The 62089-nt window shown below is 36.9% G+C and overlaps 1 protein-coding gene across 2 annotated transcripts; it reads left to right on the top strand.

The window, feature by feature from the left end:
• Positions 1 to 1759: 1759 nt before the first annotated feature.
• tsc22d3 (TSC22 domain family, member 3) lies at positions 1760 to 35805 on the top strand. Of its 2 annotated transcripts, none has more exons than XM_067385614.1 (3): positions 1760 to 2441; positions 32984 to 33035; positions 34458 to 35805. In XM_067385614.1, exons 1-3 carry the CDS (start codon positions 2128 to 2130, stop codon positions 34713 to 34715), a joined length of 624 nt encoding a protein of 207 aa, XP_067241715.1. In that variant the 5' UTR covers positions 1760 to 2127; the 3' UTR covers positions 34716 to 35805. The 2 variants fall into 2 exon arrangements, with proteins under 2 accessions (XP_067241715.1, XP_067241724.1); XM_067385623.1 differs by lacking the exon at positions 1760 to 2441 and adding an exon at positions 32487 to 32786.
• Positions 35806 to 62089: the final 26284 nt, after the last annotated feature.

The following is a 62089-nucleotide window of genomic DNA, read 5'->3' as shown; positions in this document are numbered from 1 at the left end:
CAGCGAAAACTCTGACCAATAAGAGGACAGTTTTACTCCCATGTGACTTACCTTAACGCATTTTGGTACGCTTTGAAATTTTGCCATGTGAAAGCGAACCGAACCAAGAAAAAAAAGCAACATTGTAACAAATTTAGTCCCTGTTTCGGAACAAAACAAGCGATCCATAGGTGTGAAAACACCCTTAGGGTGCGTTCACACTTGTCATGTTTGGTTCGATTAAAACGAACCCTGGTGCGATTGCTCGGATAGTGCGGTTCATTTGAACGTGTGAACGCTGCCATCCGAACCCTGGTGCGCACCAAACAAGCGGACCGAGACCGCTGAAAAGATGGGTCTCGGTCCGCTTCCAAACGAACTCTGGTGCGGTTCGAATGATATATGAACGCAACACGGACCAAAGACATGTAACCGAACCAAAAACAGGAAGACGAGACCCTAAAAAGGACGGAATCCTCACGCATGTCGGTTATTCTTGTCATAATCGCGAGTTTGCCCATCACAGGCATCAGATGCGCGTCTCCACGCAGCAGATCATTTGTGTGTGTGACGGATTGATTCCCGCCGGTGTTTTGATTCCTTTACACATTTTATAAGCTCTTCGCAAGTTCCCAGCTGGCCAAAATACCATCACATGCAGGCTACACACACACAACGAGCACATTTACCTCAGAAAACAACATTGTTTTGGATGTTCGGTAAGTTCCGTCTCAAAATAGGCAGTACGTCATAAAATCCGACCAATCACGTTGTGAATGTATCACTATGCCATAGGTTCGGTATCTTTTGGTTCTGTGATAAAATTGCCAATGTGAACGCTAACCGGACCAGGACTAAATGTTTTTTTTTCTTCTTTGGTCCGGACCAAATGAACCAAACGAACCAAACTACAAATGTGAACGCACCCTTAGAATAAATAAGCTTTCCATTGATGTATGGTTTGTTAGGATAGGACAATATTTGGCTGAAAATCTGGAATCTGAGGGTGCAAAAAAATCTAAATATTGAGAAAATCCAAATGAAGTCCTTAGCAATGCATACCCACTCACAAAAATAATTTTTTGATATATTTACGGTAGAAAATGTACAAAATATCTTCATGGAACTTGATCTTTACTTAATATCCTAATGATTTTTGGCATAAAAGAAAAATCGATCATTCTGACCCATACCATGTATTGTTGGCTATTGCTACAAATATAGCGACTCATGACTGGTTTTGTGGTCCAGGGTCACAATTAAGGTCTGTTTAAGTGACATTTTGTAGATTTTTGAACTTGAGACAAAGTTCTCTATCTTTAAAAGAAAAGAAAAAAAAAAAAAAAAACTGGTAAAAGACTGATAGAAACATTTTCGTGATGAATCATTGGATACGGAACATTGCACACAAGCAGTTTTTGTACCGCCAGCACGCAAAGAGTACGAGTCGAGAGCCTGAATTTAATAGCCTCAGGAAAGCGAGACCAAACCAGCAAGGAAAAAACAGCATTTGTATTTGATTCAGTGATATAAACAGGGGAAGTACTATGTGTTTGCTCTCTCTCAGGGTTCCGCCCCTGGCAGCACTGAAGTGCACATGTTAAAGAGCATGCTTTTACTCCCTTCCTTCGCTCCTCCCCGAGTGTGATGTTGAGGGGAAAGGGGGCGGGATCTTTTTGTGAACTGATCAGCCTGCTTTACCAATCAGAAAGGTTGCTCCTCCCTCCCTTTCAGCCCTCTCCTCCATCCCTCCACCTCCTCTCTCGCTGTCTGCACTGTATGCACGCACAGGGGCAGGGAAAAGTGCAGGGCAAGAGACAGCGAGAAGAAAAAAACAAAACAAAACAAAAAAAAAACCAGAAGCAGCTTCTGTTTTTTTTTCTTTCAAACGCATTCCCGCTGCATCATTACGAGTGAACAGGAACCCCAGCTCATAAAAACCTGCGTTGTGTGTGCATACACACACTCTGGCACACGCAGTCGAGAAGGATCAACTCACAGCAGCTTCTCCCGTGGCACCTGGAACACTTGCGCACAGAAGGTGGACGTGAGAAGGCGGGAGGTCTACTCTTAGATCACCTGGAGCAGGTGGAGGAGAACCGGTCACAGCTACCGTCTGACTCCCTCGTGGGGAACCTGACCTGCCTGATGTCAAACGAGGAGTGCCGTTCGCCCATCGGTCTGGACTGCTGCAGCTGCTGTCTGGATCTGGCCAATGGCTGCGAACCTGAGCCGGGGCAAGCGGGCCACACGAGCCTGGGCAGTCCTACGTCAGTCAACCACTTCAGACAGCTCCGAGACCAGCTTCACTTTCAGAACCTAAACACAGATAAGCTCAACAACATCATGAGACAGGACTCACTGGAGTCTGTGGTCCGGGACCCCTGTTACCTTCTCAACGAGGGCATCTGCAACAGCAACATCGACCAAACCATGCTGTCCATACTGTTGTTCTTCCACAGGTATGCGAATAAAGCACATGCATCACACACCTGCTCTGGCACACACACATCTAGTTCAGGTCATAAAAACTGTAAAAGTCTTTGCCAGAGCTGTGGTTGCTGTAAAATGACCAATGTCAGGATGTTTGAGTTTGACAACAACAACATTCTGTGGTTTTCACTTATGTAATTCTGGCCTCCTGCTGGCTAACTGGTTATTCATGACTTTAAGGATAATGTTTAAAAGGGATTTGTTGTTGGTAACACTATCGTTTCGTCTGAACCAAATCAAGCTCATTTGAATTGGTTTGGGTGTACTGATTCATCACTTATTAATTGCCAACCACCAGCCAACATCAATAAATGTTACACAATCTCAATTCAAACACTGAACACTACTAGGTATTTACACTTCCTGATAAAGTCATGATTAAAGGCTATGCTCAACTGTGTTATTTAAGAACAGGGTGGCTCACGGTCTCTGCAGGGTTTCAGGAATGTGTACTTTGGTATGAAGAACATGCCTTCGCGCAAACCTAAGAGGATCTTGAGTCAGTCCTCCTAATAGTAGTTCTCACTTCTTAAACACTCCCCATTCATTGCAACTCATCAGGTTCATGCAATGATTTTCTGCAAATTTTCTACACATGCTGCATTTTTTTGTGCAGAAAATGCATGTGGATTTTTTCCCCCAAACCAGTCCGATATGCAAAAGACTCATTCATTTACAAACTATGGGCAATTTACATACCATTCTGGCATAGTCTTCCACACCATAGCAGAAGAATGCCGCAAAACAAATTCCTCTCTAGGTAATACGCATGTTTATAAAATGTAATGGTAAAGGGAGTTTCCAAAACAACCTTGGATGCATCGAACTCTCATAAACCTTTACCGTTTGCTTTAATCTAATGTCTGACGGCGTGTATACATAATATTGAATTTTGGAACATGCCGACGTGATGTACTACAGCATATTAAAGTGTCAAAAATGGATTGCGTGCCTTCCAGAGCAGGTATTTGGCAAAAGTGTCTAATCAGGATCAAGCTCACAGCATATTTTTTCCATAAAACCATACTCTCCAAACTGAAAATAAACATATATGGACATCAGGAGAGTTTGTTAAAATCCGATAGTGTTTGAAATGTTTAGTCTGTGGGAGAATTAGAGATGAGGCCTAGTGGAAAAAATGCTGAAGCCAGGTAAAGGGGCTATTACAAAAAAAGACTGAACTGGATTTAATTGACATTTGTAGCCAGATGATAAGAATGTATTCCATATGTTGTTATTATGACACGCATTACAGTGTAGCAGAGATGTGGATTAAATGTTTACAGCTTGCCTGTCTTATTTGACAGTAACAGCTCTCTCTAATAGTAAGACACAACTGCTCAAATTGCAATGTTTTAACAGTAGTAGCAGTAAAACTGGCTAATAACCATCAAGATAGCAACAAGTCAGCAAATAATTTTTACTCAGGGATATAAATTTAAAGATTTAGTTCACTCAGAAAGGAAAATTCTGTCATTAATTACTCACCTTCATATCGTTCCACACCCGTAAGACCTTCATTCATCTTCAGAATACAAATTAAGATATTTTTGATGGCTCAGTGAGGCCTACATTGCCAGCAAGATCATTTAATTTTTCAATGCCCAGAAAGCTACTAAAGACAGTTCATGTGACTACAGTGGTTCAACTTTAATGTTATGAAGCAACGAGAATACTTTTTGTATGCCAAAAAAACAACTTTATTCAACAATATCTAGTGATGGGCGATTTCAAAACACTGCTTCATGAAGCTTCAAAGCTTTACGAATCTTTTGTTTCGAATCAGTGTTTCAGAGCACATATCAAACTGCCAAAGTCACGTGATTTCAGTAAACGAGGCTTTGTTACACCATAAGTGTTTCAAAATTTCAATAGTTCACGTGAATTTGGCAGTTTGCTACATGCTCCGAACCACTGATTCGAAACAAAAGATTCGTAAAGCTTCGAAGCTTCATGAAAAAGTGTTTTGTAATAGCCCATCACTAGAATTTTTTTTTAATAAAGTCATTATTTTGTTTTTTTTTGGCGCACAAAAAGTTTTCTCATCACTTTATAATATTAAGGTTGAACCACTGTAGTCACATGAACTGTTCTAAATATATCTTTAGTACCTTTCTCTGTGTTTGAAAGTGTAAATTATCTTGCTGTCAATGCAGGCCTCACAGAGCCATCGGATTTCATCAAAAAATATCTTAATTTTTTTCCCAAAGATGAACGAAGGTCTTGCGGGTGTAGAACGACATGAGGGTGAGTAATTAATGACTTAATTTTCATTTTTGGGTGAACTAACCCTTTAATATTGTAAATGAAAATATTATATTCTGAATGACTAATGAATAGAGTAAGGCAACCAATTGCATTTCAGAGAACAAATACGCATATGAAAAGTAAGACTAGACTTGACTAGAGTTTTTATTAATTCAATTGATGATTAATTAATCTCAATAATAATAATATTAATATTATTTAATATTATTTAATTTTTTTTTTTAAATAAATAATCTAAATGAATGATATCTAATTAATATTTATAACAAAAACAAACCAAACATTTAAATGTCCTTGGAGAGCTCTAAATTTAATGCAATAAATATTAATATAATATGCAATATGATTGCATTCTTTAGTGGAATCTTATTTATGGCTGTTCTTCTCAAAATGCAATAAACTTGCTGCTCAGAATCTAATCTGTTTTACGACAGGTCAATATACTTCTTAACCTTACTGGGACATCTCTGAAACGAGTCTTGTGTGCCAGTTAATGTTTAATCTTCTTTATCGGGGTGTCCTCAGTTTTATACGTGACAGTGAAAGGTTACAGTCTACATAATTAGCTTTTCTTTATGAGCCTGGTGTCGGGATGTAAACAGGAGCAGACTGCTTGGGACCTCTGGCCCAATGACACTTCACAGTTTCAGTTACTAAATACACAGAGTTCAGCAGTTCTCTGCTTTAAATGATCAAATAGCCATTGTTAGTCTGTACACGGCCCATTTTTGGTTCCATGACAGGTAAGGCAATTCTCTTTCGTGTTGGACCGCTCTCTGCCATTGGATACTTTCCTTGTGATCCCAGCACTTTTCCAAAATATTCCTGTATGATATTTCATATTTCACACTTCTTTGCGACTATATACTGACTTATTTGTGTTTCAGTCAAAGGTCCTTGATGTCTTGAGAAAGGAACATTGTGTTATTGATAGAACAATGATAAGAAGGTGTGTCTGTTTAATTGTAGCAGAGGTCTTGCCAACTATAAGTTCTGTCCACTAAATCCTTAGACATATTTCTAAATGCCAGTCAATTTACTTAATATGCAAAAATGTAATCCACATCTCCAGGCATGCAGAGACATGGACCCAGACATGCCCAGTTGAACAGCTCATGAGCTGCACTATAGTGTCTGGGAGCCAATGTTTTTGTGAATTATCCATAGGGATTTAAATAAAAGGTGTGTTTCTGGTGCCTGGTGAATGGGTGTGATTGCACAACATATTAAAAGTGTGCTATTTTTTGCCTTTAAAAAAAGTTAATATTAACAATATTAATAATACTTTTAATAAATGTATTTATGTATTTTAAATTAAATGTAATAATTTCAATTAATAATTTTGTTTAATATTTAATCGGTTAATTTTAATTGATTTTAATTTTAATTAAATAATTACATGCTATGCCAGTTAATTACTAACACCACTCAGAAAAACAAAACAAAAACAAAAACATTTTCTTGCATTTTTATATATAAAAAAATAATAATCTGACAGCCCTAATTCAATATTTAAATATTCAATATTTAAAACACCAGCACATTAATATTTAAATATCCTTGGTGAGCCTTCAATATAGTGCAATAAATATTAATATTTATTATAGCATATATATTTGATCTTCAGTGGAGTCTTATTTTTGACACTTTTGATTCTTAAAATGTGATAAAGGTGTTTGTTTAGAATCTGGTATTCCTATCTGAGCTTTATGATAAGACATTATACCTCAGGCGACTGAGAACTGACATATGGTAATGTCCACTGTGACTACAACACAAAATACCCCAAAAATTTGGAAATTAGTTAATACTGCATCCAAAAATGTCCATTTTATGCGCATATTGATGTGAGAAATATGTGTTGGAGAAAAACATGAAAAAGAAGAAAACAAAAGAGATTTGTCACTATGGATGAAGAAGAGCCAGTGGAACGTAAACAAAAACGTACATGTTTAAAGAGAATTGAGAATAAAGCCCTTCACCTGAGCAAAAAAAAAAAAATTGTGACTCATAAACATGCATAACTCTTGGGAGCAACCATCTACTTAAATCACACCCTAAATCCATGTTCAAATGCAGAGTATGCAAAAGCTTTCTAAATGCCGTCTACGCCTTCCAAAACATGATAAAAAGACAACCCTGTGCCACCCTTCATGGTCAATGCCCATGTGAGATAACATCTGAACCCTCAGCCTTGCCCAGACCGACCCCAATATCTCTGACCAAACAGTTTGTTTTAACAAACAAGTCAGAACTGCTTGTTCTCAGGCCTCCATCCCAAGTGAGAATTTTTGGCTGCTGCTTTAAAATTCTACAGTAAAAGTTTAACCCTATACTGTAAATTAAATGGTGCAATTGTTAGGCTACCTTAAAGATCTAGAGGGTATATCTGTAAGGGATAATCCACGGATAGCTGTGCATTAAACCATTTTAATGCACTCATAGGAACACGTCATGCATTAAAATAGTTTAATGCACAGCTATCCGTGGATTATCCCGCTTATACCATGACCATTTGCCAGCATTGACAACATAACAGCTGTTATTGATGTTTATAGCGCAATATTCAACTGGAAGTTACGTTATTTTTGTAAGTTATGGCTCATCAGATCTAGCATTCTGCCTGCTTTTAATCAGACAGAGATAAAGTACGTAAGATTACATTTATTTAAATGCATTAATTATACAGTAACATTTATTTGAATTCATTAGAAAGAGAGATGCGTGTGTGAATTACCTGCGTCTGTTCAGCATCTGTTTTTTATTGTGAGTTTAATTACTTCAAAACCAACAATATTACCCTCTCGTTGCTGAGAAATATAATGTAGCGATTCAGTAGCAAAGGTATTTTATTAAAAGTCGCAGGGCAGCGCTGAAAAGTTTCTGTGCTCCCGAATGTTTCTGTGAGCGCGCAGTATGCTCTATAATCGCGTCACCACTAGAATCGTAACAAACCGGACGTATGCTTGTGTGTGTTGTAATGAAAACAGCACATTACTATAGAATGGTGATTAAACTGACTTGGAACTACCTGTGCATTAAACGATTTTATTGCACACCTTCCAGTCAGATGTACACGTGCACACTCGCGCATACAAAGTCACGCGTATGTCTGCACACTTCGTCTCCAGCCAGCATGAAAAGGAGCCACTACTAATAAAAGGCATCCAGCACATCACATGAGGAAAGAGAGCTAATGTTCACCACATGAGAGCTCGAGCTTTTTGTTCTTTCTCAAGATGTTGAGGACTTGTTGAAGCAGAGACTTGATAAATCCCTATCAATATACGTAAGTAGTACTGATATGCCAAAAAATACACCTTAATAACAATGAACCTCTGTACACTGCCAAGTCTACAGCAGAGGACAAAAACCTATCAAAAGATGAAAGTATATTGCCAGAGATCCTCCTAAAGCCTGCAGGATATTTTCCGGAAGGGAACACACAGCAGACGGTTACATAAAAAGTCCTGGGGTCATGAGGGTTTCTGTGGTTTTGGCCGAGTGGTCTTTCTTTTAAAGTTGTTTTGAGAACGTCAGGCTGATTCTGCACTATGAGCGTGAAGAAATCAAGGCTTTGAGAAACCCCAGGCCTGGAACCTCTGGGCATTATTTCCAACCATCCCTGGCTCTCTGTGGCCTCACAGGCCTGTTTATTTCACATGGTCATCGTTATAAAGAAGATCAGCTTATACATATATTACACCGCATTCTGAAGACATGCTAACCACTCCCAGCTGTGTCAACAGAAGCAGGAACACTTTCATAAGACTTCTGTTTCAAAAGAACAGCAGTCATTTAAGTGCTGATTTGATCAGATATCCAAACCATGAAAAGTGAACAATCAGAGACAAGTCATGTGGAAAATTATCCATGGACTGCAAAGCTGTGATATAACTATTAGTTAGTATTTATAGACCGAACAGCACTGGTATGTGCATTCTAGACAAGTTGGCTGAACTCGAAATACCATAGCCTACTCTTACTGCCATAACTTTTTGCACATTTTGCATGGTTTGTGGTATGCTTTTCTGAATTATTTGGCAGAAATAGAAAGAGTAGTATGCTAGTATACTATGTCGAATTCAGCCACTTTATGAAACACAGATTCGTGTGAATAAAATTGGTAATGGGACTTAATTTTTTTGTGTGTAATGTGACCTTACCAACTTAAAAATTGGTAAGGCAACTTAATTATGTGTGGACTGGGGAGTGGAAACCTGTGATTAGACCATCTGATTTTAGGGGTGACGATAGGCTTACATTTGAGATGAACGGAAATGTATTGGGATTCGATAGAATCAAGTCAGACCAAGGGAATCAGATTCAGAACACAGCAAACATGATGAAGATTCAGTCAATCTTTTAGCAAGAGACATCAATACGACAGTAGGTGACGACAAGTGATTGTCTTGAGTGAATCACTGACCCATTCGATAAACAGATTCATTTTCTGAATTCCTGCCATTGAAAGATTAGGTAATAATAAGTATATTTGAAGAGTTTGGTTCCAAAACGCAATAACTCCATTTTGATTCATTTGAGTAAAAAGGTGTTTTCTTTACCCAGAAAGTGGCAAGATGAAAACCCACTCAATCACATAGCATCTTATGGTAATAAAAACATTAAAAATTCAAATCTACATTTTGATTTTAAAAAGTTTATTATAAAAATGTATTATTTTTTCCCCAAAATGCAATAAATCCATGACACTTTTTTTTTTTCAAAATGCAATTAATCCATCAATATAAAAGTTATTTTTCAAATTGAAAATACACAACAAAGTAAGTTGATTCACATATATGACATAGTCTAAACTTTGCCAATATTTTTCTTATATACAGGCATTTTACTAAAAATACATTCAGCTGTCGCTCCCAAAATGAATTCAACTATTTGTCATTACCGATTAAAGAGTATCTGGCGCCACCGCACGGTTAAATGAACACATTTGCCGAGTACACTGGTATTAAAAACGGCTTTTTAAAAATGTTTACAGTGGGTGGAATGGTGTGCTGTGATTGGTTGAGTGGATATATCGCGTTCTGCAGAAAAAGGAGACTGGCGTTTGTCGCGTTTTGGAAAAAAAGGGAGAAAACATGACACGATAACATGACGGATATCGCATTTTGCGCAAAATTAATAAATTACTTTTCAATACTGACCAGATACAATACTGATTTTGGAGGAAACTCAATTTTTTTGAAAATGCCGTTTATCACGTTTTGGAACCAAATTCTTCATTTGTATGCTGTTCCGAATTGATTCAATTGATTTTTTGAAACAAGGAATGATTCTTTGAAATGAAAGTGATTTGTTTAAAAACACTGATTTATTTAGGAACATTGTGTCCGAGACTTGTTTGGAACCTACCGAGACCCTAAAGGGACATGGTGGTGGAAAAAAACATGAGATGGGAGGAAAAATAATTGCGTTCTCTCGCAAATGTTTTGCGTTCCCCAAAAAACATTGCATTCATTCCAAAATGTTTGCGTTCCCCTGAGAAACTTTGCATTCGCTCGCAAACCTTTGCAAGTGAATGCAAAGTTTCTCGGGGGAATGCAAAAGTTTTGCGAGAGAACGCAAAAGCATTGAAATATTTTTCTTACCATCGGTTTTAAATTTAGACCCACATACTAAAAAGATGCGTGAATGGTGAAAAGTAGTCCAATTTCACATGCCATCAATTTTCCCTGTCATAAATATAACCTAATGAAAACCTAATGAATTGATAATGTCTGAGCTAGTTATTTGAACAAGAGGCAGTCTTTTGATGTAACACATGCGATGCATTCAGTCGTGCAGCTGGTCTGAAAATTAAACCTCCATTGAGCTTGTGTTGTGAGTCATTTGCATTGATGATTCTGATTATGAGTTCACACGCAGTTCTGGATGTATCGAGCCCATATCCTCAACACAAGCTGTTTGTGATAAATGGCTTGCAGACAGTAGATGGGGTGTTATAATAAAAAGCAACAGGTGAATCAAGTTTCATAGTGGCTTAACAGGTCAATTGTCTTCATGGCAGAGACTTGTTCAAGTAATTTACTTGTCATAGTCAGACAAACACGCACAGAGGTGTATAATATCCATTTAATTGGCTGACTGAATAGCAGCATTGTTGTGACTGGGCCGGTGGAGAGTTGACAGTGAGCCAGAGGCTGAGGGCCAGGCCAGGCTTTGTTGTCTGGTATAAGGTGCTCCTGTTCCCAGAAGGAGGGTTCAGGGTACTGACAGGCACTGTCTACAAGCCCACCCAGCACTGGCATCCACTCATCCAGAGCGGCCATGCTATAGCCAAAACACAAACATACTTATTGAGGGCACTGGAGTGCCTCAGAGTCCATGACCTGGGACAACGGACTAAATGTTTAGACAGGCTAATAAAGAGACATTGTGCTGTTATATAATCTAACAAGGACCGCATAATGCCACTGACAATCATGTGATAGTGGTGGCATTTGTAAATGAAATGTTAAATGAAGGCTTACAAGTTCCAAAAAGGATGGGAAAGTACTTAAAAGTATCATAAAGTCATCCATTTGGCTATATTGCAAGTCTGTATAGGGAAAATTTGTTATTCAATTGTAATCTTCATCTCCAGTGAGTTAACTGGAAATGATTCATTCTTCAATCTGAACACTTTATTGCTCTCATGAACAAACCAAGGAAAAGTAATATTTTCTTAGTGAATAATGACTTTAATTTGGCTCTGTTCCTCACACCAAACTATTGTATATCTTCTGAGGAATAACAAAAGTACTGGGTCAATATTTTTTTATAGGCCTACTGTACTTTCCATTTTTCAAATAATTTAAAAAAAATTATCATGGTTTCCATAAAAATATTAATCAGCAACTTTTTTCAATAATAATAATAAGAAATGTTTCTCGAACAGCAAGTCAGCATGAAGGATCTGTAGTAATGATGTTGAAAATAATGCTTTGTCATCACAGGAATAAATTACATTTTAAAATATATTCAAATAGATAAATTGCAATAATATTTCACAATATTTTTTTTTTTTTCATCAAATAAATTAGCATAAAAGACTACATCAAAACATCTTTAAAATATCGCACTGACCCCCAACTTTATTTGAACACTAGCGTATAGAGCACAAGTCAAATGCATGGAAAACTCATCTTTCATGTATCAGGTTTGGGATGACACAAGGGTGAGTAAATGATGACATAATTGTCATGTTGAACTGTCCCTTTAAAGTCAGTGTACAAGGTGTCTGCTGGGAGGTAACCTCATGTTGTTGATTGTTTCAGGCCTTCAACAAAAATTGTATTATCGAAGAGGTCAGATCAGTTGCTTGTGAAATGAATTTCCCCTGGTGGCATGTGAAATAGCCACATGGGTTCATGGTTTGTTGACTTGTTAAAACACTCTTCTGGATGGCTTCAGTTGTGTTTACCTTAGGGTAAAACAGAAGTCTGTTCATGTTGAGATATAATAGCACTTTGATCACAGACTCTATATACAGTACTGTATCCTTAATTTTCCCCAAGGCCAGTTTCATTGAACATACTGTACACAGCACATTCACAGCAGTCAAAAGTGAAAGGACAGTTTCGTTTCATGTGATATTATTCTATTGTGCCACATTTAGTAATGAATGTGAAAAAAAAAAAAAAAAAAAATTGGCTAAAAATCAATGATTGCACAAACTCTGTTGCCAGAGTCGATTTCATCCATGACCTCAAAAGGCTTTGCTGCATGTTAACTGTCTTGGAGTGAAATAACTTTCACCACTTCCAACACATTCAATCCTTGCATAATGTCCTGGAAAAAAAACAAACAAGCTCCAGTCCTTTTGCCTTTATTTAGAAGATGCAATAGTATTAGTTCTCTTTTACAAATAAATAAATAGTATGTTTAAAGTAACTTTTAAAAAGTATTTTTAAAGTCATGCACATGCATTAACATTGCACAAACATATTAGTAGATCACATGACCATTATATTATATTATATTATATTATATTATATTATATTATATTATATTATATTATATTATATTATATTATATTATATTATATTATATTATATTATATTATATTATATTATATTATATTATATTATATTATTATGAACTATATATTTATGATTAAAAAAAATTAAAGGGTTAGTTCGTCCAATTAAATGTCTTTGTTCTGCTGTACACAAAGGAAGATATTTGGAAGAATTTTTGTAACCAAGCAGATCTCGCCTCCCATTGAAGAAAAAAAAGGATACCAGTTTGGAACAACTTGAGAGGGAGTAAATGATGACAGAATTTTCATTTTGGGTGAACTATCCCTTTAAGATATTTATTGATGTGATTTTTGTTTTTTGCTATTTGTTTATGAGAATGCAATGATGTGGAAAGCATCAGCATAAGTTGTTTATATGATGATAAAGAGGTGAGTCCTGCAAAAAAGTGCTTGCCCTTTATTGTCTTATCTGCTCACACCCTGGCAATGACGTCCATTGAGATAATGACAGAATCTGTCAACAGTAGTCTGCCCTCTGCAACATTTGCCCTTGTTATATCAGCGTCTGGGAGCCCACATGGGGCTGAGCAGAATCTGCGCTTAACTTAGGCCTTTCTCACATCACACGCAAAGCAGCATGCAATTATTTTAGCTCCCATATTAACAGATTAGAGTACTCACACTGCCCGTCCTAGAAGAGCAGTGCTGCATATCAGGAACGTAGGATAAGGTTCAAGTACAGTTTCAGTGCTGAGTCTATTTTTTCCACACATACTGAACTTAACTCAGCAGAAAACATGTTGAAATGCACTATAAACCTATTCATCAACATTATCTTTTGTAATATAGGTTTTTATGAAGGAACGTAAAGCAATAGGGTGAATTACATCAATCACCCATTGTTGGGTCAAAAAACGTATGTCTGGCTTGAAGTTTCTGTATAGAGCTGCAGTTAAGTTACACAGCTTTAAGTGTGTGGTGTTGAGGCTTTACCCATTGGTATTATATCTTGAATGAATGAGACATTCATATAGTGCTTTACTATGTACTACTGTACACCTAAAGTGCTTTACAATCATATCAGGGGGTCTCTTTTGAAACACCACCAGTGTGCAACATCCACTTGGCAGCCACAGAACAATGGCGCCAGTGCACTCATCACACACCAGCTGTAGGTGGAGAGGAGAGAGAGAGAGCGGTAGAGCCAATTCAAAGGTTGGCGATTATTAGAAGGCCATAATTGATAAAGGTCAATGGAGGGAATTTGGCCAGGACACCGGGGTTACACCCCTAAGTTTTTAATGAACACAGGGAGTCAGGACCTCGATTTAATGTCTCATCTGAAGGACACTTTGTCAGATGATGTGACAAAGCATTGATATATTTTGTCAGCTGACAAAAAAAGTTAAAGGGTTAGTTCACCCAAAAATGGAAATTTCTGTCATTAATTACTCACCCTCATGTCGTTCCACACCTGTAAGACCTTCATTCATCTTCAGAACACAAATTAAGATATTTTTCCAATGGCTTAGTGAGGAAATGAACACTTTCAATGCCCAGAAAGCTACTAAAGACATATTGGTAACACTTTAAAATAATGGTCCGTCATTAATAAGTAACTATGCAGGAAGTAATGCAGGACAAATAAGCAGTACTGCTTTAACACTTCAACTACTACTATTAAATAATATAGAATCAAGCTTAACTAATCAGTAAGTAATATCAAATTTAGGACTAAGATACTTCCTTATTAGCTAATCAGTAATTACAGAATGAGATTGGCATCATTAAAGGGTTAGTTCACCCAAAAATGAAAATTCTGTAATTTATTACTCACACTCATGCCGTTTCACACCTGTAAGACCTTCGTTCATCTTCGGAACACAAATTAAGATATTTCAGTTGAAATCCGATGGCTCCGTGAGGCCTCCATAGCCAACAATGACATTTCCTCTCTCAAGATCCATAAAGGTACTAAAAACATATTTATATCAGTTCATGTGAGTACAGTGGTTCAATATTAATATTATAAAGCGATGAGAATATTTTTGGTGCACCAAAAAAAAACAAAATAGTGACTTATTTATAGATGGTCGTTTTTAAAACACTGCTTCAGGAAGCATCAGATCATAAATGAATCAGTGTGTCGAATCATGATTCGGATCGCGTGTCAAACTGCCAACGGCTGAAATCACATGACTTTGATGCTCCGAACAGCAGATTTGACACACTGATTCATTTATGATCTGATGCTTCCTGAAGCAGTGTTTTGAAATCGGCCATCACTAAATAAGTCGTTATTTCGTTTTTTTGGGCGCTCCAAAAATATTCTCGTTGCTTTATAATATTAATATTGAACCACTGTACGCACATGAACTGATTTAAATATGTTTTTAGTACCTTTATGGATCTTGAGAGAGGAAATGTCATTGCTGGCTATGAAGGCCTCAAGGAGCCATCGGATTTCAACTAAAATATCTTAATTTGTGTTCCGAAGATTAACGAAGGTCTTATGGGTGTGAAACGGCATGAGGGTGAGTAATAAATGACAGAATTTTCATTTTTGTCTAAACTAACCCTTTAATTTTTTGTCATGGATGTACATAGATTATAAAAAGTTAGTAAATTGCAATGTTAAAGATTTATACTTTATCTGACACTTAGTTTTGTTGGTGCAATCTAATGTATTCTGGTCGATTCAATCATTTTAAATAATATTTTTTGTCATAAACAAATTTATGTAGCACATTTTAGGTTATAGTACCAGAAAAAAAGTTTTTAAAGTATAAGGTACATCACAGCTATTTTCACTTGATGTTGTATGGTCAAGAACATCACTGTTCTGCTGTGGGTAGAACAGACCTCTAATGAAAGTGTTTTTCTACTGTGCTAGTCTGAAAGTTTAACCACGACAAGCCATGGGTCATCATGGGTTTGTCTTGAATGGGTTGGAACATTGTGTCCTCCACAACACCTAAAGAGTGAATGAATCAGCTTGCTATTAGAGCTCATCCCTGTTCGGCTACAGCCCGGTGTAAAGCTTCTCCACAAGGTTGCTGTGTAGCATCCAAGCAGGATGTCATAGCTGTACCTATGGACTTTGCCCAGTATTTACCAGTCACATGTTACAAACCAGCGACAAATCGTCTCTGCATTGGCGTGTTGGGCATGTGTACAGCAGGTTGCAGAAAAATCTGTGTGCGTGTGGCTATGCAGTGAACAATTTTCAGTCTGAAACAGACCTTTTCACAGTAAACAACTCTCTGTTTTTTTGTTTTTTTGATTTGGGCGGCTAATTAAAGGAACTTGGTTTCTCAAAACACTAGTCTCATGCAACAGAACTAAAACTGTATTTTAAGCAATAAAAGCTGATTTATTTATTTATTTTTTCTGGTGTAAAGTTCTGCTGTCCACTTTGGTTAAGAATAAGATATCGTGGTGTAATGCTGGGAACTATGAGTCATCTAACACAGCATACAAAGCTTGTCTAAAGCGTATTATGTGTAGTGTTCTTATATGAAAAGAACTGAGTTTATCTTTATGTAATCAATCAAGTTTGTGGATATGGTATGGATGCCACCCGCATTAACTTCAACTGATAACATACATGGAGCGGTTTTCTTGTAACTCAAAAGCATTTCTTCCCATAAACATGTAATTCATTATAAATGTCAGGCTTGATGAGGGAAAGGCACTTCCCATAAACGCAGGACTCTTATTTGAAGAGATGCTAACTAACTTAGACACTGCTAAATCTAAACAGATATTACTTACAAGCTTTATTTACGTAAGTTTAAAGTTTGTTGCGTCAATTCTCGAAGACAAAGATGAGCAGAATATAGAGTCAACAACTCTGATTTATCAGGCTTGCTTTTTCAGTGGAATCGACTTGTTTGTAAGTTAGTTCTTAATTAAAATTCCTCTCCTTTTATCGGAAACGTCTGAGGCATCCTGGAAACCCTTTGTAAAGCTCTTTTGCCAAGTATCTTAACATAACATGTCCATGCCGGTAGATTAATTCTTAGTGACACCAACACTCACTGTGATAAATGATCACCAAGTTCAGTCTTGGGTTTCTTGTAAACCGGATGAGGTTGCACAATCATACAAAAGCAAAAATAGGTATTTTAATTATTCTTTATCTTTTTTGTGCAGTCTGACCTGTAGAAATATTGCTTAAAGGGTTAGTTCACCCAAAAATTAAAATGATCCAAATTATATATCTCATGGAAAGACGTACCTGTGAGTCACAAAAATACGTACCAGTTTCCAACAGAAATGAACACTAGAGGCAGTAAAACAGCAATCACTTTTAATCATTTTCATACACAGTTGCGATTACAGGGTCAGATTGGATTGCTTTTGTTCACACTATCGGGTAGGTTTAGGTGTAGTGTTGGTGGTACATTATTTTAAAACATAATGTAGCATTACACTTTTAGCTCTCATTCACCGGACAAACTTCAAATCAGAACTGCTGTGATTCGTATAAAAACCATATTCACGTTTATCTTTTCTGGCAAAAAAAATTAACATGCTTTTAACGCCACTCAGTGGACATTTCACATTGAAACTGCAGTGGTATGTCCGTATTGGTATGTATTTTGGGACTCGTGAAAACGTTCCCACAGGTAAGTTTTTCTAATGAGACCAGGCTCAAATTATCCCATAATTTACACACTCTCAAGATATATATGACTTCTTTTGGTCATACACAATCAGAATTATATTTAAAAATATTCTGGCTCTTCCAAGCTTTATAATGGGAGTGAATAGTAACTGATATTTTGAAGCCCAAAAACCACATCCATCATAAAAGTAATCCATACTTTGAGTGGAAGCTCAGAGGTGCTGCCTAACACACGAGAATGAATCTCATTGGTTCTTGTGGAAGCACAAACGTGCTGCATAACACACGAGAATGAACCTCATTGGTTCTCGCACGTCAAGCAAACATGCTTGAGTTTCTGTTTACCACAACTGATGTGAGTTAATGAATGTTTATATGTGAATAAAAGCCAAAATTTTATCTGTTCATCATATAAAGTGATCTAGTCTCTTCAGAAAATTTGGACTAAACCACTCATTACATATGGATTATTTTTACAATCCCTTTATGAACTTTTTGAAGCGTCGAAGTGGTAGTCACGTTGCTGTCTAAGGAGGGACAGAAATCCCAGATTTCATCAAAACCCTTTAAAGGTCACTCAAAAACGAAAGTTATGCACATAAAAGTATGGTTTATATGAGTCATGAGCTATATGAGCTAAGTCTTCTGAAGTCATATGATAGCTTGTGTGAAACAACCTGAAATTTAAAGCATTATTTGTTGAAAACTTCCATCCCAGCTCGCCACAATTTAATGAGAGAAGTAATGATATGATTTGTGAACAAATCATTCTTTTGCGTAAGATTTCCTCTAATATAAATGGCTGAGTTCATTCACAAAAGTGATCTGAATGACTTGAATGATCATTTTTATTGTACGTTTATGGTGCTTTTGTCATCTGTTTACTTTTAACAGTGTCTAACAGTTAGTCAGCTTGAATCTTGATAGCCCAATTTCTCATTTACTTTCATGAAATGTACAAGAGTTTACAAGATTCTTTTAAGAAAACCTTTTTTATGTTCCATAATGTTATGGGTCAACTTCCCTTAAAGTCAGAGAAGTCAGAAGAGCAAAACCTGTGAACAAGATGAACTTCATAAGCCATGACTTCTTTCAGATGTTTAGTTTGTTTTCGCGTTGCCGTCGTCTTGCGTTGTGCTAATTACTAGTGCCACTAACCACGTTTGCAGCAGCATTCTTTCCACTGATATGTCATGGAATGGATCATCATGATGGGTTGGTCATGCAAATAGACAAATGAGTAAACAGATCAGTGAACTCCGGAACAGGCGAATAAAACTTATGAACGAAGCTCTGCCAAGAAATCTAAGACACTGGATACTGGAATGTGAAACATGCTGTTCTCAGGCTTGTCCAAAGGGCCATTTGGGTTCTTTTGGACTTAAACTGCAGAGCTGTGGCCCAAATTTGCAATATCCCAGGGCCTGCAATTCATGATGTGTCATTTGTTAGAGAACAGGACAGCTCTGATGTTCAATAACATGAACTTAAGAGCCCTTTGACTTATCTGACATAACCCTAAGCTCTTGAGTTTTCTATGATAAAAATATAACCAGTTCCTCACTGAGGAAATGTGCGTTCCTCCATATAGCTGTACGTTATATAAATATATGTACAGTACAGTTTGAGAGGTTCCTGTTTTCGAATTTCAGCGAGTAGAGTTTGGCGTTCTCAACACCAAGGTTATAGGTTCAGTGGAAACACACATGATAAAATGTATACTTTAAATCCACTGTGGATCTACACCTATCTACACCTGTATAATTTTTTTGAGTGGATAATTTAGCAGTAGGGGGACAAAGTACTGCAGTTAGCATCCCTTCTGATTTTAAAAAGGAAAATATAGCGCAAAATACAGTAATATTGTGAAATATTTTTTACAATTTAACAACTGATTTCTATTTCAATATATTTGATCAGCATTATTATTCCAGTCTTCAGTGTCACGCAATCCTTCACAAATTATTCTAATATGCTGATTTGCATACAAAGGAAAACATACAAAGTTTAGTTGTTTGAGACAGATGTTTTACATTGGATTTCCAGAGGTGAATGTACCTAACATCAGTCCAAAGTTCTGGATGATGTTTGAATCAACAGGACATTTATCTTTTCCTTCAAAACAAATATTTATTCTAAAATGATACGATGCCAGTCCAGTACAGCCCAGATACATGGAAATTATTGTAAAGTTTGCACAAAGAAATGATGGACTTTCAAGGCATACTCATCACAGCTGTTATTTTTTCCCCTTTGTTGCATTAAAGAAAATATAAGACTAAAAGAACATATGCTTCCATGAAACACTTGAGCTGTAGATGAGACACACCTTTATTTTAAGTGTTAACTAGTCACTGTTGTTACATTACTAGAGCTGTCTCAGACTATACCTGAGGGTAAAAAACTTGTGTGAACAAAATGTCTTGGCATGTCAAATTGTTAATGCAATAGTGATTTGCATATCTAAGTTGAATCTATGATGAAAAAAAATGAAAAAAAGTATATATTTATACATAATAATAATAATAAAAATAGTGATAATAAATATTATTATCAACTTTTGTTACTTCCTTTTTCTCCAAAGCGGTATCAATTACAATATGCAGTCAAAGTTGATAGATTTCATTTCAGCTTCAACATTACACACTTATTTAGAGTCACTGAGCAAATGTATAGAAAAGACATTCAATGCACATTGAAATTCAAGAAGACGTTATCTTTCAGGTTTTCAGTGTTGCCATGGTCACCTGGAGAATCATGGGTGAGAGCCCATCAGGAGCTTTTGTTCTCCTCAATTAGTATTCTAGAATAAGTTCCGTCCCTTCAACATACCGACCAAGTGCAACTCGCAAAGGGTCACTTGTGTAGAACAGATTAAAGAATTAAAGTGTGCACCATAAGCTGATCTAGATATAAGAAGCTAATGTCAGCATTGTCAGCATTTTCACTCTTGTGATGTGTTTTATAAGAGGATGAAGGTGTAATTAATTCTGATATATCTAAAGTATTTACACATTCTTAAATTATTCAAAATATTCAAGCAAAAAACTCAACTAAGACTAAAATAAAATAAGAAATATTGGTGGAAAAGTGTTGCTTTGCATTCTTCCACCTTCCCTTTTCATAAAAAGGCGTTGGAGGTAATTGTGTTTTGAATTGTTTACCTAAAGAACTGGGAGTACAGCCAAGTCCACTATCAGAGGAAACACAGCAGAACAACAGCTGTGAAAGCCCTCCCACCCCAGATCTTTCTCTTCCTCATTTTTTTTTTTTATTTCCCTGTTTCAGTATGCACTCTATGTCTTTGTCTCTCACACTCACACTCATCCAGATCTGAAAGAGACACAGGACATCCCCCAGATAAACCTCACATGACATTACATCACATGTCTGTTTAGATCTTGACAAATGATATAATGGCACGAATCAGAAGAGAACTAAATCAGCACCACCCAAACCATTGCAAGCTTCGTAGGATTAATTATGATATTGCCTAAGAATAGTATTAACAACAACAATGGCAAAATAAAGAACATTTTATGCCAATTTTAACCCATTTTACTTCCGTTATGTGACATTTCCAAGTTAAACAGGATATTTAATGAGGAAAAACTCTAGAATAAGACTTTTAGGAGACCTTAGGAGAGAAAAATGAGTGTAAATTTTGTAAAAACGGCCTGTAATTGAAATCTACAGACACAAAGTGTAATAAAAGAAATACTTAAATGTGTATTTTGGATGTTTTCTGTGCACTAGTCTGAAAGAAAACATGCTATTGAAGCAAAACCTCAAAATTTACCGGCGCATGAAAAACAATTGTTTTGCCTTAAGTGACGTCAGTAAAAAAGAGAAAATGTTTAAGAGACCGACCAAGTTATTATAATTTGACAAACTTTTTTTTTTTTTTTTTTGGGGAATGACCAATGAATCATTCAAACTAGGACCAAGAATGTGTATTATAAAACTAAATAGGTTCAATTCACTTTGGCTCTGAATGTGGGAACCTGCAAGACACGTAACAAGTTTAGTCCATCCACTTCATTATGAGCAAAGGGTAGTCAGGGTCTTACACAGCAAAAACCACAACTTCCATGCCAATGTCTTTCACAGAGTGTCTAATAATAGGGCCCGGGTCAACCAACTTCCTTGTTGTCCTCATGTGAGGGTCATGCAGAGTCTCTTCCTGTGGTCTGTTTACTTGGGCAGGGTTTCTGAGAACATGCTGCTTACCATGTTTATGTCACAGGACCGTTTGAAGTGATTCTGTCCTTAAAGGCTCCCCCACGGCCAGAAGAAGGGAGATGAATGTTTTCTAGGGTGTCGTGAGGACAGTGAAGATAGTTCGCACGAGAACAGAGTTAGCAATGGCACATCGGTCAAAGCAGTTCATAACAAACAAAAGGGTGAAAGTATCAACGTAGAAGTGACTCACCTTGTTATAATCCCTGCAGGTAATGTCAATGTCACACCAAACATAACACCTTTGCTCATGCCAGAAATAGTGCCTGAGCCAGACAACAGGCAAACACTTGCAGACATGCAAAGCTTGGAGCAGGGAGGGGCATAAGCAAAAGTGCAGACGGGATGAGCTTAGTATGTAGACAATTGCTGAAGAGTTTGACCTTCACAATCTGTCGCAGACTGTGCAACTCTGAATGAAAGGAATGCTTTTGGGGCACCTTAAGGTGTTGGAGCATATTTCTGAAATGGCAGTCTGCTATTTGAGCTGAGATTCTGCCTTTGTCATTTTACAGCTATAATTCCAGTCCTTGAGCACTCCAGATGTGTTTTCATCCTGTGGTGGAACTGTCATTGTGTGCATTGCGAGACGAATACCAAATTACTCTTTGAAAATGGTAATAGGATTGAACTTTAAAAGTCACACTAAATTCTGGTTCATAACTCATTTTACAACCATAATATGATATAATTCCAAGTGACACGAGATATTCAAAGGGGGAAAAAAGGGTGGGACTTTTCTCCCCTTTGGGAAAGCCAAAAATATCCAACAGCCACATTGTCTAAGTATGGAGCGCCTAAAGAGACATTGGGGATGATGGGGGAAAATGAGATGAGAGGTATAATTATATTTCCATGCGTTTGCTTACAAAACATTTGCACTCCTTTGAAAGAATTTGCATTCGCTCGCAAAAGTTTTGCGTTTCCCTTGTGATGGAATTAATTTGAGATGGAGGTGTTTTTGTGAGCAAACGCAAAGTTTACCAGGGGAATGCAGTGCTTTTGCAAGAGATCACAATAGGTTTTCATGAGAATGCAAAGTTTTTTAGGGGGACTCAAGTTTTGCGAAAAAGTGTTTCAATATAATTGTTCTACCCATCTCATATATTTTCCATTTATGTTGAAACTATGCACTGAGGGAAAAAATGTTGACAGTTGAGTCAATGTTAAAACAGGCTCTGTGCTAATACCTATAAAAAACTTAAAAACAGAACAAATCTGGTGTTTTAAACACAGCTGGTGTTTCAAAACATCCTTCTGCACTTCTGCATTACTCTGGGTGTGGCAGGTGACTTGGTTCACTGTTATGTAAAACCATGTCTATGTGCCTGCGTATCTGAAAGTACAAAAGTAAGTGGTATTTAAAATATGAATAAGGGCCATATAGAGATATCTGTTTCTATAAACATGGGAAGCTTTAATGCTACTTTCACTCCTTCTGATCTTTAGTTTTTTGCCATATATTTAAGCTAAGCACTATTATCAAGTCCTTTTTCATGGAAAATACTAATAATATCTTTTATAAAAAAAAAATAAAAATGGAATAATCATGGACAGTGACTGAAAGAGAGAAAGTGAAGATAAAGTCTGTGTGCAAACCCACTGAACTTGCTTGCACCCTTTGTATTTGCATTAGATTGAGACAGGCTTTCTACTAACTGACTTGTTTTTACAGTGACTAAGAACTGCAAACAATATGTTGAAAGACATTCTTAATGGAAATGATGTGTTTAAGTCTCAGTATTATAAGTGTGCAGAGTAGAGAGAAGCTGTTGCGTACAGATACGGTCTTTCAACACGCATTGTTGGCACACAAAGTTCCTCGCATTATGGAGCGAATAAACAGTTGCGCCACATTTGCACACAGTATTTCAGTGGAAAAATCTGTGTGTTATTCACTGCAATCCAGTTTAGCCAAGCACACTGTCTGCATTAAAAAGTCCATTAAGGTGTCTGCATCTCAGTGCTGTACAGTCACAGTAAAGTACGGCAGATTGCTTTAGTGTGCTGCGTGCAAGATTGGAAATTGCGGAATGGAATCAGTATTTAGCACTAATTTGTGGGTGTATGTATGACATTATCTGATTTGCATAATTCACTCCCAACCAATTCCCCATAATGTACAGACAGAGATCATCTGAGGCCAATAGGCGACCTCATTGTAGTTCAGAAAAGCCTTGTCTCATGCTATTGTGGGCCAGCATATGTTCTCCACGCTCTCCCCTGATTGCTCTGAACATTGCGTGTTTCTGGAAAAGTGGCTGCATGCCAGCCTATCAACATTTTTTGGAGAACTTTCTCAAGTCTAGGCTTCTAGATTGTTTTTGAAGATACGCTGACAGTTAATTGGCTCAAACGCTGCCTACGTGTAAAAACCCTGTACATCAGGTAACAGCATCTCTGCACTGTTCAGTTGACCTACGCGTTTCTGTTTGGTTGGTTGACTTTGATCACAGCTTTTACGTCACCGCCTCTGTATGCCTGCACATGTATCATCTTTCAGTTCATACTTTTAAACGATTTGATCCTTTTGTGTGGAGGAGATTAAGAATGTACAAAGCCTCAAGATAACACATTTTCATTCTGCAGAGGTAATTGCTTGAATGCACAAACAAACTGTAAATATGTGCACAAACACCTGTACTCAGGCAGAGGTGGTTATATTTCAGTTATGGCTCAGGGTGAACGGGGTTACCGCGTTTCTGGGAAATTCCTCTTTTAGCTAGGATCCATTCATGACAAAGAGAGAGGAATGAATTTGGGGCAGAGAGTTTGAGGCGGCCCAGGTGCTGTAAATCATCCCTGCCTGGCTGCCAGCTCCATCCAGCCAACACATGGATCTCATCCGAGAGAAAACTGAGAGGGAAAGGATCTGTGTGGATTGGTTTTATCATCAAATGTGATTGTGCACTGTGATGTCAACATGCATACAAGATAACACTGTATCTTTTAACCTTTGCTTCTGTTCTTTAGTTATTTAGACATCAGTGTTTGCCTTAAGGTTTATGGTTCAATTGTGTCAAAGGCATTTTGTCTGTGTTGTCTTTGGAAACTATCCGATGACAACATCATATGATTTAGAGGACAAATTCTTTCAGTGCAGATTATACAATGCAAGAAAGTAAATCATTTTTTTTTTTCTCCCTCTAAGTAAATAAAGAGTGATTGTTCTTGGAATTCACCTAATGAAAACTGTCACTTTGGAAGATTTATGGTTTTTTTATTTTATTGCACTTATTAGCATAATTATGTTTTAAATTGATTTGCTTTCATTTTCAAACCTCAGTGGTCGTGCTGAATACAAACAGGAAGATCGCTAGCCAACAGATACTGAAGCGTACCTGAAAAAATAAATTAGTACCGCTCCACACACACGTTTTGTTTTCAGTTGAGATGAGACGCACTAATGAATGGATTTAGCTGGAGGCACACTGCCAGGCTTTGCACATTGTGTTGATGCCAGCTGATCAACGTTAAAGCGGATGTAATGACTGCGCTCTGACATCAGAAGCCTTATGCTTCCTTCTCCTGGCATGTCCACTTATCTTCTGAGGCCAGAACACTGTGGGCTTCTCTTGCACTGCTGCCATTTTGCAGGCAGGGAAGTCACTGGCTATAACCGCAAAACATCTCTGCGGCTCACGTCAGACTCCCTTCAGGCTAAAAGTGTCTGTTAATGAAACTTTTAACCGCTATCCCCTCCTCAGGCTCAAGCTTTACAATAAATATTAAATTAAATATGATATATTATTTCATATAATAATTATATACCGTTCAAATGTTTGGGGGCGGTACGATTTTGAAAAAGTTTTTGAAATGTTTTCTCTTTTGCTCACCAAGGCTGCATTTCTTTGATGAAAAAAAACAAACAAAAAAACATAAAAAATAGTAATATTGTGAAATGTTATTACAATTTAAACTATTAATTTTCTATTTGAATATATTTGAATTTTTCCCTGTGATGCAAAGCTGAATTTTCAGCATCATTACTCCAGTCTTCAGTGTCACATGATCCTTCAGAAATCATTCTAATATAATGATTTGCTGCTCAAGAAACATTTCTGATTATTATCAATGTTGAAAACTATGATACTTTGTTTAAATATATAATGTATGTATTTCTGTGGGTGTAACTATAGAATATCACTTGAAATCATATGCCTAGACAATCTAAATCAAGCTTAGTAGACTTGACGTGTTATTATTAGAAAACTTGTTAACTTTGAAAGACCACTGATAGGGGAAAAAAGGAACATATACAACAACCTTATATTAATACATTTTTTTATGATTTCACTGCTGTAGAGGAACTGCTGCATTGGCAAAGACTTTATGACCTGGCTGCAGATGCTTACATAAGCCTGCCGTGGCATGCAAGGCTCACTTTCTGAGGAAAGTTGCTCTTCCTCATTGCCGAGCACATGGGAGGTCGTGGCCCAGCGAGAGCCATTGATTAGCATGACCTGTGAGCAGCTGTGCAAGAGTAACACACTCTGATGATTCTCTGCAGAACAATTCATTATTAATTAAGAGCGTGTGCCGCAGTACAGACACATCTGGAACGATCTCTTTTCATGTCTGAACAGCAGGGGCTTCTTGAACACGTGGATCATTGGTACATACCGTACAGATCTGAAGACCGTATTGCCTTCTCTGACCATATTATATTAAGTGAGGAATGTGGATCATCATTTTTATAGATGGAGACTACTCGTATTTACATCTCAGTCTACTGATTTGTGAATGCATGAATGGAAATGGAGGTTTTATTCAACATAACCTTGGGACTAATGTTCTGTGGTTATGATGATTATATTAATGATGGTAGTGATGATAATGATGACACTTATGTCATCAGAGCGTTCTCTCCTTTTGTGGCTTGAATATCTATGACAGATTAATTGGCGTGATTTGATATAATTGTACAAAGTGATCAGAACAGCCATTTTTGTTGAAGTGAAGGTTCTCCCACTAGACTCTGTATGAAAACATGCCAAACAGCCCTTTCTGTTTCAGGTTTCTTTGATTTGAGCTCACATCTTGGTGCACATTTTATAGAAAGAACATGATATTCTTGAATATTATGTCAGTCATTGTTAAATACTTTCTTCAACTCAAAACCTTTTTTTCCACTGTAAAGAACCTTTTGTGCAATGGAAAGTTTCCAAGGATGTCAAAAGTTCTTCATGAAATCATAAATGCCAATAAAGAAGCTTTATTTTTAAGCGTTTTCCCAGCTTATTGCTGGGACTACCATAGGATAATTCATAGATTTCCACTGAGATGCCTAAACTCGATCTCTGTGGTGTTATCAACTATACTCATAGAAAAATGGACATAAGGGACACAACTGCACCTTTCTCTCTACCTCACTTAATGTGTCATTCCTGCATTATCAATATTATTAATCATATTTTAACATGCAATTTACATGCATTATTCAGAGTGATGTAATTTGTCCTGAAACTTGGCGACATGGAACAGACCAATTATTTCCATAATATTTTGCATGCACAGTAAAAGACTGGAATGTACATTCAAGAGTCAAATTATGGTAACACTTTACAATAAGGTCTCAGTTTAACATAAACTAACAATGAGCAGTACATTTGTTATATTAATCTTTGTTAATGATAGTTCACAGTGCATTAACTAATGTCACCAAATACAACTTTATATATATATATATATATATATATATATATATATATATATATATATATATATATATATATATATATATATATATATATATATAATGATGCATTAAACTGATAAAAAAAAAAAAAAACAGTAAATACTTTTACTGTACATTATCCCTATTTGGATGGTAACTGTTTCTCACAAGGGCTAATCAGTGATTTCATTGCCATCCGAATCCACGATGTCAGCGTTTTTTTCCCACCACCCACGTAAAAATCCCAGGCCGAATTACTCAGTGTTTTTGGACAAACACCAAGGTCGAGTTTTAATTTAATTGCCGTCCGAATCCAGATCTCTGAGTTTACCAGAAGAGATCAATTGATCAATTTTTTAAACATCAATATAAATAAGACATTTTCTTGAGCACCAATCAGTATATTAGTAATTAGAAAGCATATAAGAATGATGGCTCAAAAATCTGCGTTGCGATCACAGAAATAAATTACATTATATTTAAAAAAATCTTACCAACCCAAACCTTTGAACGGTAATGTATCTTTACCATTATTTTAGTAATCTACGATGAGCCCAGGATTGTTGTACCTTGTAAATCTGAAAATATATAAATAAATAAATACAAGCCCATACAGCAGGAGAGGGCAGTAGATCCTCTGTAGTAGTGTAAAAGACAGATGACTGTGTTGTTAAAATGACAGCTCTCATGCGGGTGTAAATATCCAGCAGGAATAGGGGCTCTGAATGTTCACAACAGCCTCAAGCGGCTGACTCAATGTATTACAGGGGACCTGTGCTTTCTGTCATGGATAAATTGGGTCTTTAGTGGAGGCTGTGCAAAATTTCCATGAGGCCCACTGGAAACAACAGAGAAGTTAATCAAAGCCATAAGCGCTGTAGTCCACACTGAGTCTTCTCTAGACAGATAACAAAGCAGCAAAGAGGGTCGTATCTGTGACACACCTGCGCTGTAAAGGTAAACATCTACTAATGCTTGCTGTATGATTAGAGGTGGTTCTATAACTGTTAAAACAAAGTCTTATATAAGCAGCTCCTTCATGCACAAGATAATAGTGCCATTGACAGTCTGACCAATCATAATTGCTCAGTCAGCCACTGCATGCAAGTGGGTGCATGGGTGATATAATAACCTGTTTTGCACCTTATTCATCATGTCAGTGGGAACAGGCGTTCATGAGCATCACACAGGACTGCAATCAAGCCCTCACTATACAGTTTAACAAATTTAGGTTCAGTAAGATATTTTATGTTTTTGTTTTTTTAAAGAAATAAATACTTTTATTCAACAAGGATGTAAATGCAGCCTTGCTGAGCATAAGAAACTTCTTACCAAAAACCTTTTCAAACAATCTTAGCGACCCCAAACTTTTGAACAGTAGTGTTTCTCACACTCAGACATATTTAATAGTCAGTAAAATCATTCAGCGTTGCTTGCAAAAGTGTTACAAATGTTCTGTTTTGTATCTTTTTGGCCGTTCAGGGCAGAACCTGGCACTCAACGCTATTAATGCTCAAGTAGGTCAAGTCAAGGGCTTCCGTGAAAGCACAATACATGGGAAGACATCCTGACATGGGAAAAACAAGCAGAACAAATACATATTTGCACATGTTGTTCAAGAGGAAGGTTTTACTTTTGGAACATGAAATTAAATTCAATTGTAAATGCCAACAAACAAACACCTTATTTGCCTATAGGCTGAGCTGAATTACATGTGTAAGAATTATTCATGCGTTCTTGACTCAGCTCAGTTATGCAATTTAATGTATCTAATAAAGCAATGGAGTTTTACACAACACACCGTATGCGCATCTCCTGTACCGACATGTTTTATATGGGCAAACAAACACCCAGTTATAGACACAGCACTATAGCATGCTTTTTTTGCAGTCACGCATGAGTCCCTTCAGACTATGAACTGCTGAGAAATGAGCATGGATATATACATAAAAGTTGAAACATGTCTTTTCTCTTCCTACAAAAGGGAACTTAAACTGTACAAACATGTTCCATAAACAGAAAATTCTAGATGGAAATTTTTGCTGTTTTTGCAGAGTCATCCGAGATGGATATGTTCGGAAATTCGAGATTGCAACAGTGAGACTCCATTTGTATAGCGTTGTCATTTTGTTGACTTTAATAATTCATCATCCTCTGAATATTCTGCTCTCAATCATGGCTCTAATCAAATTTCCCGTGTGAAAAGAAGAAATTCTCGATGTTTGTATCAGTTTTCCTGACTGGCAAACAAACAGTGAACAGAGGGGAAAAAAGACACAATATCTCTGTATGTCCACCTCCCTCCCATCTAGCTGAGAGAATAGGACATTTTCACACCGTCCTCTCTGTTCGACTTGCAAAGTTGCATCTTGGACTGCATCTGCAGTGACTTTTTCATAGATCCCAACGTCCACATAGGGCAACGGCCATGAGTTTGCCACCTCTCTACTCACCTAGCCTATTTAAGAAGAGGGACAGGCGGTAAGTGTAAGAATGTTGGAGTTGTGTGAGTGTATCATTACAACTGACAGCTGATGGATTAATTGTGTAGGTGAGAATGTAAGCGAGGAAAGTTAGTCTCGTCTAACCACTCAAACGGGCGAATACTGCAGGTCTTGCTCTACAAGTTGTGAAAATCGTTACGTTACAGACAGTCAGCGAAGTGCATTACCGGGTTCATCTGTGGATCATGTTGAAAAGTAAATAGGCTACAGATGGGTTAGGCACGTATTGCGTAACTTGTTTTTTTTCCATTTCGTATACCAAAGCAAGAGTTTATAATGTTATTTACGTATTTTATTCTTCACTATGGTGAGGTTCTCTCTCTAGCTGTCCTCCTAAAGAAACTTAATTTAATTTTTTGACCTAATGAGCAGAAGCTATTTACAGAATGTAAACTTGACAGACTAAAAATATGCCATTCCGCACATTCCTTCTTAGTAATCATTGGTGTCCTTATGTATTCAAATGCTAACCAAGTATGGTTAGGTGTGTCTTGAGAACTCTAATCCTACAGGTTTTTAGTTAATGAAGTCTTGTTGCATAAGGTGTTTAAATGTAAATAATTAGTGCCACTCAGTGTTACTGTATTGAACATAATATGTACCAGTCTTAAAGTTTCCATCCTTGTTTTAAACTGTGTAGTAGCAGTGTTGTTTATTGGAGCGAGTCTGGGACATCTCCACCATGGCCATGGTGACAGACGGAGACATACTGTACCATGGCACATCTGTGTTTACTGTGATGTGCGAGGTTTTTTTATAGGAGTGGCGACTGAATGAAGCATCTGTTTGCTCATCTCACTGCATCGCAACAATATGGAAGTTAACGCTGTTATTTGTGCAATGCAAAGCAAGTTTTAAGTATGCAAATTTATTTGTCAATCTCAGTTTCCTTGGAATTTAATATATGCAGCTTTCTCTTTTCTAGAGAGGTTGGTTGTCCTGGTTTTGTAACATCAAGACCAGCCTCTAAAATGAAGAATATTAACTATATTAGTAGTACTATGTAACAGGAAGGTTCTGTTGACATTGCCCGCAGACTCTCACCAAGACTACTCTTCAAATTAAGTAGCCACTTCATGGTTTTTCCCTCTTCATCTGAGGCATGATTATCATTTCATACAGTACAAACTGTACATGCACTTGCCAATTATCCTGACTACAGCTCACCAGGAGTTCAGGATCAATCAGAGGAGAAGACGTTAACTCTTTCTGGAGCGCTCCTCTGAAATCTAATCTGTTAGCTTTACTAACTCGGCATGAAATGGAAAGTGACTGCACTACGGTGACTAATTTGTGCTTTTCTGTAAAATCCCATTAGGAGGATCAACTTTGAGCCGTGCCCATTTCAAAGGGCTATACTGGGATCTAGACAAATTCTTGCTCCAAAGATATATTGTAAAATGTAGTGAAAGAGATGATAATGTCTACAAGATGTCAATTTGTAACATAATAATAATAATAATAATAATTATATATATATATATATATATATATATATATATATATATATATATATATATATATATATATATATATAAATAATAATAAATAAATAGCTATAAAAAGTGTACTGTTAAGTAGTTGTAAATTAAGTCAGTAAACAATCCATTTGTCATAAAATTTACATTTCTAGTATAAACTTCTTCTAAACATCTTGTTTAGTTAAAAATCTATTTAAACAGGATAAAAACCTGCAGCTCGATGATTGATTAAAAACTGGCTCATATGCACGCCCTCATTCATCTTGAAATCATTTGATTTGCATCTTCTGATTGGTTCTTAGAGTATTTACATTTTTACATTTTGAGTCTACACCAGGTAGGCATTTTTAGAAGGATTAAAACATTTATTTAGGTTACTTATATATATATATATATATATATATATATATATATATATATATATATATATATATATATATATATATATATATATATATACACACACACATACATATATAGCATAATGAACATATAATGAACTCATGAGCTTTAATGTTAAAAAGTAAAATGGTGGACAGTGAAACAGTGTGTTTATATTCTAAATGAGCAAAATTTGCAAATATTAGCTTACTGAAGTTTCTAAGTGTCAATGACTTGGATTTAATTTTTAGAGAGTTTGGTTGAGCATGTGTTTATGGCTGTTATACACAGTTTGGCCACTAGAGGCACTAAAGGTTAAGACAGAAAAAGTACTGTGAGAAAATTCTATTGTTTGAACTCATTTCCCATCCAGTGCTCAAACAGTCAACTGCAAATCTGGAAACTTATGAAGACCTCGAGGCATATATTGAAATACAAATTCTGTCAATTTACTCTAATAAAACTGCTCAATTAGGCTACAGATTTTCACCATGTAACATTATTATTGAGCTTTATAGGAACACGTTGTTCCTTAAAGTGACAACGTTACCTGCACAAGACAAATGCATCCTCTCTTATTTAGTCATTGGACAGCTATACAGTACATTTCATGAGGCATGTCATAACTCGGTATAAATTATCAAAACATAAAAGACCGCTTATTAATGGCGTGTCTTGTTTGTGTTGATATGTTGTGGAGGTTTGTCCTGCGGTCTGCTGCATGCTGTGTGTTCTTTGAGCGAGTTCAGTGAGAGGGCAAAACGAAAATCTATGCCACAAGCCTCATTTGAATAATACATGCATGCGTCACGCGACGTCACCGAGAGGAGTATAAAACCCCGCTGCGGCAGAAATAGCATCACTTGCCGACAGTGTTTCTCTGAAACCGCTCCTAGTTCACTCATAGCGCCCGGCTTCTCTGTGCGTATTGCAACAGAGCAACGAAACAAATCAACCAGGATCTTAAAACCGTGTTCAAACAAGTCGCAAACGTGGCGAGAAGTATTATTCAGACGGGTCTTGTACTCAACATGAGCACGGAGATGTTTAAAACGCCAATGGAGCTCGCAGTCTACCAGCTGCACAATTTCTCCATCTCCTTCTTCTCATCCTTCCTTGGAGGGGATGTAGTATCGGTCAAACTAGACAACAGGTAGGCGGATTTTTTGAGATTATTAGATGCTTTTGACAGTCGATAGGAATTAAATCTCGTGAAGAGTCGGACATAAATCTTACTTTACTGTATTGCGGCATTCGCTGCTCTTCAACACAGATGTCACGCACTAAGAGCTTGTTTACTACTGCAGTGTCTGAACTGCGTTTTAATACTTTGTGTCTTTGTCTTTGCAGTGCCTCTGGCGCAAGCGTTGTGGCAATTGACAACAAGATCGAACAAGCAATGGTAAGATGGATTACTATTCTTTTAACACCGTTCTAGAATGAGCTCATGTTTGTAGAATTGCAGTGGAAAGTATCTAATTTCTGTGTAGGCTGTAACCAGAGCTGTGGCACGCTCTAGAGCTGCTGCTGCATCTACCTTCATTGCATGTGCTTTGTTGGCCCACCTGCAGTAAAAGGGTCGCAGAACACCACCACATGCACCTTTATTTAAAAACAAGTCATTGTTTTAAGCCCCCATGTAACATCTATAACCATTTGTTTCCCCATCAAAAGTCTTAATGTACAATTTACTAATATATTTATTAAATATTACTATAATTATAAATGAAAAAGCGAATCATAACTACCATATTTGATACAAATAAGTCTTAAACAGTATTTTATTAATGTATTAAGATTGCTTACAGTTTATAAATCATGTTCACAATAGATGTAAACTTAACATTTGAATAATAAACTCCATTGTAGATTAAGATGTTGGAAAATGTAAACAAAATAGATATTTCTTTATTTTATTCACAATTACCTGATAGTAAATGTTTATTGCACCCCATTTAATCCCCATAGTTATATTTTAAAACTCATATTCACTATTGCTATTTAACTGTAAAAGCAAATGCATATCATTACCTAACATAACTGGTACAAATAATCTTTAAATGGTCTTTTATTTATATATTACAGTTTATAAATCATGCTCACAACTGATTTTCAATAACTTGATTCATATTTAAAAACATTGAAAATGTAAATACAAATGAGAAACATGTATTTTATTCTTAGGGTACGTTTACACGATGACAATGTACTAAAAACGGAAATGTTTTCTTTGCATTTTGTACAGACCACAATGTTGTCACAACGATCCCTGTTTACATCACGAAAACAACAAAAAACGCTGCATTAAGCTGCCAGGCCAGTAGTTGGCGATACCACTTTGTAAAGAAACATAATACTCGTGTGCATTACGTCACCGTTTTCACAAATTTACGGTTTTGTAGTTTACATGGAGACAATAATGGTATTGTTTTAAAAACTTGCACATTCAAAACTTTTTTTTAGGCCACCAAAACACCATTGTCTTGTAAATGAAAGGCCAAAACGCATTCAAAGTTGTCCGTTTTTAGTTGAAAATGATATTGTGTAAACGACCCCTTAGATTCTCCTTTCCCTCACAATGATAGAACAATGTACAGTTATTACCAATTCAGGACCCCTGAATAAATGCCCTGCAGTTTAATTCAATGGGCTATTCGAGGAGCACAATACATGTGCTCAGACAGCTGGGAAAAACTGGATTGAATCCAAATTCACAGCCTCATTTTTCTGAATTTATACATTAATTCCACATGCAAACATTGTATTTAATGGTCAGACCGAGTATGTGATCATGGAAACTCAATTGGCTGTTCTTCTCTCGTAGGATCTTGTGAAGAATCACTTAATGTATGCAGTCAGAGAAGAAGTGGAGATCTTGAAGGAGCAGATCAAGGAGCTGGCAGAGAAGAACAACCAGCTGGAGCGTGAGAACAGCCTGCTGAAGAACCTGGCGAGCCCAGAGCAGCTGGAGAAGTTTCAGTCCCGTCTGCCCTCAGACTCCGGCCTCCCCCTGGAGCCTCAGGAGCTGAGCTCCCCCGAGGATGGCGAGCACCAGTACAACATCGCGGGATCTGCTGTATAAGTGGCTCTGCCATGGGGCGGGCAGAGCCACAGCTCTCACCTGAAATGGACCTCCAGATATGCAACTTCAAGATGAAGCTGGCTGTACAGATGAAACCTGACCTGAAATGAAAGCATTACGACGTACCAGTGGCCAAGTTCTGTAATATCCGACAATCTCTTCGGACTAACATGGAAAAGAGAGAGTGATGTAGACGTCCAAGGTTACTGTACAACGGGACTGACGTGCCCCTTGCTTGAAGGGGGTCAGCCTTGCTTTCCTTTGGTCCCTCTCACGAAGAGACGGAGAGGGGTTTGCCTGATGGAGCTGGCCGAGAGCACATCTTCGGCCTATCCAAGTCAAGCCAAGGAAATGTACGTCCCTACGAGATGCCCCCACAGTCTCACGACGCTAGCTATACGGGACTCGCGTTCCTGCCCTCCGTGTCATTGATCCCTAGTACTGTGGACATTCTTAGCTCCTGTAGTTAAGGACGCTTGAGACGGACCTGTACGGTGCACCGGTCCTCTCGTTCACAGCGGTGACTCCTGCCATATGATTTGTATAGCATCGCTTGTATCTCTGCAGATGGGGCCTGCTGCTTATGGGGATTATTGCTTGTTTGTGTTTTGAAAAGGAACAAAATCAACTTGTTTATATGGGCTGTGTGTAAAAAATGATTTTTTTCTTTTTGTGGGAATGAAAATCTGTATACATTTGCATAGTTCTGTAAATTAGCGACTGATGTAAAGCGAAATGATCTGAAACGGACGGAGATGAGGGGTAGATAATGTTGCTGCGACTGTTCTGCTGACATGTCCGACGTGTGTTCTGTTGACCTTCTCTGCCAACCAACTAACAAGCACGATGGTGTCTGGGAAGGCCACATGTTTTTCAATGAACTTTGTGTTTTCTAACCACCAAAGACTTGCCTAATACTCACAAGCCAACAGGACCATGTGTAACTTTTTTCACAGGGAGAAGTTTTTGACAGCAGTCTTTTTGAAACATGGGTATTGTTGCTTCATTGTGTCCATGGTATTTGTTTTTTATTTTTAACGATTTATGGATGCAAAATGCACATTGCAATAAACCTTATGTTTACACTAAATACTACCCTCAGACCTTTTTCTTCATGGAGGACAAGAACCTCTTTTGCAGTTTTATATTTTGTGCATGCAGTATGACCTCTGAAAAAAAGTTACAGATTCTTGGGATCTATAAAAATTCCAACTTTAATTGTGATGTAAAATCAGAGCGCTCTTCCTTGGCCTTAATATAAGATTGAGAAGAGTAAAGTTCAAGCACAGAAGAGCTAAGGCCTTCAAGAAGCAATTATTTAGACCAATAATATCCCCTTAGCATGCATGGCAGTTTATGATTGACATTTGCTCTTCAAGTATGCAATGGCATCACTTGCTGCTCACATTTTACTACATGCAATGAAATCTCTTTATATGAATAATCAAATTCTTTCCAGTAATTACATATATATAAAGATAAATGTCATTGACCTCAGTGAGCGCTGCACCATGTGCATGATTATAAAATATACACAGTTTGAACTTTCCACTGGACTATTAAAATAAACACCTATACATGGAAAAGTTTAATTGCAGAGGTTAACCATGTACAGCATATACACAGATCTAGAGCTAAATTCACAATGGCTTCTGGGCTGTAGTAATCCAGAAGGCTTTGGGACCAAGAATAGTGAGAAAACAGATCATGGCGTGTGAAAACCTCATCTTTCTCTCCTTAGGAAGGGCACGCTCAGTGTAACTCAATCCTCTGAGAGGTCCCTGATGTAAGAGTTTTACGTAAGACCTACATTGCAGTATTTCTACAGAAGTTCCTATAAGGTTGACGGTAATAAATTAGATTCAAAAGACTAAGCGGTTCCAGCGGGTTACGTCCACCGGGTCCTATTGCAGATGGGTGGAGGTTTAAAAGGAAATGACTTCTGGAAATATCAGAATCCAAATGCACTCTGATCTGAGGTTTTATTGACGTTTTATTGTCCTTATTAACATCAAACTAAAATCAACTTAATTGTACTGAACATTTATATAGTAAAAGGCAAAACTACAGTAATATGATCAGCTTATTATGAACAGAATAGACAAACCATACATCAAAAATAAAAACATGAATACACATACATTTGCAACGTTTATGGGAATATTAAGATTCGGTTTCACTTTATTTGTCGGTGTCTGCGTTACAGTGTAATTATACATTTACATACTGAGTAATATCAATTAACATACTATAGGATAAGGTTAGTAACAGGGTTTGGTTTAGGGTTAGTTGCTTGTAGTTATGCATAATTTACTGTTATTATTACAGTAAGTACATGTAACAAGAAGACTGTAAAATAAAGTGTTACCAAATACTCATATTATGTCATTGTGTAATAGACAAGATAAATGAGTCTTTTGGAAAGGACCTAAGTAACCAACAACTAAATAATAATAATAATGTTATATTATAATGCATTATATCTTTTCATAAATAATTGTAGCCAAAGTTAAAATACATTATACAATTAGCAAATTCCTTGTTACATCTGAAATTGGTTGTTTGTCATGCGTTTTAATGCATTATACTTTCTAAAGGTGTGTTCAATGAATAGATAATGTATTATAACTGTGGTTACAATTATTTTTGAGACCATACAATGCATTATAATAGAGTTATAAAAAGTACCGACTTCGGTACTGAAATTTAAAAAATGTGACGCTTTGAGCGCTGTTGAGAGGATTCGTAAACACCTCTGATTGGCCATTGTGTTGACATGCTTTTCGGATATGTCTGTGATTGGGTTCAATGATCAATGCTTGTAAATAGTCATCAATGACGCTCTTCATCAAGCGCTTACTTAGATACACACAGTCTATCACGGACCAGTCCACTTATAGACGCCTGCTTTCGAACGTTCCCGTTCCCGCTTTCAAAACACTTTCAAATTCAAACATTTCTACACTCCTGTGTGTTGATCATTGTAGCCAATCACAGACATATCTGATTAATGCGTGAACACAATGGCCAATCAGAGGTGTTTAAGAATCCGCTCAACAACGTCACATTTTTAAAATTTCAGTACCGAAAGGTTCCTAAGTTGGTACTTTTGACAACTATAAGGTGCATTATAAGGCATAATTAATGCATTTAAATTCTTTGATAATGCATTAAATATAAAGAATTTCAGTGAAGAGTTTTTTCATGGTATTTTTGGCCTGAAGTAAACAACCATGGACAATGTTCAATGGTTCAGTGTTCAGAGTCTGACTGAATTCACTGGTGATTTGGCATTTGTTCTGCTTCCCAAAACAGCTGCAAGACCTCTGCTGTTATGCAACTCCCAAACATCTGTTTCAGTTTGGTGTAGTAGGCGGTTTTCCCTGTCAAGGCCTGGTGAAGTGTGGCTGGGTTTGCATGCAAGCGAGATGCAGGGCACTGAGAAATTTTCTTGTTTGTCCTGTATGTAAATATAGGCTCACAGTAGGCTGTTTGTGCCATATTTCAGTGGAGTGACATTATTTCCCAAAGCTCAGATCTAATACCCTGTTGTGGAAAATTATTGAGTGTGATCCGCAGTGTAAACGTTGTTACCTCATTCTCACTTTATACAAACAGCCTCTCTTTCGCTCCCAGGTGCATCCTGTAGAGACAGAATCAAATGAGACAGATGTTTACTTCGGGATTTTTTTTGGATCCTTTAAAAGAAAGTTGACAGTATAAATAGACAAAGTCATTATGAGCCCAAAGTGTTTACTACTTTTATGGAATGCACTGACTGGTTTTCAGCTACCAAATAGAGTAATTAAACATTGCTGCAAATTTTCCATTGAATTACATCACAGAAACTGACGCCTGAATAAATGCATTCAAGAGTTATATATAACTTACTTATTTTTAAAATACATGATGATATTTAATTATATAATTTAGAACTAGATTATACAATATATATATATATAATGCATACTAGACTTATAAGACTATAAAAATGTATTTTGAATAACTTCCAGTGGAATACAAGAATCATTGTAAAAGGTTACTAAAGCCGTGCTATAGACATATGGTCAAGCTACTTCTGACATAAAAGGCAAGTAAAAAATACATGGGTTGGGTTACATATAAGTCATAACCACAAATATGTAAAAAATGTCCATTGTACAAACCACAATTTCAGATTCTTTTTTGATGTGACAGCATTTTTCGCAAGACTTATGTCTGTGTATATACTGATTCATGACCTTTTGTTGCAGTCAGTATTGGACCTGTCCTGTTTTATTGTTTTGGGTGTTTTATCTCAGTATCTACTCCAGCCAGTCTGACCCATATAATTTTAATCCCTAAAGTCTCTCATGATTTAATATTGACCGGTCATACTTCAAATGCAACCTTCTGAATGGTCTCTCTGTTTTACAGAAGCAGTAAACGGTGAATAGTTGGAAACTAATGCATTCAATTAGTCTCTAAGTATAATCTACGACAACGTCTTGCTTATTCCCATAAACATACACACAACTATCACTTACGATAGAGCATTTTGTATTCACAAGACCAAATGCTCTGTTTATTTGAGGTAAGCCACAATGCTCTTGATTTTACAGATTTCTAAGGGTGTGGGCATGTGATAAGTTTACCACACTCCACCTATAGAAAGAGGATTTGAAAAGCACTATTAGTTATTTTCACACGGCCATAAAAAGGATGTTGCCTCACAAACACATCTGGTAGTAGTTCCACCCTAAACACTTTGCTAATCCCAAGGTTGGTGCAAGAGTTCAAATATACCAGCAGAAGTTGGCCAATGACTCTGACCCTATGGGTGAGTTGAGGGAATGTTTGTTGGTTTAAATGATGAGGGTAGAAAAATAGCAATAAAGATCTTGCAACTTTATCTGAGTGGCTTTTATTAAGCTCTCCTCAAAAAGAGACTCTTTGTAGGAGGCAGAAGGAAAGGTGCTCTTATTTAACAGTGCTGGAATTCTTCCTAGACGCATGAGATCTGAGAGGAACTGTGTCCATCTTTCCCCAGGGGTTTGGAAAACACTGTGAATCGCTGTTTGTGTGAGGTGTGTGCTCCTCTGTGGTACCAGTCTCACAAAGAATGTGCCTGGAACATCTTATTCTGACCAAGTGGGGCAGAACAAAGGCCACCAGCATGAGGTTGAGGATTTCAAAGGAAAGCCTCGTTCTACCACGGGACAAGCACAACTTGTTTTCAAGCACTGACATGTGCCACGGGGGGAAATGAGGTGCCCTTATTATATAACCTACATAACTTTTTCATAATGAACCCACAAGTACCTCAAAATTGTTGGCTTTCTGTTGTTTTGCTAGATTTGACTTAAGATATTATGTACTATGTGCAACGAGTTATGTATAAGTATTATGCCATGACTAACTCCTCGGTTATTCTGCTTAGGGGTGGGTGGTATGATCAAAATTTTGAACCCTCTTATTTATATGCAATGCATCGCTTAACTATGTCAGTGATATGCATCGCCAAATTATAACTGGGCTTGTCACTATACCAAACTGTTATAAATTGATCAAAACCTCAATGTCACCACATGTAAATGAATCACTCGGTTGCACTTTATTTTATCTGCACTTTCAATGCACTTACCAAGAAAGTACTGAATAATATAAGGTGACAATTAGGTTTAGGGGTTGGTCCAGGAATAGTACTTAGTTATTACCCAGTTATTGTAATTACTACAATAAGTATATAATCATGCAAAGCAGTTCATGCGAAACAGGACTATAAAATAAAGTGCTAACTCAAATTAATTAATAATTAAAGAAGTAATATCATGCTATTTTGAAAGTTCATTATTGTGTTTATTGGATATAATAGAATCAGTTAACATGCTTTAATGTTAAAAATTTTTATTATTTTTCACATACTGTACATTATTGCAGCTCCTCTTGTCCCAGTTTTCCTGAAACGTGCTGATTTCTACAAAGCCCCTCCTTCCAAAAAGCTCAAAATGCTCTGATTGGCCAGCTCACCCAGTGTGTTGTGATTGGCCAAACACTTCAAGCGTGTGTCAGAGATGTAACACAAGCAAACTTTTGGGCTGTACTGCTCAAGAACAACCTTATGTATAAATCTCCTAATTTGATCCATTTTCAAAGCCAAACAAAGTGGTTTTCTCCAAACACACGGCATATCCATGACATGATGACAACACGACAATAGCCTTGGCTTCAGTGAAGACTTTTAATATATGTTACATTTTTCAATAATATAACAATCAAGCAGTTTTGCTAGAGATTTGCTATATAGTACATACTGTTTAATTTGAGTTTACTGTGTGTATCTGGGTATGGATGGATATACTTATAGTATTTGTATAATGTATTATTGTGCATGTATAGTTACAAATCTTACAGAAGGAACTACTATTTAAGCCCAGATATTACTTCCTCAAGCATCTACATCCCAATGTGAAATATTAGCAAAACGCCTGCCCAAAAGAATATGCAAAGAAAGATGAACTATATTCATGTAGGGATATATAAACTATATAGCATATTTCAAATGCTTGATTGCTTGATGTTACAAAATGTAAAGTATATTATTGCTCAGCACTAATCTGCTAAATGTGACTATACGGCAATAAGACAGTATAAACATTAACATCATGACTTTCTGTAAAGCTGCTTTAAAAAAATGTGTATTTTAAAGCGCTATACAAATAAATCTGACATAACTTGATTTGTAAGTGATTGTAATGTGATTTGTGCACCAGACAGGTCAACACCTTTTTTTCCCCCCAGCATCTAACAGCCTTCCCTAAAAGGATATAGTATTTCATGAAGCATGGTTTTGTGTTTAAGATTGTAATCTGAGCAGTTTAATTGCTGCTGTATTGTGTTGTTTTATAACTTTATATGTAGTGAATGTATGCGTGTTCAGGCAAGAGTATAGGTTGACTGTGGGTCACCTGGGATGCTGTTGCAAAACCAGTTGAACTGAAACCTTTAACCTCTGTAGGTCGCCTAGGGAAAGTTTAAACTGTTTTAATTTCACTTAAGTGGAAGAGTTCAAGCAGACATGCAAAAGCCAGAAAAACAGACAGATGTAACACGGAAGTCTTGATAATTACTGTTGGTTGTAAATTATTTTGTTATGAATGTTACTCTCTTTTAAGAGACTCAGATGGCTAAGTGCTATTGAGACCATCAACGAAAAGAAGCCTTTGTGTTCAATTAAATATGCACATAATAGAGTTGTTTGAAACTGGAAAAAATGCTATAGCTGCAAAACAGTGTAGAACAGTTATGAAGTGATAAACAATGTTGTCACGTCAGTTCTTGGAACTGAGCACATCTGTCTTCAGGACATCTTATAGTAAGGCATTTAACCTTCTAAACTAGTCTAGGTACATGGCAAAAAAACAAAAAAGTCTCTCAATAAGAAACAAAGAAATACCGGTAACACTTTAGAATAAGGTTCATTAGTTAAACATTAGTTAAAGGTGCCCAAGAATGCTTTTTTCACAAGATGTAATATAAGTCTAAGGTGTCCCCTGAATGTGTCTGTGAAGTTTCAGCTCAAAATACCCCATAGATTTTTTTAAATAAATTTTTTTAACTGCCTATTTTGGGGCATCATTAACTATGCACTGATTTTTTCAGCGCGCCGCCCCTTTAATTTGCGTGCTCCCTGCCACACAAGCTCTCGATTATATTACAGCACACTTACAGAGTTCACACAGCTAATATAACCCTCAAATGGATCTTTACAAGATGTTCGTCATGCATGCTGTATGCATGCTTCGAATTATGTGAGTAAAGTATTTATTTTGATGTTAACATTTGATTCTGAATGAGTTTGAGGCTATGCTCCGTGGCTAACAGCTAATGCTACTCACTTGGAGAGATTTATAAAGAATGAAGTTATGTTTATGAATTATACAGACTGCAAGTGTTTAAAAATGAAAATAGCGACGGCTCTTGTCTCTGTGAATTCAGTAAGAAACGATGGTAACTTTAACCACATTTAACAGTACATTAGCAACATGCTAACGAAACATTTAGAAAGACAATTTACAAATATCACTAAAAATATCATGATATCATGGATCATGACAGTTATTATTGCTCCATCTGCCATTTTCGCTGTTGTTCTTGCTTACCTATAGTCTGTTGATTCACCTGTGCAGATCCAGTTACTGGCTGCCCTTTTTTAATGCCTTTCATAATGTTGGGAACATGGGCTGGCATATGCAAATATTGGGGCGTACACCCAGACTGTTACGTAACAGTCGGTGTTATGTTGAGAGTCGCGTGTTTTCCGGAGGTCTTTTAAACAAATGAGATTTATATAAGAAGGAGGAAACAATGGAGTTTGAAACTCAATGTATGTCTTTTCCATGTACTGAACTCTTGTTATTCAACTATGCCGAGGTAAATTCAAATTTTGAATCTAGGGCACCTTTAATGTGTTAACAAACATGAACTAACCATGAGCAATACATTTGTTACTGTATTTACTAATCTTTGTTAACATTAGTTAATGAAAATACAGTTGTTCATTGTTTGTTCATGTTAGTTCACAGTGCATTAACTAATGTTAACAAGATTTTAATAATGTATTAGTAAATGTTGAAATTAATCTGTCCGTCCGTCCATCCGTCCACCAACCTACCCACAAAGGCATTATTCCAAAGGTTTTTTTTTTTTTTTCTAATTTGCCTTATACTATATTGTTTGGTTATGTGTTGGCATATTTGCCCAGAAAGACTTCATAAGTTGGTGGAGTTAATATGAGGCCATCTGCCGCAGAAGAATATCATGCCTAAAGATTCTACATTTCATAATGTTGCGTGTTAAAAGCAGTCTGGTGTTCTTTTTCGTGAATCATTATCTGAAATCTAATTTTGCAGATCTTAGATTCCCACAGAGAGAGAGAATTGAGAAAAAGAAAAGTAAAGAAAAATCATCTGCAGAGCTCCTCGAGGCTCATTTTTCTTGGAAGGCATTCAGGTTTGGAAGATTAAGTTTCTGAAACACACAGCTCCTCGCTCACATTCCATAACAAGAGAATAGCTGCTTAGAAGATGCTGGAAAAATGCTACAAACTGTGCTTACCTCACACATTTACAGTGTATTAATGATGCATGTTGCATAATTGTAAAATTGTGTATTTTTCTGAATTATGCTTGGAGCCCGTCATGACTGTGGAATACTGTAATCATAGTTTAGATCTGCTTTGTTTGGCAATGCTGAGTCCTATACAGGAAACAAAATGCAGTAAACAACACTGGATATTACCTCAAGCGTGGGTATTGTTAAAAGTGAGTGTTTTCAAAACACAACCCGGATGTTCATCTCTTCCTTATGACGTTGGTTCAATCCAACAACAGGCCATGGAGTGCAGTTAGCCAGACGTCTGCACAGGTGAACCATTATTGCTATTGTCTGTGTAAATGCTTCTAAATTATAAAAGGAGGGCAGCTGGGCCCGTTGTTTTCGTTCTTTGGTCCATCAACAGTTGCATTAACTGTAATCATGCCATAACTTCAGCTAGTCAATGCTTGCATGTTTTAATTGTGTTCTGAATGAGGAGATTATTAAATATTTTGATCTAGTTGCTGGGTGTGGAGGCCAACGAAAGCTGTCAAGTACAAACCTCTCGTGATTTCCCACCATGAGTGAGTGTATGTTGATTTAGCAGGCATCTACAGTGCTAAGCTGAGAAAGTACAAACTATTTTTGACCACATAAACCATTCAGTTTTTCCTGCCTCAGGAAACTCAGCAGTCATGAGTGCCAGACTTGATACTATTTAAGGACATTTTACCACTGTGACGTGGGGTGAAGTTGACAAAAATGCTTGTAAACAATGGTGCGAAAGGAAAAAATTTAGGCTTAAACCACCAACGCAATGACAAGGTCATTGTGTTATCTCTCATACTGACCCTACACAAAGACATTTATTTAAACCAAAGGGCTAAATAATACATTTTTCCCAATGAATAACCCTGCAGTTATGAGTACAGCACAATGCTGCTTGTTCGACACAGCCATTAACTGACTGAAACAATCACTGTTGAGAAATCGCTGAATTTTTGGAGAACTTAAAGAATTACTTAACCCCAAAAAAACAAATCTTGTCATCAAACCAATATGACTTTCTTTCTATCGTGAGACAGAAGTGCCGTCCACTCTTTGTCTATGCAGTTAGTTACAATGAATGAGAACTGAAGCTTCAAAAAAGCACCATAAAAGAATCATAAATGTAGTCCATATGACTCATGCAACTGCATGTATTTCAAGTTTTCCAAGTCATTTAGCTTTGTGTGAGAAATAGGCCAAAATGTAGGATGAAATTTACTGATAATCATTGAGTCAGTGAGTTGAGAACTGGAGCAGTCAGATTTATGGATAAATCAATGTATTGTGAAATGGACCAACTGATTCATTGAAAAAGTCAGAGCTACGACATATGCTAACTTTTTTAGCATGTATATAGACTTCCTCTCTCATTTTGGAGCTTGACAGCCCCAGTCCTCATTGTTTTTAAATATACTGAAATAAAAGAGGCCAATATATTCTTCAGAATAAATTCTTTTGCATTCCACAGGAGAGACAAAGTTTGTCGTTCGTTTTTTTTTTTCTTTTTTTTTCACAACACGAGGGCGAGTCTTTTAATGTGTTACTCCTTAGGGCAAGGCCTGCACAAATTTCTAAAGGACCAAGTAAATCTTCCAGTCTTCCAATTTGTCTTAGTGTGGAAAGTGAGGAAAAAAATAATTCACACACAAAGTGAGGATTAGAAACTAGTGCTATCGTATTCACTACAAAAAGGCACAACCTTGTCTACACATTTGGAGTAGTCTCAGACATGAGAACATGTTAGACATTGAGGTTTGAGACAGTTATATAACCCACCGTCTTTTCATCCCATGTCTAAAGCAATAAAAAAGGTGTTAGTGTAATGGATACACCCTACTTGGGAAAGGTACATGCTTCAACTCAGCCTGAGCTTAACCTGCTGTCTGTGTGCTTATGTCTCTTAGTTTTGAAAACAGTGCAGCACTTTCCCAGTTATGAAATATCAAAACAATTCCCATAGAGCTCCCAAATGTTGCAAAAGAACACATGTTGGTAAGGGTTTATGATTGATACCTCACTAACAAACAATAAATAATGCTTACAGATCAGAATTTGTTAATGGAAATGTTTAGACCATGTTAAGATGTGTTTTAGTTAAATGGTGAGATTGTTATCCGGATCAGGTTCTGCCAAAGCCTATCAGTTTCTCTTCCTGTTTACACTTTCAGGGGTAGAAATATCTCTAACAGACCAGCAGTGGGAAATTTACAGCATCCTTTATGTGAAGTAACTTCTGCAATATTAGTTATTTAAGTCTACATAGTGAAATGGTACAGGCTCGGTTGAACGTGGCACTAGGAAAAATAAAGAAAGAACAGAAAATAACTCTTTAACTTCAGTCTTTCTTTTAAACTTGAGTGTTTCAATGCAAACACATCCACATCAAGCTTGTTTTTGCTTTTGTTATGATGCTTCAAGCACTGTAAAAGATGAAATATGGGAAGTCATAAAAAAGGAGTCGTAATAAATGTGAAGAGCGAGACAAATTGCATGGTGCTTACAGAGCAATGCAGGATGAAGTTGAGGCGGTATATCTCCCTGTACATTTGTGTGTTTCGTCATATAATTTTACACAGTAATTATTGCCCACCTGTCACATATGTTCAGCATACGGCATTTTTCAACAGACTGAGGATGAACACAGTGTTCTCTAGAGAGTTTTACAACTCTCCTGTGGTTTGGGAAAGGCAGCACTTCACACGAGTACGCTAGAGATTATTAGTGTGCTGCAACCCTCAACCACAAAGACACAACACCACTATCCTCAACACATCCAAGACTCTTGGGCTTTGCACAGAAAATGACATGCACACTGGTTGGTTTATTTACTTTTTTTTCCATAAAACATTCGTTCCCTTGTTTATTGACTACAGATGGGGAGATGTCCTAGTTTACTAACGGTTCAACACACGCCTTTCCTGTGTGCATGATAAATATATTCATATCTCAACCACACAGAAGATGAAAACAGTTAAACTACAAAGTGAGACTAAGGAGGATACTAAAAAAACAATCCAAGCATAAGATGTGTGTGAGAGACATCTTTATGGGGAATGCCACAGGACAGAAAGGACTGTGTAATGGCCAACTCAGCCAGTGGATAATGCTTTCAGGTTCAATAAATGTTCTGGATGAGGCATGAAACTCTCTTTAAAAAATTAAAACTGCAACACATACAAACCAAAGTTAAATTAAAATGAATTCAGTGGTCGAAGGAAATAACACTGTGCCTAAAGCACTCATTCGTTGCCCGTTTGACAGGATGAAATGTCCAGACATTTTAGTCACACTTTAGCTCACTGTTTAATGTTTGATGGATTTAGTAGACTACTTTTCAACTAAAACTGAATTCAGGAAGCTGCTGGCAGAACACCTGGACATAATAAAATTACAGCCTAACTCCTTCCCAGAAATTTCACACTTGAGCAAAAACATGAGTAAAGAAAAAAAAAAAAAAAAATGCATACATAAATGGCATTTTTCAGAAGAATTTTTGGTCTTTATTTAATTTTTATTTAGCTAAATGATAAAAGTAAAGTAAAATAAAACATTTCCGTAACTGTATAAAAAAAAAAAAAAAAAAAAAGCAGAAAAAGCAGTGTGATATGGTGTAAAGGGGCTGGACAGAGATAATCAAACCACAAATGAATTTTAGCTGTCCATAAATCATCTATATAATATATCAAAAATATGAATCACATCAAAGAGAAATTGCACTAAATGTTTAACAACATTTTTGCAGCCTCTCAATATACGCAAGTCAACAAATGTTATGTCCCTGTGTGGTAATGTGCATCTCTCTCCCTTTGGCAGAGACTGGCGACAACATCCATTGTCCCGCTGATTTAGGGTTGTCAAAAAATAAAAAACAAAAAAAATATACTTAAAGGATTAGTTCACTTCAGAAATAAAATTTCTTGATAATTTACTCACCTCCATGTCATCCAAGATGTTTATGTCTTTCTTTCTTCAGTTGAAAAGAAATCCTGGAATGTTTTCCTCAAAAACCTTCATTTCTTTTCAACTGAAGAAAGACATAAACATCTTGGATGACATGGGGGTGAGTAAATTATCAAGAAATTGTATTTCTGAAGTGAACTAATTCTTTAAGGCAAATCCACAGCGCACAGACAAATGCCACCAAACACCAACAAACAAGCTGGCTGTTGGATTCAGAATTTTATGAAAAATAACTATCATGTTCACACTGCCCCAACAGACACAGACATGTTCAGTCGGGTGAAAACAAACCCTGACCAACACCAACAGGGGTAACACATGGATCCGACAAAACCCAACAAAGTGTTCGGTGTTATGATTGGTTAGATCGCTTGTCAATCAAACTCCCGGAAAAAGGGTCAATTAGTGAGACAACAACAAATCAACGCTTGCTCCACACACATTGTCTTCATTTCTTTTTTTTCTCGATTTTTCTTTTCAAGATAAGCCATGATCAAAATGAACACTAGAGACTGTTTTTGTTTGCAAGCCATCATTTCTATCCCACATGTAATGCAGCTCACAGTCAACGATCGTGTCACGGATTGATGGTGTGAAACTCTGGATGAGTCTTCTTGCATGTGTCCGTATTTAACATGTACTGACTGCCGTACAGTCTGACATGAATAACAACTGAGATCCCACAGTGTGACATGGTTTACGGCAGGGATCATGTTCGTACAGCCTAACAAGCAACGGTCATGAACTATTATAAATCATACAGTGTGTACCCGGCTTAATTAATTTAACCTCCAGAGAGCTGCTGTTCATGCTATTTCAGTCATAAACACACTATGAAAAAGATTATGGCCTGAAATCACTTTGAACATGCAGATTTAAAAGTTTAATTAAAGCTTTAAAAGCATAAATACACACTTTGGCACTTCTACCACAGCTTGGAAAGGATGTTTAAATACAACAGATTTTAATATTTACTTTATGGTCGTAAGGTTTACAGCAAAAAGTTACTAGCAGTGATTTTGCAGCTCAGTACCATATGTATTTTGTGGTTTTAAACTGTTTTTATTTGACTTTTTTGTACGTGCGCTGTATTAGGTGGCAACAGAAAACATGTTACTCTGCAAATTTCCTAAAGTTTATAGCAAAATTCTTAAGTACAGTGAGCTTGTTGAAGTGTTTGCGGGGGAAATAACATTTTCAACTGTTTAAAGAAGCTAAAATTGTGATACACAAGGGATCTGACCTTGCAAATTAGTACAGGGGCTTCTGATCCAAGTACAAACCTCCACCCCACACGCATTAAGACCGTGTTATGCCATGGCATTCACAGCCTAGATCATTAAATAGGAATTTCTGACCCTGTACAACCCAAACAACTCTAATGTGTTTCCAAGCGGTTGACCTGTTTGGCACTCTTGCCTGTTAAGACATTCTGATCTCTTGAATTTAATAGGGTAGTTTTATTTATGATCAAAGATTTTTATCTCTCTGTCCTCAAATAAAAACTGAATTGATACAGCAGTAATGCCTAATTATTAACCACATTTGTTTTTGTTTTTTCTTTGCTCATCATTCACTTTTACACTAGTTGGAGGGGCTCCAGTGCTGGCACATTGAATATGCTGAACACTTCTAATTTAACCCAGCATTTTGGCAGCCAACACTGAAGTAATGCATTCAGATAAAATTAGAAAATAAACAAGGCTTGCGCCAACTGTGGATTCACGCTCTTCATTTGGAAGAAAATAAATTTCATCTTTCACTATGCTAGGCACGTAGAGATAGATTTTACACTGGGGAGCACAATTGGTATTAAAAAGTAAGTATTGAGTGCAAATGTGAGCACAAAGTTCCAGCATAAATCACCAGCTAGGTTGCAGCAAAGGGGTGGAATGCTGATAAGACAGGACAAACTGTGGATAAAGGGCCTAAATCCAATCATAGTTCATAAAGAGCTATGTGAGTAATGCACAAGTGCTTCTGTTAGACTGCAGGTGGAAAACACATTACAGGTCATCTATCATCTATGCTAAACCATGAAATTTCAAAGTCTTTGACCCCGTTGCAAACAAGTTGCAAAATTTCACATTGCCATATCTTTGTAATTATTTGTGAAATTTATTAGCAATTTCTGAGTGAAAATTATTTAACCATTTTTGTTTATTTCATTGGTATTCTGCTGAAAACATTTCAAAACATTTTTCAAGTTAACTCTGTTTTAATGTGCACTTGATTCGTGCTGCTATGTGCATTCCAGTTCTTTGCATAAGGGCCACTCTGTGCACATGAGAGCACATGACATTAGGGAGGAGGTGTAAACACATGCATGCAGCACAGGATTAGAGTATTAGCCTTCCCTCTTTCTACCCACCACTCAATCTCTGGGCTATTTTGTCTGAGAGAAGGTGAAAAACATGCAAGCAGAGTCTGCCCATCATCAGCTACATAAGCACAGACACCGAGGTCAATAACAAGCTCAAACGCTGCATTGATTCAACAGCAGCGTGAAATGACAGATGCGTGCACATTTATGCATGTGAGCGGGCTCGTGCGGTACATTCTGTCCTAGTTGGACGGACGCCCGCGCTCCCTCTCTAAATCCGCTTTGTGTCCAAGGAAGTCTATCAAACGGGTCATGTGCGGAGAACTCCCACTGTTTTGAATGACTGATGAAGTTCAGGCCACTACTGAACTAAGCGGATGAAATGAGCTTCATGATATCAATAAATTCCCAGAAACACATGGACAAAGTCCCTCAATCCATCACACTTTAAACACTGTCCCAAGGACTGTTTCCATTGGCAATTGACAGAATATTTGTTGAGAGGGGCAGATTTGTTTGTCTTGTTCCTTGCCCTGTGAGAGAGAGGAAGTGTGTATTGACTTTTTAAAAGTGCAGTCCTAAACATTTAGCTGACTTTGTCTCCATTACCTCCACCTCAGAGCTTTATTTTCACTGCTAGAAGCAGAAAATAGCTGTTAAATTGTATGTTTAGTGGGTCACTATCCTTTCAAGGCTTAAGTGAGACACTGGCCTTTGTAATGTACACAAAGAATAAGCACAATTAAAGCAGAATAAAAGTGTGACAGCCTTATGCAAGTCTCGGAAATGAAACGGAAAGGACGAGGCAAGGTTTCCTTTGAGGAAAATGGCTGCAGGGCAAAGAGCCCACAAAGAAAACAGGCCAGACAAAACAACCTGCCCTGTAAAATACATTTGTTACAATGGAGAGGCTGGCAGAGCTGGAGCACCCAGTCATATCCCTGTTACAAGCAGCTTCCTGGCTTTCATGTACCGCCCAAGACCAAACACTGGAGAGGTTTGTTTCCAAGGATTGGAGTAGTTGTGGAAATGCATTCGGGGTTAATGCGTCCGGTCGTGATCATCAAATTGCACTTGGCTAAATTTACAAAAAAAGGTTAATCTGACTTAAAATCTGGACTGGACTACATTAAAATACAATTTAAGCATCTTAGCATGTTTGGCACTTGGCAAGACAAGATGGCAATGGATGAATAGAATTCTATAACGGTCACAAAAATACAGTCATTTCAAGCCAACAGTCCATAGTGGTCGCTGTTTTTTAGTGTTTTTGCACGTAAATGTATGTGAAACGGAATGTAAATGCATAATTTACCCGACTGAAAGAGCAAAAAGTGAGGCTAAGAGACAAAATCTCCTTTCAGCATTCCATATCAGAGGCGGAGAAAGAACACAACGCTGCATACAACAGGTAAATGCCGTTATCACTGTTTTCCATTTCGTGAAGTAAATATGCTTACACAGCTTTTTAAAAATGCCGTGTGTCGGTGTTTGACGTGTTTGACCAATCAACTTACACTTACGTCAATGATAGTTCCTATAGTGCTGGTTTAGACCCTACTCTGAAGTAGCTAATTTAGTTCCCCCAAAAGGAGTTCCTAGTTCCTGCGGTGCGAACACAGCAAACTTCAGCCAATAGTTCTTGGAACTTTGAAAAGGTTCCTCCGGTGCGAAAGCCCCTGTTGAGCACAGCACGATTGCAAACTGTTCTTGGTCCGGAATTCCCAACACGATTGGTTAATATGTATAGGCCTAGTGGTGTCTGTTGCCTGGCTGCCAGTTTCTCTCTAGCCGACCAAGCACACTATTTGAGTGAAGTTAACGCAAGTTAATAATAAAATAAAAAAAATATTTGATCATCTTACACAACGCGGTCGCTATTACATCTTATACCGTCTGTAAACTCTTGCGTTACCAAGGCAATGACTGACGCATTTGTATTTCATTCTAAAGGGCTCTGTTATCTGCCCCACAGTGGAAAATTAAACCATATCAGTACCGGTTGGGCCAGATCGGCACGGAATGGAACAGTTAAGCAAAGAGAATGGTTCGGCCCAGTGGTGGAAAAGCGGCTTATTATTAACTTGTGTTTACTTCACTCAAATAGCTCGCTTGGCCAGCTACAGAGAAACTGGTAGCCAGGCAACAGACGAGTGACCAATCGTGAGAGTACACGCATTCTACCAGCACGGTCAGCCAACCATTGCTGAGAATTCTAGGGTTTGTGATCGTGCCGTGCCGGACCAAGTTCAAGTGGAAAATAACCGTAACATTTCCTCATCATTCATACAACCATTCGGCCTGACGGTGGAAAAGCAGCTAAACTCAGTTGTTGCAATGGATTGGTGTGGACTCAATGATATGGATATGAAACAATATGGGCTTCAACAATATTGTTTTTATATGGAGGCTTTTTACGGCAAATATTGATGTATGCAATTAATTTGATTAATTTACTGCATATCATAAAATAATTTTTGATTACAATTTTAAATTGACAACACAATTGACAGCTCAGTCTTATTCGATTACTGCAAAAACTAACCCAGTTCTCTCAGCTCTGAGGGTTTTCTTTTTTCTGAATGTGACATCATCCTGTTATTGTCAGTTAACTCTCTCTCTCTCTCTGAGTGTGTTTGTAAAATTACAGCAATTTTGCTTCTGTCTGGTCTGCTAATGTGACCTGAAATGGCATTAATCAGGGCCTCTGTGAGAATGCAGTTCTGACTCCAATACTACTGTACATGTCAAAATTAAATGAAACAGATATAGAACAGGCTACAGAATCAAAAGGGAAATCAGAGGTTCCCTTCAGCCTTAAACATCCTTGTCTGGTTATAATCTAGTCTTTTCAGCATTTCCTTCTGCAAAAAAGCAGTATATAATATCAGAACCTTTACAACACTAAAATAAACATCAGCACAAGGGTTGGCAGAACGGCGCAAGAAGTGTGATGTTTACCGAGTTCTTTGAGTGTGTGATTTTACAACTACAAACCTATAATGTGGTTAAGCAGAAGGGCATCTATATGTTTCTAATTTGATTTTAAAGCTCATTATCCTTGCAAGATTAAACTAAAAATGTTTACCAGCCATCTTTGGTGGTCCATAGGATTTATTGAAACCAAGTGCATTTGCAATCAAACTAGGATTCAAGAGGCTGAAAACTCTAACCACTACACTTTTGGGCTTATTGTGGTCTATATATGGGTAAAATACCTTTCCCATGATTTGATTACACAAATCTGGAGCCCCATATGTTACATAACAGGACGATTTTGTTGTTGAAACCCTTATGCATAAGCCAGCGTGAACACACAATATGATATCCGTAAACAGAAACCTGAGCAGTCTTCAATTTATTGACTCAGGCTCCTTCTCACAGGACCACTCATCTGTATTTCTGGCAAAAACAAATGATATTCTGGACCTTTGCTATGGTTCATCCAGTTCAGTCCCAGATAATGCAACCGAGCAGCTTGTAGAAATGTGGTCAAGCTTTCTAAAGCTTAATGGATGTGAAAGTCAAACAGCACAAGTAAATCAGTAGAGAATCCAGAGCTCGATCTCAGTCTGCCCATTTGGAAAGGATATGCAAATACAAGGTTTCTCTAGGCCAATCAGGAACAGGAAGAGAGAACAGGGTTAGGCGGTGAGTTACATAACAGTTGAAGCAGACAAGGGCGCTGTCTGGGGCTGCAGACGCTCTACAAACTCCAAACGACAAACAATTCACACCAGTGTTGCCGAAACCAACTGTACTCACGATTCCTACCCCATCTTTCACATAGGAAAAACAATTAATGATTGATACAAGACAGAGTTCAGTACAAACAATTTCTATTATTTGCATTAGAACTAGACACATTTCCATAATGGAAAATGAATGAACAGACATTCACCTTGAAGTAATACAAAATCCAAATATCCATGTTATAAACATTTTAGTCTGGTCGAAACATCAGCATTTGAAAACGCAAGATTCCTCACAATGGTGTGAAATTAAGGGGATATAATGTACTATCACACTGTTCATCTACATCTCAGACTGGGGGAAGTCATCAAGCCAGAGCCTGTGAGTGGGAGGTAAACACAATAGCTGGCACGCAATGCTTGTCTGTGTGGTCTATCGTTCAACAAGGTCAAGCTTTGTGCGTGACTTTTCCAATTGCTGTAAATGTTTGGAGCTGTTCCCTTGCAAATGAAACCTCATACAGTTGCTTTTCATGCGGAGCAGTGGGACAATACCAGAATTTTTCCACTGGAAAATATACAGACGATATCACATGCACATGCTATTCTGAACAATAAATAAATAAAAATCCACCAGTTAGGCCATTCATTTTTTTCACCTTTGGAAGGAAACAAATAAATATATATATACACTGTAAAAAATGACCGTTATTTTAACAGTAAAAGACTGTAAAAATGCTGCGGTGAAAAACTGTCAATTGGTTTGCAGAAAGTTTCCGTACTATATACGGTGAATAACTGTAATAGATCTAACGTTACAGTTAATGTAATTTTACGGTAAAATACAGTTATATTCACAGTTTTTGGAAATGAAAAATAACAATTCATTGTAAAAATTTACAGTGAAAAAAGGTAAATTGACATTCCCACAATTCCCTGCGTGACACTTCACATTTGATATATTTTCCTTGAAATAACTCTGTTTTTTCTAATCAGTTATGTACATTAAGGTTTTATGTTATATCTAATGTTGTTAAATTAATATTTATTGCATTTTTAAAAATTTCATGCATGTTACCATGATGGTGTTTAGTGTGTGTGTGTGAATGACACTGTGTGCACCTTCTATATGTTAGTGTTGTCCTCCTCAGCTTGTGGAAAATCTGCTTGTGATGAACTTTGATTCATCATGTGACTCTTATCACCACTGTGTTTGGTGACTGTCAGTGTATTATAAAGGTACAAAACAGATATTAATACTTCATTAGGTTGGTAAATTAACATTATATCAGTTAATGAAATACGTTATTTTACCGTAAATTTAACAGATTTTTTTTTTTACGTTGCTACTGTATTTTTTACGGTAAAGTTCTGGCAACCACAGCTGCCGTTTTTTTACCGTAAATTTTACTGGGATTTTTTTTACAGTGTATATATATATATATATATATATATATATATATATATATATAAATGGAGAGTATTTATTAATAATAATAACAATGATAAAATGATTACCAAATCAGCATATAAGAATGATTTCTGAAGGATCATGTGACACTGAAGACTGGAGTAATGGCTCCATTCATGATTAATGATTATTGATTTCAAAGCAGAAGCTCATTCTTCACAGCTTACGCTCATTAAGGGTCGAGAAGATGGAGTGTGTGGAAAGTCATAAATATCTGGAGAAAATTATTGACAATAAATTGCATTTTGATGAACACTGAAGCCTTGTGTGAAAAGGGACAGAAGGACCTACACTGTCAAAGAAAATTAAGATCATTTAATATAGACAAGACTTTGATGGAACTGTTCTGTAAGTCTTACATAAGTGCTTTTCCACCATTGGGCCGAACGGTTCTCATTGCATAACCGTTCCATTCTGTGCCGATCCGGGCCAGCTGGTATGGTTACGGTTGCATTTTCATTTTCCACCGTGGAACTGATAACAGCAGCTCTTTGGAATATAATACAAAAGCACCAGTTCATTGCCTTGGTAACACAATGGTTTACTGATGATATGATATGTAAATAGCAGTAATGATCAAATATTTCTTTTAATTTTATTATTAACTTGTGTTTACGTCATTCAAATAGAGTGCTTAGCCAGCTACAGCTACAGAGAAACTGGTAGTCAGGCAACAGACAAGTGACCAATCCTGAGTGGCGACGTCACACGGTTACACAACTGTGCCGAGAATTCCGAGCCGAGAATGGTTTGTAATCACTCCTTTCTGTACCAGTCTCAAGTGCAAACACAACTGGAACTGCTCCTTACCATTCTAAGAACCATTTGGCCTGATGGTGGAAAAGCGGCTTATATTGAGTCAATGCTGTCCTTTCCATAAGTTGCAGGTTTGGTAATGTGAAACATAAAAATGCATTAAACAGAATTGTCATAAATAGTGGGAAGATTATAGGAAATGAACAAAGAAGCTGGTCAGTTTTGTTTAACAGAAATGTCTTAAATCAAGCTCAAAAAAACTGTGCTCCTACTTCTTGTCCCCAGAGTTCTCTATTTTGCCTTCTGGCTCTCACCATAGACAACCAAAGATGAAGAATAACTGATACAAATATTCATTTGCTCCTTGTGCAGTTATATTCTTAATTTTTTATAGTATATTCTATGCATTTTTGTGTTCATTTATTTATTTATTTATTTTAAATTGTTGTGTGGGTTATTTGTATGTCTATTACACTGCATCCACATTGCCTGTAAGTGATCTTAATAAAGCTTAATTCAGCTTATTATAAATTGTTTCACAGTATTACTGTTTTTACTGTATTTTTGATTAAATAAACGCAGCCATGGTGAGTATAAGAGACTTCTTTCAAAAACATTAACAGATATTATCAGCCCAAACATTTACTATCATAACAGCTCACTTGTTTAAACATTTAACTCATAAGATAAAGCCATTTATGTGCAGTAATTGTAGCTAGCTAACACTGGTCATGCGGTGGGGGGGGGGGGGGGGGGGGGGAAATAAAATACAAACAACCCATAAAATCAGAGCTATAATCATCTATTTTAGGTCTCAGGCTGCACAGTAAACTGCCTAGTGTCCAGCAGCAGCCACTCTTCACACTACTGTCAGAAGAGACTTCCTTTCAACTGTTATTGGGCAGCTGTGGTGGGGCAGGTTAACCCGAAGGAAAGAGCAGTAATAAAGAAGGGTGACACCTAGAAGAACACAACCCTGCCAGGATTTCCTTTGCAAATGTTTATGTGGCTACCCACTGACCAGATGAAATGACCCAGTAAAGTCCAGACATCTCATGGCATTTGCAGAAGGCATCTGAGGACGAACTGCAAAGCCTTTGATCACAGAGCTGTTTTGCAATCATAGTCTTCTTTGGACTTTATCTTGTGGATGTATGCAAAATTCTTTCAAATATAGGTTGGTTTCATAACTCTTTTTCCATCATTCCAGATGGATATCTGTGGTAAGCAGAGATGTGGATCTTCAGCCCGTCAGTGCACAAATAGATCGACACTGAATCCCAGAGAAACATACTGAGAAATGAGAAGCGACTGTACTTTCGAGAATTAAATGCCTATGAAAGCTGCAAGGATCAAGTCGATTAAAGTGATTACAAAAAATAATAAGTAACAGTCCCAAGCAGTTCCAACAAGCTTTGCAAAATTCCTTTCAGCACTACTGATCTTTTGCAAGCGAATTATTCCTCAATTCCTCAGAAAGCCATAGATTACAAAATGCGTACATGTAAAAAAAAAAAAAAACCCTGATTAAAAATTATGCAACTCTGATTTCCAGAAACCAACAAAACTGTATACAAATTCTGTAAAAAAAAAAACATGGAAGTATTGATGGATGGCTTTCCATCCATTCATACATCCATCTGAAAAATATCTATCCCAAAATATCCATCTATCCATCAATTTATCTATCTGAAAATATCCATCCATCTCAAAAATATCATTCTATATATCCAAAAACTGATTAGCTAATTATGCAAATCTCTGGATATTTTAGAGACCAACAAAACTGTGAAAAAAAACAAACAAACAAAAAAAAAAAAACACGTATCATTCCATCCATCCATCCATCCATCCATCCATCCATCCATCCATCCATCCATCCATCCATCCATCCGAATAATATCCATACATATTTCTAATATCTATAAATCCATCCAACCATCCTCCATCTATCCAAAAATATCCATCTATCCTAAAATATAATCTTTCTGAAAAATATCCATCCATTCTTCCATCCATTAGAAAAAAAATATCCCTCAATCCATTCCATCTATCTGAAAAATCCATCTATCCATCTGTCTATTTGTCTAGATCCACAGAGTTTTCTTTTATATTATCAGGCACTGTGGTACGTGCAGAACGATAAACACAGTTATGTGTTCGTGACACACCAGAATGGCCTCAAAAGGGCAAAATGTACTTGATTGGAGTGTACCCTTTGATCCCAGCACAAATTATGTTCGTCATGCTTTCATATTTGTATTAGCAGTCGTAGCATGCCTGATAGACACTCTAGACGTGCTGCTACAGTCACATGTTGTGACTTTATTGCATAAGCTCTGCCTGTTCATATGGAGTCAAAAGACCATGAGACTTTCATTATTTATCAACAGTGCCCTGACTCTCAGCCATCCGTCATGCCCTGAAGCATGGAAACACTGAGATCAAAAGCCACAGTTTCATCTGGGTTACACTAACACATACAGATACAAACAGGTATCTCCCAGCCATTAGCAGTGTTACAGTTCAGCATAATGAAGTAGCAGGTTAATTAGTGAGTTGGATAGTTAGATATCGCATAGGCCGTAGAGTGAGGTGTATTTGACCTTTGACCCAGACAGTGATAAGACAATTGTACAAAGGTACACCAGCCAGCTCTGCTGCAGTACTGTTGAAAACACACACAACAAATATTATAAATTATCATTCAAAAGTTTGGACGCACTAATGTTTTTGAAAGAAGTCTCTTCTGCTCATCAAGCCTGCATTTATTTGAGCAAAAATACAGAAAAAAACAGTAATATTGTGAAATATTATTAATTTAAAATAATGGATTTCCATTTTGATACACTTGAAGATATAATTTATTTCTGTGATGCAAAGCTGAATTTTCTTCAGAAAATCCTTCAGAAATCATTCTAATATGCTGATTTGATACTCAGTTATCAATGTCTATATGTATACATATGTCTGTGTGATATATATATATATATATATATATATAGCCTTGATGAATAAAAAGTTCAAAAGAACAGCATTTGTTCAAAATAGAAATATTTTCTAACAATAAACGTCTTTACTATCACTTTTTAACCAATTTAACACATCTTTTACATGAACAAAAGTATTAATTTCTTTCAAAAAAAGAAGGAAAAAAATACTGACCCTAAACTTTTGAAAGGTATGCATATTTTTACAAAGGATTTCTATTTTAAATAATTGCTGTTCTTTTTTCTTCTTTTTTTCTTTTTTTTTGATGAACTTTTTATTCATCAATGAATCCTGAAAAGCAGCACAACTGTTTCCAACATTGATAATAAATCAGAATATTATAATGTTTTCAGACTGGAGCAATGGCTGATGGAAATTAGGCTTTGCATCACAGAAATAAATTATATGTTAAAGTATATTAAACTAGAAAACCATTATTTTAAATTTTAATAATATTTCACAATATTACTGTTTTTTTCTGTATTTTTGATCAAATAAATGCAGGCTTGATGAGTAGAAGAGACTTCTTTCAAAAACATTAAAAATAGTAATGTTTCCAAACTTTGGACCGGTAGTATAAGAAGGGTTTATTTTTAGTTTTTGCATAAAAATGTCTCAACCAAAAGGTCTAAATAAATATTGATGCAATATTGGTCAAAATAGACATAAGAAATAAGCATTCTCACACTATTGGAAAGCACAGATGTTTAACTGACAGCGGGGGATGTTTTCATTTGTTTTTCTTATCAGTTTGATAGGGCAGTGGGAACTCACCAGTCATCGTAGTTCTCCCTAAAGGTTCATGGGAGAGGTGACTCAACCAGTTATACTTTATATTTCAAATGGCCTCATTACATCTGGAGTATTGGTGTTAGCACCATGTCGCCTCGAGCTGTGCACAGAAGGAGGTGTCTCCTATTGCCTTGGTGCCCATTGTGTATTATTTCAGCTGCTAAGGACTCCACTCAAAGCGTACTACAGGTTACTATTGGATTAAGGAATTATATTTAATATTACATAACCCACATCTGTGTGGGCGCTACATCTTTACTTGGATTTAAAGTCTTTTAAAGTCATTTTACGGTGTTATATACAAAAGGTAGAGTAAATGCATAAATGCTGACCATGCATTTTCCCAGGACTTGCTGAGACAGCCTACAGTTTGGTGTTAAATCCCAGGGGCCTTGTACCTCCTGTGACACACATCTGTGCTTAGCAGGAATGCCCTTTGCGGCCAGGACCTGACCCACTTCGCTCTGGGAGTGAGGCTGGGAAAAGCTCACTCAGCCTGGCTGGAGGTGAAGTGCAAGCAGCCTGAACTACCACTATGGCTTCACCAGCACCACTCATCAACCAGGACGTGCCAGATGAAATCTATTTTCAACATTCTCCAAGTTCAACAGATCCCCTGTCTGTTTATTTGCATACTACCAGTGTCACCATGGCAACTATGGTGTGAAGATTGCGTACCAGAGGGTGAGACAGAGAGAGGGAAATAAAAAGTCATCCGTGTTTGAGTCATACTGGCCGTCCTAGAAACCTCTTCACTATAAAAGGTTGTATGTGTGTACGGAGTGTTTACATAAGACCAAAGACAGTCACACATTTGCTAAAAAATTTCCGATTCATTATTTGTATCGCTGTTTCTTAGTGAACAAAGCAATAATTAATTAATTAATTAAATTAATATTAGTTGGAGACTGCCACCATATATACAAATATATATATATATATATTTTTTATATATACAAATATATATTATATATATATATATATATATATATACAAATATATATATATATATATTTTTTATATATACAAATATATATTATATATATATATATATACACACACACTGTATATGCTTCTTTGTGTAGTCTAAATATAGACTGCACCAGGCTGTTAGACCACTCATAGCCTTGAGATTTTTTTCTTTTTCTTTTTTTACCAGGCTGAGTCAGGACCTAAAGTAAGACCTTTAAATGGCCACACCAGGACTTGGCAAGTCTACTTGTACTCAACAGTAAGGAACATCCAGTTACAGACTGTATTAATTCCTGTTGGGAAGCACAGCCCCACAGCTCCTTAACATGGGCATGAACACACTATTCCCTATGGAGTCTGGAAGAACTGAAAGTACTCATATCCTGCCAGGGCTAAAGAAATGATCCAAGGCCATAAAGACAACCATCCTTATTACACCACTGAAATAGGCACATTTGCTTATCAAACTGCTAGCTATTTGTTATTTGTATATCTTTCTCCCCCATGTGCTCACCTATTATTACTGAAGACAATGGCTGTGCATTCTTGCTGAAAGAGAACGGTGGGCTATTGTCAAGAACGGCCATAAACAGAAGGAGCTATTTCAATGGAAAAATGTTGGATTTTGTTTAGTCCTGTGCACCTGTGTAAAACAACAACAGATTTTTTAAGGACAAAAAGCCCCCAACACACACACACACACGCACGCGAACGCACGCACGCACACACACACACACACCTAAAAATGGCTTAAATCAGGTTCACACTATATGATAAAACAGGTTCACACTGTACATCATGTCATTGTGTAGTATGTTGTAGTATGCATAATCAGAAATGCACCGATTCAAGCTCCTCCCGAGCTTTCGACTCTATCACAGCATAAACAAAGTTCACACAGCTAATATAACCCTCAAAATGGATCTTTACAAAGTGTTTGTCATGCAGCATGTCTAATCGTGTGAGTTTTGTATTTATTTGGATGTTTACATTTGATTCTGAATGAATTTGAGGCTGTGCTCCGTGGCTAACGGCTAATGCTACACTGTTGGAGAGATTTATAAAGAATGAAGTTGTGTTTATGCATTATACAGACTGCAAGTGTTTAAAAATTAAAATAGCGACGGCTCTCTTGTCTCCGTGAATACAGTAAGAAACGATGGTAACTTTAACCACATTTAACAGTACATTAGCAACTTGCTAACGAAACATTTAGAAAGACAATTTACAAATATCACTAAAAATATCATGATATCATGGATCATGTCAGTTATTATTGCTCTATCTGCCATTT

This window comes from Chanodichthys erythropterus, chromosome 1, assembly GCF_024489055.1.
Source record: "Chanodichthys erythropterus isolate Z2021 chromosome 1, ASM2448905v1, whole genome shotgun sequence".
Classification (NCBI taxonomy): domain Eukaryota; kingdom Metazoa; phylum Chordata; class Actinopteri; order Cypriniformes; family Xenocyprididae; genus Chanodichthys; species Chanodichthys erythropterus.
Note: the sequence above shows the minus strand (reverse complement) of the source record. Positions and strands in the feature narration are given on the sequence as shown.

What these genes read in the sequence shown, in the direction of transcription:
- tsc22d3 (XM_067385614.1), top strand. Translation starts at nt 2,128, where the DNA reads ATGTCAAACGAGGAGTGCCGTTCGCCCATCGGTCTGGACTGCTGCAGC. An exon ending in ATACTGTTGTTCTTCCACAG is followed by an intron (nt 2,442 to 32,983) that starts GTATGCGAATAA and finishes TTGTCTTTGCAG; the next exon opens with TGCCTCTGGCGCAAGCGTTG. An exon ending in ACAAGATCGAACAAGCAATG is followed by an intron (nt 33,036 to 34,457) that starts GTAAGATGGATT and finishes CTTCTCTCGTAG; the next exon opens with GATCTTGTGAAGAATCACTT.